Genomic DNA, 72,089 nt, shown 5'->3' on the forward strand with positions numbered 1-72,089 from the left:
TTTGAGTTCTGGAGAACAAGTGTTTTATTGAGCATGACACCTAAATGGGTTATTGTTTTAAAAAGGTGTTAAAACAAGAGTCACATATGTTTTGGATAATGGAAGTATTACAAAAGGCTTCCCCACATAACCTTTCTTTCCTTCCCCACGTAACCTTTCTTTCCTATAAGCTGAGGCTCATGGAACTGTTCTTGTGGGTTAGCCTGAGTTCATCTGCATTCTTCAGATCACTAGAGGAGAGTGTTACACCTGACTGCTAACAACAGTATGGTCCATTTCAGTGTTTCCCTTTGTTCTGTATTTTTTTTATTTTTTAATATGGGAGGTTACCCATGTTAGGCACATACTGAAGATCTTTACCACTAAAATCGTGCCTGAAGTTAGACAGCAACCTCTCTCTCAGAGCCAATTAAAAAGCAAAAACAAAACAAAAACAACAACAACAACAACAACAAAAAAAAAAACAAACAAAACTACAGTTTCTGTGCTTACAAAATAAAGGACGTTTTTGTGAGTCAGGACTTGGTTTCCATGTCAAGATTTCACTTTGCAGTAAACACTCAAAGAAAATGGATACCAAGCTGATCTCACTTAAACATGCAGATGAATGCGTGGCCTCTGAAACACTCACCCTTTTTTGCCCACCTCATTATTTGTCTTTGAAGTGAAGAAAAAAGATGACATGCACCTCTGAGAGCTAGGGTATTTCTTAGCAGGGAGATTAACTTTCAAGTGTGATGTGGGTTAGACCCCAAACATTGGGTAATATGACACATTCTATGCTATTATGCTAACTGAATAATAAAAAGTAGATAAATCCACAAGGGGAATAATATGTACTTTGAGGTGAATTCTGCATTCAGAAACCTAAATGCAGCTCAGAGGAGAAATTAAAAACCAATCATATTAAACACCAATCTTATTAAATGTATTTGGCTGTATCCTCAGCTGCATCAATATCATTCCTCACAAGTAAGAAAAGATAAGCTGGTTTGCAATAGATGAAAGTAAATGTCATGCTGGTTTTTTTGTTGTTTTTTGTTTTGTTTTGTTGTTTTTTTTTTCCTTTTGCCTGAAATATGTCTGGTCCAGGAATTTATGCAACTAGTTTGTGCCAATATTTGTAACACAGAGCTAAAGAAGTTCAGGATGGAGCGAGTAGAGCTGAGTAGAATTCAGTGCTTCCAATCCATTTAATTTCTTTGAGTTTTTGTTTTTTTTAATTAACCTTGAAAAAATAAAAAAAGGAGCAAAAATATGAACTGAACTGAAATTCTTAAGTTATTAAGTCAACAGTGTTTTAAATGTTTTGGGTTTCAAAACTTGAAAGACATTTCTCTGAAAATGAAATGAAAAACTGTTCTAAGCATCAACTTTATTTAGTCTTTTTTCAAATAATTTCAGTCACTGAAATTAATTTCAATTTAACATTGACAAAAAAAAAATTAAAATTTGTATTTTTTTGTCAATTTTCAAGCAGTGACATAAGGATTGACTAGAGACTATGTGCAAGGAAGGAGATAAAGAAGAAATTGTCAGTTTAGCTAATGTTTCGAAAAACATGGAAAAATCTGACAAGACTGAAAAGAATAAGCTGAAAAATATAGGCTTCGGAGCTTTTCTTCCCAGTCTCCCTCCCTCTTCAACACAAGTTAAGGCAACTCATTACTGACGTCACTTTTCCACATGAGATGCTGTTTATGGCACAAGACAATCTCATACATTGGTGTTGTCAATGATATCATTGCATTGGATAACACTTGTGATATTAATCTGAGACTCTTTGTAGAGGCTTAAATGAATTTATCATCTCAGTCAAGAATAAAGTCTAACAACAGTAACAACAACAATTAGTGATTATTTTGAATTATGTGATGTAAAGAAATCTATTTCCTTGTGTTATTTAGTAACTTGCCAGAGATTACACAAAAGCACTTGCATGTGAATTATAGAGTTTTACTTCTTTTTTAGTATTTGCTAACGTATTCTATCCTGAATTCTATTCTGTTCATAATATCTCAGTATGTTGTCTGATGGGGATCAATTCATTTTTTCCTGCAACCTGAAAATCCCAGCTGGAACAAATTGATTATTTTCCTCATTAAATAATTATACCATAAATGCTGTCTTATCCACAATTATTTCCTCTTTTAACAACTCTAAAAAATGTTTGTTGTGCTCCTAAAGGAATAAGTAGATATTGGTAACTCCAAGTGTAGACTTCAAAACAAACCTTCCAGATGGAGAGAAAGCTGAAAGCTGTCAAGAACATTGTCCTTTTAATGAAAAGTGGAGGGTTCACAGAAATGTGTTTCTTTTGTTTTAACACACAAACTTAGCACTGCGTCATTTCTACTTTATCTGCATATTTTTCTAAAATAACAAATATAATAAAATACCTGATTTAGTTAATGCTGCTTAAAGCAGACAGTCCCTGAACTTTACTCAGTGGGACTGAACAGAAAAGATACCATATCACTAACATGTCATCCAAAGCCAATATAACTTTTAAGATCCAAGTTTTACAAATATTCACCCATCTGTTTATCTTTATGTCCTGAGAACAACTTCAGTGGTTTTGCTGGAGATTCCTGCTGAGTCTCAGGGTTAATGTGAGCAACTTTATGAGGGATGGCAGCATGATACAAAAATCTTCTTGTCAGAACAGAACTGTACTTTCTATTATGAATGAGATCAGTGTTTGGCATGGAGTTTGTGGTGAGAATGTACTACACAAAATACAGAGGAAGCTTGTTTAGATTATTGTTTTATCATTCAAAAATAAATTTCTTCATTCAGAATCCTAAAAACACTGACAAATCCCTCAAGTTTTAAAATACATATTTCTTCTGGTATCAAAATGGAAAAGTAACAAGATACATATCCTACATATCCTTGCCTCTCATATTTGAAATAAGTACTTTTTAGTAACACAAAGATGTAAAAAATCATTGTGATATGGGACCATATGTCCTGGATTCTGTGAAATCCCCAGTTTTTGTGAGGTAACACATTCTTAATAGAAACTTTGGTGAGCTATGTATATGTGTGTTCTGAAGTCAGGTTACTGAACATCCATGCTTAAAAAAGGTCACCTTGTAGTTGCAGTTAACCAATTATTAGCCAAATATTAACCAAAATATGTGAATTTAATCTCTTCTTTTTTTTTTTTTCTGTTTTCTTCTTTTTATTATTATTATATTTTTTTTTACTTCTTATTTTTTCTTTTTTCCTTACCCCTTCCACCCCCACATTTAATTTTAAAATGTATTTAAAACTCTCAGGAAGTACAGTAAAAATATTCAGAGAACTGATCTCTGTAAAGTTGGCTGGACTTCATTTAGATTATGCTCTGGGGTTTGTAAATGCAATTAGTGTTAATGAGAGTAATTCATAAGTATTGAGAAGAAAACCCTGCTCTGGTGATGGAATTCTCTGTGTTCATATCCATGACTTCAACAACATTTAGATAAAAAGTGCTAATAGAACACTGAAGACAGCAACTTACAGGTAAGAGAAAAACACTGCTGATAAACAGCAGAAATGATTGAAATTGGATGGTTTCCTTTTGTGCATATTACAGATACTTTTTTTTTTTTTTTTAATTTGCTTTTAAAATTTGTATTGGTGTGAGTTGCTCATAATGAAGTGAAAAGCAGAAGTAGAACTTGGTGGTTTTTTATTCCTTCAAAGTAGTATTGATTTCCATTAAATCTTAGTGATAAGTATCAAATACTAGTAAATAACACCATGATTTACAATTTCAGCACACTTTGCATAACAAACAAGTTCAAACATGTTGCTCCACAGCAAGCATTAGCTTATTTCATACGAGCATCTTTGTGAATATGGCTAGAAGATTTTTGGTAGCCTTACTGATGCTAATTTAGTAGTGTTTCACCTGAGGGCTACACTTGAATTTAATTAGAAACAAATAAGATGACGCTGTAGTAGTGCTTGGTTTCCTGTGGACCTGTCTCTAAACACCTATTCCTTCTTCCTTCAATTGTTCCATCACTTTATGTTCACTTTTCTGCTCTCTGTACTAGATCAGTGCAGACTAGCTCCTTTTCCTTTTTCCAGAGACTGAAAGAGCAATACACAGCTCTTTCCAGTATAAAGTCAGATCTGAGTGGAAAGTATTTGTATTGTTTGTTTTGGGTTTTTTGTTTGTTTGTTTGTTTGTTTGTTTCCTGATGGAATATCCAGATGGACAAACTGATCAAATGGCTACTGACTGTAAATCATTGTCTTTTCTGCAATGGAAATTCTTGATTGGGCTTCTTTCCCTTATCCATGTGCTTAGATATGAATATAGAGTTAAACTTGAAATAAAAGAAATCAGAACTCTCACTACTAAATTTGGCTGAAATAGATTGTCTGAGGGATAAAAATAGAGACAAATAGGAATTGCAATCCGGTTGTTTTTGATTTTCTGAAACTCAATTTTCCTCAGAATAATTGGAAAATCGGGGCTGTTGCTGTCATGAACAATATTAAATTTGGCTGCCTTGGCTTGGTTTGCTTTGAGAACTTCAGGGATGCATGAACCCAAAGGCCTTTTCTTAAACAGTTACTCAAAATGTTACAAACTAATAAAGATCTGTTATGCCTTATATACGAGTGTTTTTATTAATTAAAATCAAAGAGAAAAACAGAACTCTGTAGAATCAGTTGAAATACAATACAAGTAAAGATCTAAAAAATTCAGTGATTCATTGAATAGTATTTACCAAACATGTTGCCTACTATTCAATCCAGGAAATAAAAAATATTCAGCTAAAGATATTAGAAGGGGACAATATACTCAAAAATATTCATCCAAGATGTGATGAAAACACTGGAAAGAAACAAATATCTTCCTTCTGAAACATTTATGCCTTTTATCATTTTTTACTTAATACAGTATACACTTCACTATTGCATAGAATCATAGAACCTTTAATGTTGTAACAGACCTATGAAGGTTGTTTAGTCCAACTCCCCTGCAATGAACTGGGAAGTATGTAGACAGGGATATTCAGCCTTGTGTAAAGGATTAATTCCCTGATTAGCCCCAGGAAACATTTATGACAAGATACAAATGGATGCCTCTTATTCCTCCTGTAACTCTGGAGAAGAGTTTAAATTGGTATCCAGGTGTTCTCAACTCTATGGCCTTCATAGCTCATCACTGCAGTAATTAATGGATGAAGAGTCTACAGTAATTGTTAATTCTTATGGGGTTGAAGCTGCAAATTTTTCATTAATGCTAAACATATTTTACATAAAAAGATTACTTTTTATGTGTTCTCTTTGATGCAGTTAGTGTTTTCTCTTGTGAGATAACCACATTTTTTTTTTCCTTCTAAACTCCCCTGTTTTGTTGGTCTATAATTATTGGATAATTATTCTGTAATTAATCTGCTTTACACTCACTTGTTTTATATCTAGAAATATTCCATATACTGAAGGTGAGATTTTGAACATTATTTTTTGATAGCAATATTAAAGCAATTCATCTAGAGTAATGTTGCTCTCTGCATCATTTTTAATTATTAGTTTTTTAAGCTGTAAGGAGTAAGCTGAATCTTCTGGAGCTGTTAGGAAGACTCTGTAAGCAGTCGTTTAAGCACAATTATTTGCTTTTCCTTGCTTGAATTTTTAAGCACTTGTGTTCATCTACATGCCAGCATTAATAAAGATTCATAGGATGTGTAGAACTGTACTGCAATAATGAGAGCAATCAGATTTCGTGTCTCAGCACTTCTGCCACCAAATTCAGTTAAGCTTTCCCTAAAACACAACTAGGTGGATATATTCTTGTTATGTTTTGATTATCTACCCCTTCCTGGACCTCTGCAATCTTTTTCTTCTTGAAACAGAGTTGAGGTGACTGCTAGGACAGATAAGATATTTGATAGAAAATACTTTTCTAGACACTTTTGTGGTATCTGGTACTGAAAGATCAGAGCATGACAGACCACAGGACACAAGGTCATAAAGAGAAGTGTTGTTCCTGTCAGATTGCTATGAAAGTCAAGACAGTGTTCTTTTCAGCTCAGGATAATCTGTCCCTGGTGAAGGTATCTGATTGTATCCCCAGTAAACAATTTCCAGCTGAAGGAAGACATCATTAGAACTGGCAACCAGCATTATGACTTCTGTGATTAGCCTGAAAAAAATGTTTGTTACCTGACAGAGTTTTAGGTTAGATGCTTTTGATTAGACTTTAAAGAAAACAAAATGACACATCATTAAAATTTATTGTTTTGGTATATAAGAGACAGGAGTTTACACTATACAAGACATTTCAGGAAAAAGGGAAGGTTTTGTTCTCTTCCTTTTCTTCTGCCATTTCTTCACTGACAGAAAGAAAACTGTAGAATAGGAAGGAAATTTTGTCATCTCACATGAAAGGGATAAAGTGAGACATGTGTGCTAGTTACATTTCACTGATAATTTTTTCTTTTTGAAAATTCCCATCATATATATTAGAAGAAAAACTTATAGAAAATCAAGTTAGAATATAAACTTTTATCCTGAGAAGAAAAAGAAGTTATAAGCACTCCATGGAGTAAGCTTCATAGGATTTAAAGAATCATCTACGGTATATAAAGAATCAAAAAATCGTGCAAAAGGAATTAATGGCTCAACCAGTATGAAGATACATAGTTTCTAAGTACATCCTGTGTCAGAAATACTGAAGTCCTACCAGTAGAGAACCTAAAGGAGGAAAAGAAAGTACAGTACTGATTGCAGTAACAGTAATGGTTACAGTAACAAGTAATATGCATCATCTGGTAGGACATAAAAAACATTGTAATCACAAATGCACTCATATAAAGATGTGAGCCAAGTCCTGGGAAATAAACACAGTCCTTCCAATGAGCACTCACTATTAGTGTTATACCTTTCTATTTGGTCATGATTAGGCTGCTGTAATAAATGTAAGAAAGAAGACAGAGTTTACTTTCTGTAGAAGTGACTCAGAAGGAGGGTTCCTGAAAACAAATACTTTCTTTGTACAAAGTCATCCTACATCTCTCCCAAACCCCCAGTCTCTTAGTATGAAGGGATATGTAGTATAATAGAATCATGAAATTGTTTTGGTTCGTAGGGACCTTTAAGTTCATCTAGTTCTAGCACCTTCCTATAGGCAAGGACACTTCCCATTAGACTAGGCTCCTTGAAGTCCCGTGCAGCTAGGCCTTGAATGCTTCCAGGGATGGGGCACCTACAGCCTTGCTGGACAACCTGTTTCAGTTTCTCATCACTCTCACAGTAAATGATTTCTCCCTCATATGTAGTCTTAATCTACCTTCTTCCAGTTTAAAGCCATTTCCTCTCATCCTGTTGCTACCTGGCCTTATAGAAGTCCCATTCCATCCTTCCTGCAGGCCCCCACTAGGTACTGGAATGTTGCTATAAGGTTTCCTTGGAACCTTCTCTTCTCCAGGTTGAGGAGCCCCATGTCTCTCAGCCTCTCTTAGGAGAGGTTCTCCAGCTTTCTGAACATCTTTGTGGCCCTCCTGTGGACCTGCTCCAACAGCTCCATGTCCTTCTTGTGTTGTGAGCCCTAGAACTGGGTGTAGTACTGCAGGTGGGATCTCATGAGAGTGGAGTGGAGGGACAGAATCATCTCCCTGTTTCTACTGGTCATGCTTCTCTTGATGCAACTCAGGACATGGTTGTCCTTCTGGGCTGCAAGTTCCCATTGTCTGCTCATATTAACCAACACTCCCAAATCCTTCTCCTCAGGGCTGCCCTCAAGCGATTCTCCACCTAGTCTGTATCTGTGCTTGGGATTGCCTCGACCCAGATGCAGGACCTTGCACATGGCCTTGTTGTACTTCATGAGGTTGACATGAGCCCACCTCTCAAGCCTGTCCAGACCTCTCTGGATCACAGCCCTTTCCTCTGGCATATCAAATGCACCACTCAGCTTGGTGTCATTTGCAAGCTTGCTGAGGGCGCACTCAATCCCACTCACTGTCAATGTCACCTACCAAGATGTTAAATAACACTAATGCCAGCACCCGTTCCTGAGTAATGTCATTTGTCACTGGTCTCTACTTGGGCACTGGGCCCTTGACTGCAACTCTCCAAGAGTGACTATCCAGACAGTTGATACACAGAGACATTTTCCTTTCCATAAGAGGAACATGCTGTAGTCAAGCAATTCTCACAAAAGCAGATAAAAATCCAACAGTACACTCAGGATCTGAATTTGTTTTCACAGCTTCATGTCTCACTCCAGTTACAGGAGGGAGAGGAGGTTCTTTTTGATATATGTATACCCAGTGGCGAAATTGAGACACAATGCGTCAAATGTTTTCCCTAACAGTTTATTACAAATCCCAGTTGCTTAGGGAGATGGGGAAGGGAAGACAAGTGATAGAAAAAGGGGTAGGAAATAAAGCAAGGAGTCTTTGTAGAAAGCAAGAGAGAGAGTTACCACCATGGGTCCAGTGTTGTTTGTAGTATGTTTGTTTATCCCAAGAACTCATCTGGTCATGGCAGGGGATGGGAGAAAGACAGGAAGCTTTGCACCATAGCAGCAAGCAGGTCCCAGGTGGTTCCTTCCTAAGAGGATTTTTCCACTCAGGGAATTCCTCTGGCAAAGGTCCTCTGTGAATCCCTCTCCAAAATCCTTAGTTTAGTGGGGAGCTTTCATCCCCCACTTTTCAGTTTCCTTTTTTCTTCTTTTCCCTCTGTTAGTGTGAAACCTGGCCCATCAGACAAGCCAGCAGAGAGTGGTTCCTTTCTTGAAATTCTCAAGCATTATTGCCTTTTGTATTGTTCATCTCCTAAAAGCTGCATCCCTGAAAAAATTGCTTGTCCCTCTTCTGTTCATCTTTACAATAAGCAGAAAGCAAGGTGACACCCATCATTCACCTCCTTAGATAACTTGAAGTTGCCAGTTAGAGTCTTATCACCAAAAAGACTTGACAGAGCAAGCTTTGATCCAGGAAATATATATATATCTTTCTCACTTCCTCAACAATTTTCTGAAAACCCAAACAAAAGAAAACATGAACACCCTGAATAAAGCAATAGTACTTCTGCCAGAAAATAAGTTTAAAATCTTGAAGTTCTTGCATCCTCAACATGGGAACAGGCATTACATCTAAGTCTATAAGTGGTTCATTTGGTCTGAAGTAAGAGAGAAACTAATGTGTAGGAATAGCATAACATAGCCCTTAGGAATATGTCTTGATCCAAATGTAAATTCCATGGAAGCTGTAAACTGAAGTAAATAGAGTTACAGCTGAAGAAAGTAGATATTAAATCAGTATGGCTATGTTTTAGGATAATGATGAAATTGTTCTATAGCAATAGACATATACTTTCTTTATATTTAATAGCATTTTAAACATTTGTGCATATATTTAGTTTACACTTAATATATAGAAAAAGCATCTCTCTGTTTGTCATGAATGTTGATTTAGCACAATACATTTGCTCTGATTCTCTGTTTTCAATAAACTTCAGTGCTGAGATTGAAGGATTTACCATATCTATTTGAAATAACATTACATAGAGGGAAAAACCCAGGATATTTGTTTTTCAGTAAAACTTCTGGTAAAATTAGAATTCTTATAAACTTATCCCTGGCTTCTTGAAAATAAGAGAAGCCAAGTTACAAATGTGAAGTCGAAGTACAGATTGGTGCAGGGAGGACTGACAGCAAGAAAATAGGGGGCATTGTATTATATATTATCAAAGACTCCCATAAATTGAATCCTTGTATATAAAATTTAACATAACATATGCAGGGGTATTAAAAAGAATCACTGGTTTATTCTAGGCTACTTGGTATACACAAGTCAGAGGAATGCATTTTTGATCTTTTATTCTCTTTGCTGACTGCATATTTTATTTTATTTTATTTTATTTTATTTTATTTTATTTTATTTTATTTTATTTTATTTTATTTTATTTTATTAATTGTTATCAGAGACCCAGTGTTTTCAAATGGGATTTACTATTCATTATTTCTTATGATGCCATTGGGGAACAAAAAAAAGTTAATAACTTTAATTATCAGTGTGAAAATAATAATAATTTTTAAAAAACTATTGACATTTGGAAATTCATATTGCAGGAGACATAAAAAAATTCTTTAGCTACAGAAGAAAGATCCTGCCAAATGAGCTTGCTGTAATTGATTATAAAATATGGTGAAGCAGCTGTGCTTTAAACAAACGCAAACAAAAATACAGTACTCAATCACTTCTGTGAAGAAGAAAATACAGCAAACTGCACGTGTTTTGGATTTTACTTTGAATCAAGGTATGAGAAGAAATATATGACTGTAAAATGTATACTTATATGTATCTTTTTAATATAGAATGAAAAAATAGTAAATATAATGCTTCCCATATACAAGAATCTGTTGTTTATATGGGATGACACAAGCTGAGGAACTGACTGTAGCCCTTCCAGAACTGTAATCCTGACTTTGTTGAAGGCACTGAGCTTGGCCTTGGATACTTCTCAGCTCTGTGCCTCAGTTTTCCTAACTGTATGGTTTGGAAATCAGCAATCTTTTCTGAGGCCTAATTAGCTTTTTGTATAGCACTATGGAAATGTGAAGTGCTGAAATACTATGACTATCTAAGAACTACTTTAAAAAGAAGCTTAGTGAAATCAAAAGTGCTTTTGTACCATGTATTTATGTGTTCTTGCCCCTCTACAAGTCCTGAAAGGGATTAACATCTATTCCTAGGTTAATTGGCCCCCAAGGCATCTTTCTTCCTGAGTCTTGAAAGGACATACTGCCTGGAAATCCAAATCCTCAAATGCATTTTAGCAACTAATACACTAAGTAAATCAGATGACTTTTTTTATTAGTTATTCAAGAAGCCTGATGGGTTTTAGCCATCATCAACTGCTGATTTTGTATGCTTTCTCTGTAGATGTCATTTTAATTACTAGCATCAGATATACATATACCACCCACAGGCTAATGCCTGAATTCTTCAGCTGCAGATTTGCAAGCATTTCAGATATGTCCTGAGTTATGTACTTGTATGGAAGAATGAAAAAATTACAAAAGTTGAATGCCATTCTTCACAGTTGTAGGAGGGTGACAATATTTCCTTAGGTCTGTGTGCTGGACAGAAAAGTTGTTGTCCCCTACTTCTAGTTTAGTTCAGTTTGCAGCACCACTCAAAATCAACCTAATATGCACCATTTGTGTTGTCTGGCCTTTAACAAACTTATACATGCTTTCACTAACAGTAAGAAAATTTTAAGACTCCTAACTACTTTCAAATATTTATGTCCTGGTCTGATTTTCCAGCTACTCAGACAAAATTATCTACGTAGTGTGTCAGATTTAATTTTTTTTTTTTTTAATTAAATGGAATGTATTTATATATTAAAGCAAGAAGTCACATTGTTTCTATGCCCATGAAGCTGCTATTAAAAATAAGAAGATGAAGAATACATGAAGCATAAATTGGCAATAAACAAAGGCCAAAATCTTGGAGAAAGGAGAACCAAACACACAGATTGCTGAAACAACATGTAGTACTTTCTCCCACAATATTTTAATGAAATACATTATCTATTTTTTAAGCTACACAATTCATTTTAAATAAACTATTTAGGAACATAAACAGTGGTAACCTTGATAAGACTAAGAGTGCTGGACTGACAGAAGATAGCGTATAACTAACTATTAACAGTTTAGTATACTTTGTTTATGCCATCCACTGAATTTATCAAATGATCTTTGCAGAAATGGAGATAAGTGGTTTTGTCAATTCATTTTGTATTAATACTGTACCCAAACAGTACAGATTCTTTCAAGTATTTTTAAACTCTATAGCTATTTCAATTTTTGCTTCACAGTTAGCTCTTCATTTATGTTAACCTCATCACTGGGAACATGATCATATATCATTCAGCACAGAAAGGACAAGGGTTTCTGAAAATATACAGAGATATATATTATTTAAATAAAAAGGAAGATACCCCACCCATGAGAAATTCTGAATACCCTTTAGCTACTTGTGCAGAAAGTAAGAACTCAGTGCACACTATTGATAGTAATGTCAGTGTTGCATTGTTTGGAAGAACTGGGGGAGATGTGTTTAAGATTGTAATTTGTCTTTTATTGTAGATGAACAGATTCCATTTTCTTCCTTTCTGATACTGCCCCCACTTCCCTCTCTCCCCCCCAAAAATGGTTTCAGGACAGATCAGTAGTGTGGAAAATAGATGGAGTACATGAGTTAGGTCAAAATATCTAGTGGTCATGGGAGGCAGAATCAGAAAGAAGCTTCACAATGAAAAGGACAGAACTGTACATTTGTATATGAATGTAAAAGTTAAAGAAACACAGGTGTACACACCACACATGCATAAAAGCATCTGATAGTGTTCTTATACAGGGTATAATAACAAGGTCAGTTTTCTTTCACATGTAGAGTTAACTACAGGAAAACACTGGCTTTGTTGTTTTTTTGAATGCTTTTAGAGGACAGGAGGAACAGTTTAGCAGTAAACATGTATTGTTTTTCTAAACTTCTTTGTATGCTGTTCTTCAATAAAAACAAATTCTGTTTTTTTAAACTTCTAGCTGTATAGTATAAACAAAGACTTCTGTGAATAAATACTTCTTTACATTTCTGTCTATTTATCTGTATTTATCTGCTCACCTTCATGAATTAAGCTCCTAGTTGATTAATGAACTGTATAAGATGATAAGTAAGTCTTACAATATATAACCCAACTAATATAAGAAGATATTCTACCAGCTATGCGTGTGCATTTAGATATTCTTTTTCTTTCATTTTCTGAGAGGGAAGCAAAGGGAAGGCTGACTAAATAATATGAGTAACACCACCAACTTGAAAGTCTGAAAGCAATGTGATGAACTCATTCAAGAACCATTAGATACAGAGAGTCCCTCAAGTGATATTTCCTGTTCTGCTGATCATAAATTATTTTACTGTGTTGCTTATCATGTGACTTATCACAACATCACAGCAGCAAATAGCTCACTGCAGTATAATATATTGAACATGGAATGCCACAGGAGAAAACCAATGCATTTCACCCTAATGAAATACAAACTGAGTCTATCCATTTTATTAATTAGCAAAGTTCCCCAGTTCTACTTATGAATCTATCTTTAATATGCTTGCTTCATCCTGCTAATCATGGTCACACCAAGATAAATATTCTATATATATTTAAACAGAACTTATGACCTCTGCACTGAAGAATCTTTAAATCTGTGGCTGGGATATTTTAATTGCCTGAAGAATTTTATAAAAATTTACTTAAATAGTCCTTCTCTCCCATCCTTAAATTAGCTTTGGAAATTATATTATGAATAATACGTTATGAATTCTATCTAATGTATCTTTCAAACATATTCACTTTCTGCACTGACAAGCCAGTCATTGAACAGCTATACCAATCATTCACAGAATCACAGAATGACCCGGGTTGGAAGGGACCTGAAGGATAATGAAGCTCCAACCCCCCTGCCTTGCAGGGCCACCGAACTTCCACTTATACTAGATCAGGTTGCCCAGGGCCCCATCCAGCCTGGCAGGGACGGCATCCACAACCTCCCTGGGCAGCCTGTTCTAAGACCTCACCACTCTCTTAGTAAAGAAAGGAATGGACTGGATTAGTATAAAATTCAAAATAATGTATGTTCTCTACTGTTAGCTGCCTTGGTATGCAGTGGGTCATACATTTTTTGCCTCATTATTGTCATATCTACTTGCAGGGACAAGACTGGCAGTTAGTTAATACCAGCCCTGAGTCTGTCCTGCTTTTTTCTCAAATGGAAGGCAGTTCCATACAAACATTCAGAACTTTTTATGGTAAGCGTAACTGAGCCTCTTCTTCTGCCATTTCTTCTATGGAGATATTCATGACCCATTCGGATGCCTGCCTGTGTGACCTATTACAAGGTACTTTCTTTAGCAGGAGAATTGGACTTTATAATCTCTTGAAGGCTCTTCCTACTCCCATGATTCTGTGATTATTATATTTTTCATGGGTAGAAGAGTGGTCAACAGTAATACAGCTTTTGTATGAACTACTAGAAATTATTTCAGTTCTTGCTCTCCCTTAACTAGATGGCAGGTAACTTATCAATTGATTTCTAAATTAACATTTGACAGGATAAGTGGTGAATTAATTTCAAATTCTATGTCTTTGTGTCCTTTATTTATTTATTTATTTTTCTGATCTGAACTTTATTTTAAAAACACAGAGCATAAATCTGGCTTAAATTGGAGGGAAACAAAGTGATGTCAGTAGTATTTCAGAAGCCAAGACAGAAATTGTTATTGGATGATAAAATAGGAAGTAAATTCCTGAACTGAGATGTGAAATCCTTGGCCACTCTAAACAAACACACCGTATAGTCCTTCTTCATATAATTTTGAAATTCTGGTATATTAGTAAAATATTGTTGTCTTATCATTATATCTCCACATCCCTAATCCCATGGAATGATTATTTTTAATTTAACTTCCTAGTATTTACTTTTTTTTTTTTTTTTTTTTTCTTATATATGAACAATTTATATTGCAGCCAAAGGAGAGGTCTATTACACTCCTAGAATCATGGATACACTTAATAGGATCTAATGTTAGCTTGTTTCAAATTCAGATATTAGCTCGGTAAATAATAACTAATTGCTTTAAGATAAATAAACAAATAAAGCTCTTGCTAGGAATAGGATTTTTGTGACTTCTGCATTGTCCTAATCATGTTCTGTTAGGACTGTTAACAACTTTATATGAAAACCTGCAATTTGAATTGAAGCTTGGCACCTAGGATCTGTTGAGATAAAGTTTAAAATTAATGCAATATTAAGGCTCTTAACTTACGGATATACAGCAGAAGCAGAAGCCTTAGAACCACAATCCACCTACTGATGGGTACTGATACAGTTACTAATTGTAGCCTTTCAGAAAAAGCTTGGAAGAAAGAGCAAGGAGGACAGAGCATGGCTGGAGGAAGGGATGCCTATTGCAGGAGGGAAGGCAACATCTGTGAGCATCCTACAGAAACTGCATCTGAGCTAGAAGCCCAAAACTAAGAGGCGTCAAGAAAATCACACATCTTATAAAGGAGATCTATAGATCTATAACAGGGGGTAGAAATGTGCTACCCACTTCAGCTTCTCTCACAGAAATGGTTTGGAGTCTGCTCTAAGAATCTATGACCACTGAGGTCATGGCAGCAATACCACAGTACTTTTCACAAAACGTTCCCGGTATATGTAACATGTGATTTCTAAAGACCAACTGCTTCAAATGTCTGCTATTAATGATAAAAAATGAGTAGGAAACTATTAGCATGAAGGAAGCTGTGAATGAAAATCAGTCTAGTGAAGTTTAGCTTTAGAGTTTAAACAGATCTAGCTCATCATTCTTATGAATCACAGTGATCTCTAGGTGCCAGATGCATACTAACACATACATTCAGTTGCTGCAGTACCCATTCATTTATTAAAATTATTCTTTTCAATTGGATTAGCCCTACAGGCTGCACTTATAAAATATACATCTTTAAGTTTTTTCTCTGCACCGGTCTTCCTACTGCAAAGATAAACAAGTCAAGTCTCATTTCCTTTTCAGGTTTTCAGGCAGATATCAAAGCAACTGAAAAATCCCTGGCCCAAGGTTAAACTGACCAAACAGAACATGAAAAACATGAGAAATTGCTGGACATGGCAGATAAACACTGTCAGAACCTGCCAAAAGTTACAGACAGCACTGTGAGGGACGCCTGGGTCTCACAGATAATTAATGGGGAGTTAAGTGAGAAAGAATTGAACACCACAGGATACTGAAAGACATCAGTGGGGGAACTCATGAGGGAGAAGAGCCTTTCAAGATTAACAGTACCTAAGCAGCCACATCAGTAGAACTACGTGATTAGCTAGGTAGAGAAGCCTAAAAATGCCATATTTGGATATGGACATAGCAAAACTGAGTTCAAAGCATGTAATAGAAACAAAAATATCAGGGATGCTCTTTATTTGTGACATAGCTGTGACAGAGTAAGAGTGGTAAAAAGGAGGGCAACAGAATAGGAAAAGGGGCAATGAGGTATGTAAATTGTGTATTTAGGGATGTCCAAGTGGATCTCCTTTATTCTACTGCAGCTGTGAGGACAATAAAGCAAAGCTGTTCCAACCATAACACATGTTAAAGCTGATTCCATAATCAGGAGGACTTGGTGGAATGCAGTAGAATGCCTTCCCTTTCTAGAAAGAAAAAAGCTGAGACAGATGTATACTGAAAATCTTTATATCAGTGTCAATGTCTTTTCCAGGCTTGAAATCATCAGGATCCTCCAGAACACCTTTTGATATCTTTAGTCTTTTCTACTATGGTAGATCCTAATACCACAGTTCTGCTAGCTATTCCTCACAGGAATTTGTGTTTCCTGGATATGATAATCAGACTTACACATGGCATCTAGACATGCTTTACAATGATAATTTATACTTTTCCTGTTATATATATTTGAATTTCTTTTTAAGCACAGCCTTGACCTTCCAACCAATATCTCAGCAAGCTCTAGAAACTCAAGGGTAAATTAAAATATAACATATGGTGATCTCCTGACACCCATTATGGAGTTAACATTTGGGATCCTGTTTCTGTCATAACACAAAAGCTCTTTAAAACATTATTCAACAGATTACCAATTCTAAAATTTCTCATGTTGAAAATCAAGCTACATCTAGACTTCTTTCTCTTTCACAACTGACAGAAAATTGACAAAATATCTTGTATCTATATTTCAATTAAAGAAAATAAAGAAGTTTTAAGAGAATATAACTCTTCTGAAGGACAATGAGTACAGCTTTCCTCTGAGAAGGTCTTTATTTGTGGTAGTACTCAGCTTTCACAAAATTGTAGGGGTTGGAAGGGACCTCCAGACGTCATTGAGTATAACCCCCTCTGCCAAAGCAGGTTCCCTACACCAGGTGGCATAGTTAGGCATCCAGGTGGGTCTTGAATATCTGCAGAGAAGGATACTCCACAACCCCCCTGGGCAGCCTGTTCCAGTGCTCTGTCACCCTCACTGTAAAGAAGTTCTTGTGCACATTCGTGTGGAACTTCCTATGCTCCAGTTTCTGGCCATTTCCCCTTGTCCTTTATCCACACACTACTGAAAAGAGTTTGCCCTCGCCACTTTGCCCTCCACACCTCAGATATTTATAGATGTGGATCAGGTCCCCTCTCAGTCTTCTTTTCTCAAGGCTAAACAGGCCCAGTTCACTTAGTCTATCCTCACAGGGGAGATGCTCCAGGCCATTCACCATCTTTGTGGCCCTCCGTTGAACTATTTCCAAGAGATCCCTGCCTTTATTGTACTGAGGTGCTGCGTCTGATGCATGGAATGATCCAAATCCTTCATTACGAGTTCTCACATCACTTATATACCTTCACAAGTTTTCTTTTCCTAGCTTTCCTGTTCGCCCCTACATGTCAACAGAACATTCCACAAGCACTCTTCAACTGTTCATTCAGGCGCTTGTCCAATCAGAGCTGCAAGCTGTTTGCTCTTCTTCTATGAGGTGTCCCTGGTTCTCATGCTTTTTATCTTGATCCGCAGCTGCTGCTCTGTGAAGTCCTTGTCTTGATCTATAGCTGCTGCTTCTTGTATTCCCACACTGGGTAGCCCAGAACTGGACTCAGTACTCCAGATGGGGCCTTACCAGGGCAGAATAAAGGGGGAGGATCAACTCCCTCGACCTGCTGGCTCTCTTTTTAATGCACCCCAGAATGCCATTGGCCTTTTTAGCCATGAGGACAAACTCCTAGCTCGTGGCCAACCTGTCATCCACCAGGACGTTGATTGATGTTTTTTTTGGGGGGAGGGGAAAGACAACAAGTAAAAACAACAGCAGCTTCTTTCATTTGTCCCTGAGATTTAATTATACTGAAAGAGGAAAAAGTAAGCATGTATTTGCATCTACTGAACTATATGAGTTATTATTTCATTTTCCAGAATGCTTTGTAGAAAATCTAATTGTGAACCCTTAGATGGTGTTTCCTCACACTGTGTCACAAGAGAAAAATAAATACATGCTGCCTGCTCCTAACAGTCATTATGACAATCTTTATAATGAAAATAGCAGTTGAATTTGAGACTCAGAAACGAAATCAAAAAACTATTTCTTCTAATTCCAAACATGAAATTCTAACTTCAGTTATGTTTGATCTTGGTGATCTGACATTCTTCAGTGAAACACAACAAAGTTCTTCTATGTTAGTAAGTAAATTATTCGGCAAATGGTGGTGGTGGTGGCTGTCAGCCAGTTAAATAATTTTTGACACTTTCTCTGGTTAAAAAACATTGATCTAAGATGAAATACAAAATGTTTGCAGAAGTCAGTGAAAAGCAAGACTTGGAAATAGTAAAATAATTTTTTGAACACATATTGATAGAAAATGCTGTTTTGTTTTGTTTTTTTTTGTTTTTTTTTTTTTTTTGTTTTTGTTTTTTTTTTTTTTTTTTCCCAACACACCCTTGAGAAAGTTATTCTGCATGTTATGTTTAGGCCTTTCCATAACATCAGGATCAGATGATGTCGTTAGCATAAGATCTTACATATACATACTGCTTTATCCTAATCAATCTTTCCTTTCCTAAAATCTTTCCTCACAATTTTTCCTATTAGCTTTATCAAAATAAAAACAGTTGTCTTGTCAGAGTCTTTGAAGAAAGTGTGTCTGTTGTCCCGTACTGCAGCACTACAGCTGCATGTCTGCTCAATGGCTCACTCAACACATGCAGATTAATCTGTTGTCTTTTGTTGTGGTTTTAACCTGGCAGACAGCTCTGCACCATACAGCCATCTGCTCATTCCCCTCCAGTGGGATGGGGGAGAGATAAGCAAAAGAATGTGAAACGCATTAGTTGAGACATAGACAGTTAAATAGAACAGAAATGGAGGAGAAAATAGCAATAATAGTAATAATAATGAGAAAAGATTATACAGGAAAAAGGTATATCCAGCACAATTACTCATCACCCGCTGACTGATGCCCAAGCAGTCACCAAGCAGAGGCAGATTCACAGGTCAACTTTCCCAGCTTTTATTGTTGAGCATAATGCCACATGGTACAGGATCTCCCTTTGTGCAGTTTGGATCAGGTGCTTTGTCTGTGTCACCTACCAGCTCACTGTTCCTTGCTGTCAGGGCAGCACGAGAAGCTGAAATGTCCTTGGTTCCATGTAAGCACCGTTCAACTAATAACTAAAACATTAGTTTGTTATCAACATTATTCTCATCCAAAATCAAAAAGACAGCACCATTAACTGAATCACAGCAAAAATCTGAACATTTTTAAAAATAAACAAAGCTGAATTCCCATCTTCCAGTGCCTTTTTTTTGTTTGTTTGTTTGTTTTTTTTTTTGTTTTTTTTTTTTTTTTTTTTTTTTGTTTTCTATGCAGAAACCAAGCAATGTCTAAAGGTAAATAGGACAAACAGAAAATAAAGCAGCTAGTAAACCTTTGTTTTTCAGGACATAATCCATAAGCACTTGGAAATACAGTTGTAAATACATTTTCTTAACTGTCTTTGATTACTTTTCCATTGAGAAAATAAGTAGTGAGATATCCAGTGATCCTACCTCCCTTTGAGAGAAAAGTTTGTTCTTTCTTTCCCACAGTCTTCCTGTCCTCCTGTGTAGCTGGGTGCTGAGTTCCTGTTGTAGAAATAGAAAGAGAGTTCAAGATAATAAGCATTATTTTGGTTTCTAGAAGGCTTTCCCTCATCCATTCTGGGACAGAATAAAAGAGACTAAGAAATTCTAAGTTTAGGGTAGCAGTTATGTCTCCTTAAATTAATACTCATTTTGAGGTGTTGACTGTTAATTCAAGTGCCTTTAGCCTCATTAGAATATAATACATTTTCAAGGTTAGTACTGTATCATGTAGGTAGTAATAATAAATAATTTCCTTGTCAGCAGGGAGTCAATGAATATTTTGGGACTCCATCTGCAGACTATTTGGCTAGCAGGAATATACTCTGCAAATACTCTGCTACTGATGTGTCTGCAAAACTCCTGTTAATTATACTGGGGATTTATAAATGAACATCAAAGGCCAGTTTGTGAACTCTCTGAAGCCCAGATCCTGTGAAGGCTTATGAATGTGCTTAATTTTGCCCACTGTTAGTAGTACTTTTGAAATTGATATTACTTACCATTAGCTAGCTACATGCTGAGTGTTTTTAGGACTGGGGACTGATGGTGATTTTACATAAATTTTACTTCACTGGCTCCAATAAGTTTACTTGTTTTGATATGCATTAAAATGACAAACAGAAAACTATGACCTGAAGGGGAAATACAATTCTAATTCAAATTAGATTAGTGAATGCTTAAAAAATTTACACTGTAAAAGGACTATCTTCATACAATCAAACTGAGTTAAAGGGACAGTTAGGCCTTTTATGCCACAAATGTAAATCAATAAAGCTTATATTATATACAAAAATGAATAAGGCTCTACAAACAGGTCACAAAAATTATTAATTGAAAATACATTTTGACTCTTCCATCACAAATATATGCATTCATTTATTCAAATAAGTACATTACAAAATTAACATTTTTACTGAAATATTATTTCTAAAAGTTAGATAATCTTGCTATGTGAACTGAGATTTGCTACAGATTTTTACATGGGAGAGTTTCAGCCATTTTTTTTACTCAGGAGAGTTAGCAGAAATCAAAACTGTCTGCAAAAATAATATGATCATTCTTGGCCAGAGCAGTGCTGTAATAGTTTAACCAGAAGGTATTAAATTAACACCTTTAGCAGAGAGCACTGGAATATCTATAAGGGAACTATATTATTTAAGAATCCTCTCCATTATTCCTATATGAATAACACAAAGTTTCAGGTTCCTTAAAATCAGAAAAGTAATAACCTAAACAAACAAACAACAACCACACACACTGAAAGGAATGTGTGTTATTGAGCAGAAATATTTCTCTGCTCAAGTAATATATATCAGGGACTTCAAAAAATTAAGCCTGTCCTCACATCATAAAATGCATGCAGGAGAAATCTAAGCAGGCTTCAATTTCTCACACAGTGGAGGCAAAGTGTCCCTTTGTCCTTGCTCGGTTAGCGTAGCCCTGTGCTATTTGTCTTTGTCAAACCTGTGCATTTGAGTACCAGCACTCTGGAGTCCCAGTTTGGGCAGTGCTCCTTTGCTAAATGGATGCGCTGTAGGATATTGACTACTGTGAGTTTGACAAGGCTGCCCTTTTGACAAGGTGAAAAGGGTCATTATATTCACCTCTGGGATGCAGCCAATATAAATCTCATTGTTAAGGAGACAGAGTGTGTTTAGAGGCCAAGCTATGAGTCCCATAGTCTCCTGGATACACAGCTGCCTAAAGAACACATTTTAAAAATTGTTGCATAGTAGCTGAGGTCACCCAAATACCATAGGAAACAATCAATACTGTTTGATGCAGTATAATATCTATAACTGTTAACAGTATCTATATATGAGACAAATATGAGAGACCTATCTTGGGGTTTTCTGTGATAAACAAAAGCTCTAGCATGAGGGCAAATTAATAAGTGCCAGCCCATCCACAGGAGAGATGAAAACGTATGCAAATGAGAAAACCTCCACAAACCACTGCATTTCTTAATCTTCTTCATCTGTCCCACCCCTTTTTACGGTTAAGTGAGTTATTGCAGCCCTAAAGCTGTAGCAACCCTAGCACAGTTTTCACTAGAGACTGGGACTGAATCCCAATGATTGGAAAGCGCTGATTAAATGACAGAACAGTCTTTTCCGTTCCAGTAACTCCAGTGGTCAGGCATTGTGATAGCAAGGACTTCGAATGTCATTGAGCTAAAGGAGATTTCACAGTCATTATCATTCCTTACATATTCAGATACAAGGTGGGTCCTGCCTTCATGGCCTCCTTAATTCTCAGGCTGAATGAAATTAGTAGAATTTCACTAAAGAATCCCATATGGCACCAAGGAAGCTGCCCCATTTTTGCTGAACAACAGCTGAAATGCTGCTGCAAGGAAGTGATCTTCATGCTCAAAGGAAAAAACTAAATCAAGCACAACAGTACTTATATTGTCTCTGAAGCTTTAAACAGTGAAAAGCTAAGTAAGTGCAGAAAATTAGCTCTTATACAAGCATGGGTCCTCTTAAAAATTTACGCATCAAATTTAAAATTGCAAGGAACTTCTTTGGATAGCTGTAATAGACTATTTAGTATTTTTCTGCATAAGGAAAAAAATAATCTCTAACACCTGGAAAAGTGGCATTAACTGGCATCTGGATTATGCCTCCCCCTCTATAAACACTTGGGAAAATTGCTTGCTCATGAGACAGACCACATGTTGATGGTGCAGATGCCTGGAATAGTTAGTACACATTTATTATCAGAGATATCTATTTCCTTGCCTCTGTTGTTGTTTTAGCTAACTATGCCACAAAATATATCTGTTGTATCTCTAAACTGAAGTCTAAATGACTACATACATAAAAGTCTTTTGAATTATATTCTGAAATACACACAGGTGTTCCGGTGAACCAATATGTAAGAGTTAATATGGTCTGTACCACAAAATAGGATATTGGGATATAGGCTCCAATGAAGCAAATGCCCTTAAGTCTATCCCTGCTAAAACTGTCAAGCCAGATGACCTTCTGAGACTCTCTAAACTGAAGTATTTCTTGATACTCACTTCTGAAGAAATTCAGAAAAAGATTTTCTACTACCAGCTTCTCAGATATTTTTCCCCCACTTTGTGGTCACAGCTGAAGTGGAAGTTTTCTGGAAATGTGTAAAATGCAATTTAATGATGGTCGTTTTTTTCAGGAATACTGACCAACTGTACACTTGTCTGAAACTGCAGCATATGCTTTCCTTTTGATCTATTCCTGATCATTTTCTATTTCAGAACCCATTTAAAAAAAAAATATTTTCCTCATATTTCCTATGGATTCATTTGTCTTAAACTGAGTCTCTAACCTTTTGGTATGCACGGCCATAGACAGCTAATTGTAAAATCACATATATTTAAAATACCTTTTATCTTTCTGCTAGTTTAGCAATTGCCTTTCCTGATGGCTCCATGCAGTCTGCTGTCAGAGCATCTTTCCTCCCATTGTTTAGCATTCAATTCACTGCTCATCGACTTAATCCTTTCCACTCTCTACTATTAAAAAGGGGATTAAGCATTTCTAAAAATAAAAATATATGTTTAAAAGTTTGAAAAGGTGATTCAAGCAACTATGACTGACTAGCAGTTTAGAGTTCAAACATTCTCTAATTAAACACTAACGTCAAAGAATGCTAAATTATCCTATGAGTTGTGATCTTAAGAGTCTGGTAGGTAGTTATTGGTAGAGCCAGGGAAGCTTCTCACTGATAATGGAAGAACAGTAATAAAGGTACTTTCAATGAAAAAAAATTGGAAAGTTAGAAACAGACAATTTTTTTTTAAGTTCCTTAATGGAAGATGGACAGTGTATCAAGATGAAAGTTAAAGTCTGTTTTCTTTTATATGATCTGAAACGTATTCTGAGTTTATTCACTGCTGGTCTGAATAGAAACAGAGGTGTTTAGCAGAAAATTCTATATAACTTTAAATTTTTTCTGCCCAATGCAAATTAACTGCTTTCAAGAATAATCCTTATTTCTGCCTCTGAGTTTGAAATATTTATGATCAAAATACCTGGAGAAATCAGTATTTGAGCTTATGTGGTCAGGCTTTAAAGGAGAATTCTGGAGATGTAGATAGACATCTTTTTTTTTTTTTTTTTTTTTTTTTTTTCTATCAGATATTGAAACCAAAATCATATGTACTCTACATTCACTAAGTCTCTGGTAATACACAAACCTTTACTACACAGAGCAAAAACTGATGCAGGTTGCTTATGGAAGCTGATCACTAAAGACATAATAAAGGGCAATTAAACCAAAAAATATGAAACAGGGGAAAACAATCTTGTCACAGAGTTGCAGAGAGTAAATTTATTTCTTTTCTTTCATGTGAGAGATACAAAATTTGAGATATGCATTTTTAGAGCTGGAATATATTCTGTAATGCTTAGGTATAGAATCAAGATTACTAGAGATATATGTTTAGAAGACAATGGCTTAGATTTCCATGTTTGTGAAGTATAAAATCAGTGGAAGATCTATACAGAATTCAAGAGCCTTGGATGAGGAGGCAGTCCTGAACTGAAGAAATGAGTCAAAGCTGAGTAACTTTAGAAAAGCATAAGCCCAAGCTTAATAAGCTGTTAATTTAATTAATAACAATGATGTTCCTAAGGGAAAAAAAAAAAAAGAAAAAAAAAAAAAAGTATGGAAAAGAAAGAACACGTAGATAAAGTCTGTAAAAATGCTACATGAATGTATGTTTAAGATACTGCAAAAGCTACCATTTGTTCAGCTGAGTTTCTAGAAAAGTCTTACAGTAAAACAGGCAGGATCTGGAACATTTCTTCTTTTCTACTTAATTGGCTTGAGTTGGCCAAACAACCCCTCCCACCTCCCCTTTTTTTTTGGCCTGGACAAAATTATTATGATAAGATTTTTCCAGACTATGATTCACCACTGTCTTTTAGACTGCTCAACACATTTGTAGTCACCTCTGTTTTGTCATTAAAATCAACAAAGTAATGCACTAAGTACAAATTATTGCAAAAATCAGAAAAGATTCAGAGGCAGAGGATGAGAATTGTGATGGAGATGCAAAATTTCTTTTAAGAGGAAACACTGAAAAGATTCTGATTGCTTCACTTGCAGACTTGATGAAAGGTTTGTCCAAAATTTTAATGCTTTGATTAGTTCCTTATGCCTCCTTTTTTATGAGTTTAGTGTATTCAATTTCTAACTTCCTTAAAATGCACTTGAGTGGCATTGGGGAAAACATAATGATCATTTTCCAAATAATTCTGTACAATTGTACCTTGATGTGCAGGTACATACTAGTTTTTTACTAATGCATATGTTTTCACCTGAATAAGTGCTTGATGCGAATTCATAAGTACTGCACCACAATTCTAAGAGTTGATACTGTTTTTAAATGAGCTGGAATAAAATAACGTATCTTGGTAAAACTGTTATTCCAATATACTGCTAAAATACTCTGAATGTATGTGTAATCCATACTGAAATTTGTAACAGAATAATTGCAATATTATAGTGAAAACTGGAGAGAAGACCACAAGGTTTCATTTAAAAATATACAGTCTGACAAGTGTCAAGGAAGACCATGCTACCCTTACTAACATGTGCTTTTCTAAAATTACAATGTGTTGTATGTTTTGTGAAAACACAGTATTAAAAATAGCTGTAGAATGTCATTGATTGAGGACAATGGAAGAATGAAATGAAGGGCAAAGAACCTAGTAGTAACTCTGTGAGGTTAATTGTAAGCAAATGACACAAATTTTGCTGTTTTACTTGAATTAATGAACTGGTATTCACAGATTTTCAGAGTAATCAGGTAAAAGCTAACCAAAATTAATTTAGTTATTTTGGATGTTTATTTTAATTATTCCCATTGAAAAATACATATCCATTTATATATATATTTTTTTTCTATTATGGATTTTTTGTTAATTTATTATTATTATTATTATTATTATTAATGCAAGCACATAGGTTTCATGATTCTTAGGCGAAGATTTTTGTCAGACCCCATCTGTGGAATATTTAAGAGCTTTGAAGTTAGGCTAAGTATTTCACTATTTTGTATATTCCACATGCTGTGAAATGAATAACAGCCTGATTCTTACAACACCATAGTAAAATTTACAGTGAAAATTTTGATCCTTTACTTGACAAATTTCTATCAGAGTATTTAAGATTTCTACAAGTCAGAATAATGGATTATGGAAATAGTTTTTTTTAGAAAATTCCCTAATATCTGGCTAATGTCAGTGCTTTTCTTCTTGAAGTTCTTAGGTTTCAGAAAAAAAAAAAAAAAAATGCTTTTTATCTAAGATTGATTCACCTCCTCAGTAGAAAGAAATTCATCTATTAATTGGATCTTTTCCTCTGATGTTCTAAAAAACCAGAGAACTTATACAGTGTCCAATTGGATATCCAACATCCAATAAAACATAAATCAGAAACTAAAGTAACAGACATTTAGTTGACAGATCAGGCAGGAAGGAACACTTAGTTACGGTGATTAATATGTCTTTTTAGGAAGCACTGAGGTATCATGGTGGTAGGTGTTACAGCAAATCCTTAGATAGTCCTTGATGACTTCATATGGTCTAATTCCTTTTTGACATAAAGGGAGACTTCTAAATTATCTGTTTGGTATTCACATGAAAATAGTCTGAACAAACTACCATAACTTCAGGGGTCTAGACTGAGATTGTAATTTTCAAGGGCACATGAATTAACAGCTCCTAATTTTCTTAGATGATTTTGAAAAACTAGCTCAAGGTATCATACTGTGAGTTGTTACACGCAAATGTACATTGGTCAGTCCCTCTGAAGTTTTGGATAGATTGTTGTGTAAGCATTAAGCTTTTACAGACTGGGGCTTAAAACACTAGTAATTATCATTCCCTGATTAGAAGCTTTGGGTTAATTAATTATTTCCTAGTAATTATCATTCCCTGATTAGAAGCTTTGGGTTAATTAATTATTTCCCCCCAGTTCCCCCAGGAAACTCCTATGCCTATAGGGAGTTCCCTATCCTTCCTACAGTCTCACAGAATAACTATGGGCTCAGTTACATACTCACATTTCACCCATGTCTCAACTTCAGCAAATCCATCTCATTATTTGTACTTATAGAACAATTAAAGAGTGTGGAGCGATGGAGCAGTTACTAATATTATACCACCTTTCCTCCAACAATAGGGAATACTGCTCATTATCAGTATTTTTTAATATGCTAAAAAGCTCTCCTCACCCTTCTTCTATGTTTCCCAAGGAAATGACAATCAATTCTAACTCTCTCTAAGGCAGAATATTTCAGCTTCCTGTAAAGCACTTCTAACTCTTGAGCTTTTGTGAATTTCTTCTCTAGCTTAAATGACAGCTACCATTTCCACTTTGAAATGGTCATGCTGTAGCACTTTCAGTACGAATATGCCTAGAAAGAAGACCTAATAATAGGCAAACTAAATTTTTGATAGAATGTTTTTAAAAGTTTACTACATTTAATCTGATTTTTATTTTTTAAAAGAAATGCACAAACTAGCTTATTTATTTACATTTAATATCCAAGCTTGTCAAAAAAGTAAATAAAACATGTTAGCAACTTACTTTTCAATAATAAAAATAGATGTATACTTTGGACATATGGCATTTTTGATCCAATACTGAGCTTGAATAAATAGGCTGAGTTCCTCTGAAGTGAATGCAATTGCGCTGATTAGTAGCAGCAGTAGATCTAGTTTTTACATCTCAGCTGCAACCTAATAATTACCACAGCAACTCTTGTACAGAGAAACAACACTACCCACTAATTTTGTCAGAAAGAAAATGGAGTTCATAGACTTTTCTTCTGTCTACAGAAGCACTGCATGAACTGGAGTGAAAATTGTGAGTAACATAGTGTGCTCTGTAATCTTTCTGCCTCTTGACAGATTCATTTCTAAAGTTATTTTAGTGCTGGCATATAGAGGATTTTGAAGTTCATTCTGAAGCAACTGTATATATATTGAAGCATCAACAAATTATCAAGTAAGAACTTCCAGAGTTTGTGAGCACTGGCGACATTACTGATGGGTCACATTCTTTGCAGCAGTAACATGCCTTTGTTTCTGTTTATTCCACAAATGGGATTGCATAAACTTTTAGGATTTGTGGGATCATCTCTTTTGAATTCCTTCATTTCTTCATATTAAATACATTCTCTTAAGCATTCTGCATTAAATAGCAACAACAGCAACAACAACAACAACAACAACAATAATAATAATAATAATAATAATAATAATAATAATAATAAATTGTCTTTATAATTTTTCAAAACAGTAAATTACTTGAGCCCAGGGCACCCTTGTCTTATCAGTAGGGCTCCTTACCTTGAGGAAAGTGGAACTGCAAATCACAATTGGAAAGTATAGCTGAATGAGAATTTTCATAAAGTTTGAATGTCTTCATTTCTATTTTATTTATTTATTTATTTATTTATTGCAAGAGAAAATTTGTGTTGAAGTCTTACTATGATTCTGTGCTTCTGGTTAGAAGAGATCTCTGGAGGTCACCTGTTCTATCTCTTCATCCTCATATTGAAACAATTAAACTTTACCATCCCTGACAGCATTCAGCCACATCTGTTCTCAAAGTCCACAGCTAATGCAGACTCTTAACACATTCATTATCTGTCTGTTTCAGTGATTTGTTATTCTTAAAGAAAGATCTGGAAAGATTTCACAATGTCACATATGGCTCTTATGCTGCAATTTCATCTCACAGCTTCTTGACCTGTCCTCTGCATAGCTAGAAAGCAGATTGTTCCCTTTCACTTTACAGGAGCCTTTTACATATTTCGGAAATGTTATCAGTTTCTTTTCTGTCTCTCTGACTAGCATAAACCACAGTTCTTTCAAACTTTCTCTACAGATTATCTGAGAAGAATCCTACTTTATTTTTGACCCTTATCTTACTTGGAGTTTGATGCTCATAAATGCATTAACTGAAGTTATGCTAGCATTGGTAAAAAGAAGATATTGCTAACCGCCTTCTGCTTTTTTCTTTTAATGAGATTCATTGTGCTGATCCACACTCTAAAACCAAAAAATATCATTGATGCATGCTCAGGTAATTTTCCCCAATGTCTTGGTTTTAGTCAGATTCAGCCTGGTTCTGTGACTAATGGGGCACTTGGACCCATGCCCCAGGCAAGAGGAAAGAGGGAGGATAAGGAGATGGGCCCAAAGGAGGAAAAAAAAGCAGCAATGAGCTAAGGGAGAAAAACTAGTTTTCTGAATATGGTAAAGGAATGTGAGATAACACAATATAATACAATATAATTGCAATTGAAGCTAATACATTGAATAAAATAAGAGACAGTATTCAAAACCAAAAGCCTTACTCTAATGCTGTAGGTGAGATGGCTAGGGAGCGCAGATCGCACTGACAAGCAGAAAAAGAGAGGGCCATCTCATGACTTCCAGTTACTTTTACCTTTTTCACTGAACAGAAAATAGAAACAGAATAATGAAGTCTTCTGGGAGCTGTAGTTCACCTCTTCTCTTCTGAGACAGGTACCCAGAACCACTAGCAATCCACGGAACTGGAACATTAACTCTTTAACTCCCAGTGCATTACATAACATTATGATGTGGAACACTGATAGCAGAAATCACAGAACCATGACATCCAGATACACTTTTACCATCATGTAGTGGAAAAAAAAATTACCATTTTAATCAAATGGCAGAATCTTACATTTCTGTTCAATTTCTCACATTGACTGAACTTTTTCTTTCCATATATTCATCTAACTACACTGTTTTAACTCTGGAATGATGATATGCTATGTCAATTTATAAAACTAATTTCTACTTCTGTGTTCTAAACTGCTATATGCTGAATAGCATGAGATTTTTGCAAAGCATCAGACTTCCATTTTAACTCTTAATTGTCATTGCTTTCTAGGCAATGTTTCCTATCACCTTATACTGCGGGTTTGTTCAGTTTCCAACATTCAGCTATGAAAAATTCATTTCACAGATATCACTTTGGTCCTAGATACATATAATCATGATATCACAGCATTTTCCAGGCTTGATGGGGCCCTGGGAGGATATCTAATACAGTCTTTAACACAGAGCAGGGTGGAGAGTGAAGACAGATGTGCTTACTTGGTTTCCACAAACCAATTGAATGAGGAAAATTTCCAAGAACTATGATACCATAACCTCTGAGGCATGCTGTCCTCACAGATTGGACTCTTTTCCTTATTTTCCTATTATTATTTCCCCATTATTTCCTTATTTTCCTATTATTATTTCCCCATTATTTCCTTATTTTCCTTGAACATCACAGATCACAGAATCACCTGGGTTGGAAGGGACCTCAAGGATCATGTAGTTCCAACCCCCCTGCCTAGCAGGGCCACCAAACATACACACCCACTAGATCAGATTGCCCAGGGCCCTGTCCAACCTGGCCTTGAACACCTCCAAGGACGGGGCATCCACAACCTCCCTGGGCAGCCTGTTCCAGGGCCTCACCACTCTCCTAGTAAAGAACTTCCCCCTAACATCCAACTTAAATCTTCCCTCCTTCAACTTGGATCCATTTCCCCTAGTCCTGCTATTGTCTGCTCTTTCAAAGAGTTTACTCCCCTCCTGGGTGTAGGTTCCCTTATTATTATTATGTCCATGTCTAGTTGCAGGTAAATTATTAGTGTCTCCCATTCTTCTGCCCATCCTTTTAAAAAAAGTGGGTGTGTCTTCTTGGTGGCCTCTTCTCAAGCATTAGAAAGCTGTTTTTGTCTTTTCTCTAGTTTGAATAAGATCCATTCCCTCAGGCTCTTCTCACAGGACAAGTGTTTCAGCTCTCAACAGTCTTGGTGGCTTCTTTCTGGACTCTGCAGCACTCATTCAACTTCGTGAACACCTCTTGTACTGAAGTCCTGAAAAATGATTGCAATATTCCTGATGCAGTTTATTAGTTGCTAAGTAAAATCAATCATTTCTTTTGATCTACAGCCTATGTTTTTTGATTCAGCTCAATATGTGATGATCTCTTTTGCCAGGGCACAGAGCTGACTCATATTTGGCCACTATGTCCTTTTCAACAGAACTGCTTTCTGGCAGTCAGTCCCCAGCCTGTACTACTTCATGATGTTAATCTGCTTCTAGCACAGGATATTGCTATTATTATTGCTGAATTTTATGAGTGTCTTTCTAGCCCATTTCTCCAACCTGTCTCTCAATACTGCATCCTCTGACTCAGAGTTCTCCAAAAAAGTTGATGAAGGCACATTCTAGCTCCACAGAACCTTGGCAAAGATATTAAAAAGGATAAATACCCAGCATAGCACATAGGTTCTCCACTCAAAACCTAACTTAGATTATAGAATGTTAACCACTACTTTTTCAGTGTGTTGATCCATCCAAATTTTTACTTACCTGGTAAATCACAATCTAGACCTTCGCATTCCAGCAAAGATACAGTAGGAACTTTACTGTGGTGAAGTAAATGTAATATTGTCCATCACATTCTCAGATTAAATAATTTCACTGCAGTAGTCATTCAGGTTGATCAACCATAACTTACCATTGGTAAATACATATTTTTTAATCTCAGCCACCAAGTTTTAAGGGAACTCAGTCCCTGGAGATCTCCCAGGTACCAGAGCATGAGTAACTGATGATAGATCTAATCTTGCTTTTTTGAGAACAATTGCGATGATGCTTACCTTTCCCTGTTTATTTCTGAAAATAGAATACCAAAACAGTCATCAATAAGTTAACACATTATTTGGAATCTAAGTCAGGGATCCAGGGGAGAGAAGCTGAAAAACAGCAATTTCCTGTTTTGCTCTATCTTCCTCTACTAATATTCTATCTACTGGTTTGACTGTCATGGAGTTTAAATATTCACATATATTCATGTAACCCCAAGGCTTCATTCAGCAACATGGCCCCAGGCAACCAGCTCCAGGAGGCCTTGCTTTAGTAGGCATTAGGCAAAACAACACACAGCAAAACAGCAACAACAACAAAAAAAAAACAAACACATCCTCCAGAGGTTCCTTCTATTCTGTGACTCTACTGCATAAACAGGCTATTCAGTGTCCACCTATGAAAATCTGATTGCTTTTTCTACTGTGCTTCACCTTACATTTATCTTCACTGACTTTAGTTTTTTATTGATGTCTCTGATATTGGTTTGTATGAATCTGCAGCCCTCACAACTGCTTTTCATCTGTCTTAAATAACTTTACTCCATTACAAATTTTGTCACTTTACTGTTACTATTTCTTTCTGGTTCTTTTATTAAGTTTTCATTGGCTCAAACAGAGAGATTCCATTTGAAAATACCCCAAACTGCAAAATCTGATGTTTACTATCTATTGTCCTCCTATCCTGCCTTTAAATTTGATATTCATTTCTATGAGACCATACTCTTCTCTCCCTTGTACAAAACAGAAATGATCAAAATAGACTGAAATTATAATTTTGAACAAAAAATAGGAAATATTTCAAATGTGAAAAACACATAGATAATTAACTTAAAAATGAAAGTACCCTAATAGTAATTACTAAGATTTTAATATTCAAGTAAGTCTGGGTGCTTGATGGCAGACCTGAGGATTTTGAAGGATCAGTTGATAAGATTCAACATCAGCCAGCAATGTGCACCTGCAGCCCAGAAGCACCAGCCCCTGGGGAACACTGCTCGTTACATGCCTCCAATTAGACTCTGCCCTGTTGATGACCACCCTCACAGCTCTAGCAGTCAGCCAGTTTTCAGACCAACCTACCGTCCACTCATCTATCTCCCACTTTCTAAGTTTCATAACAAGGATGTTGTGAGAGACATTGTCAGACACCTTCCTTAATTCAAGGTCCAGATCATCAACTGCTTTTTTCTCCATCTACTCAGCCAGTGATGACATCATAGAAGGCTACCAGATTTGTCAAGCATGATTTCTGCTTGGTGAATCCATGTTGGCTATTCCTCATAATCTTCTCCTTTCCAATAGAGGTGAAGCTGACTGGTCTATAGTTTCCTGAATCCTCCTTCTTGCCCTTTTTGAAGACTGGATTGACACTGTCTATCCTCCAGTCTTAAAGCACCTCTTCTGTTCACCAAGACCTTTCAAAGATTTTCAGCAACCACCTCTGCCAGCTCCATCAGCACACCTGGGGGTATCCCATTGGGGCCCATGGACTGATGTGCACTGATTCTGACTAGGTGCTCTCTGATCAGAGTATCCTTGACCAATGGTTCTTCACCCCACCACTATGAGATAAGCCACTTTAAAGATATGACAGAAATGAAAAATAAACACTTCTTTTTGTTATGTAAGATTTCATCAGAGTCACTCTCCTAATTGTTGTCATTATTACAGAATTATGCTGGGAGGATGTGAAATGGAGACAGGACTGAGTAACGGAGCTCACTGCTAGTTGCATTGGCTGCTAAAGATAAAGTCAAACCACAGTTGAAACATTTTATTTTTACTTACTAGATTTCAGCCTTCTTTTTTTGTCAGGATTGCTCTGTTATCATGGTACACTGAAGTCTTCATAGTTTTCCATTGTAAATTACACTCAGAATTGTGTGTTTACTTTTAATAATAGGTATTTGGATGAAAATTTATGGAGAAAAGGTATCTCTCTAGAAACTGAATAAAACCAAGGACATGTTTCCAACTCTGACATAAATGAAGGTGAAGTCAGTGAAAAGAACTTGTGGTGGGAGGAGAGGCTGTGCAGCTGTGTAAGTACAGCTGCATCACAGGTTGTAGAAGATAGCACTGCTGCTGAGTGCAATTGGTGAACCTGAGTGCCCTTAGCACACCTGCACATAATTAGCAGTGCACTCTAACTTTTTAACAGTAAGAAACATAGGTGATATAAACTAGACTGTGAAGATGGCATTACTTCCCAGAGTTTAGATCAGCAATTAACTTTTGAAGATAATGTTTTCATTTACAGACTGAGTGTTTGCTAAAAGCTAATTTGCTGGGATCTGGGCATAGGGTAATTCAAGAGGAATCAAAAATCTCAAATGGGACAGCTGGTGGCTGTTCAAAGAGCAAAAGGCATTACAAGAGTCCTTGAAGTTGTGTCTCCATCCATCTGCATCAGTTGAGGCTTCTTAATCCAATGTTCTGCTCATTTATTTACTGGCTATGGTTCTCTGTGATTTCTCCATTGTAGGCAAGCACCACTGTAAAGGATTCATTCAAACTATAGACAGAATATCTCCTAACTCTTTCAGCTATCTATGAAAGGCTGTTCTGTTCAACTGTGTATAATTTGATCAGTTCTGCAGTAGAAGCCTCCTGAGACATTCTGAGATAGCAAAAGTTTCTCCACCCAGGATGATAAGTAACATATTTAAGCACAGAAATTTGTTTAGGCACTGCAAGGTTTCCTGGGGGAAATTTTCAGAGCAGTCTGAAATTTCCACCTGGAGAGAATCTACAACAGTTATTCAAAATCTTAATTGAGAGGGTTATTAGAAGTTCAGACAATCTCTGTCTAAAGTCAGTCTATGGTTTAAATTGCTCCATTATCTCTACACCAACATCTGCATAGAGAGTTTTTGGATCACCCAAAGAGTTACTGACTTGAGCGCACTTTGTTTCCACTCAGGCACAGGCCCGCTACCCAGCTACACAAGTATACTATAGGGCAAACTTGAATTAGTACATATTTTTATACTCTGTATCTCTTTCTACAATTAGAAGATAGGCAAGATGAATCTCAGGCCCCAGTGACAACAGTACTGCCAAAGAAAAATAGTAATTTCTGACAGTTTCTTCACTGAAAGATTTAAAATAATAATAATCCTGTTTCTTAAGTCTTTATTTAAGTTGTCTTCACAGAAATGTAAAGTGATTAAAAGTACAAAAGATAATAGTAGATTTAAAACATAACTGATTTTCCTAATGCAGGTAGGGCCTGACTGAAGTAAAAGACTTGCATTCTTTTCTATTGCTTAAGAGCATGGAGTGTAGTACTTAGTACATACCAAATTGAAGCATAACAAAAGTTTACCCAAATGAGTGTAGCTGAGAGTAGCTACAGCTTATCATTTTCCCACACTGTTGCTGTTGCTTTAAATATCTGAACTAAATATTTCCTAATGGAGGTCCAACTCACAAGTCTAATGAACTGTGATCTTTTCTGTATTTGCATTTAGATTTTTAAGGTTCGTGGTAAATTAAAATAAAATAATTTTCTTAATTATAGCAAATTCAAATTCATTTATAATGAAAAAAGTAATATTGTCTTTATTTGACAAATATCTGTTAGAACAGTTTATTTATTCATTTATCTGATTTAGAAATTTATTCAAAATCTGGAAACCTGAAAATGTCAGGGCTAGGAGGTGTACATGTTCTTAATCTATACATTTGGACAAGAAATTAATCTTTATTTTTTGTGTCTGACACAAAGTAAGACAGTGTGACTATACACAGCTTGTGCTGAAGGTAACTTTAGCACCATCTACACATCCATTCAGCTGTCAGAACAGCTAAGCACATCCAAGGTCACAGATCTAGTGGGCAATTGAAATGGATCACAAGCTAACTACAGCTAGGTGTATCTAAGAATTGAGGGAGAAGGAAAATAGCAACACAGATGGACAGTACTCTGGAACATTGCAACTGGTAACCTCAGTCAATCGAACATTGCTAGACACTACCATTAAATATCATTAATTTATTACTTCTTTGCTGTCATATATTGTTGTCTAGGTTACAAAGCAGCAGCATTAATGGTAAGAAAAGGAGTAGGAATGAAAGTGAAAACAAGATATATATGGCCACTGTCAAATCACTTTAAAACTGCCTCACATCTGCTGAAGTACTTTGCTTACATCTTAGTAGTTGCTACAAATATGTGATCTGGCACTTAAGTACTCCTAAATCATTATAGTAGTTGCTTTTCACAGGCATAAAAAATCACAAACATCTTAACTTGAATGTTGTTAGCGTAGGGTCCTTAATCCCAAGGCCTTTTCCCTCCCTGTGGAATATCAGTGCTTTCCAAAGACTTTAACAAAGGCAGTTTGTGTTCTTCAGGGAAGAAAAGACTTAGGGAGCTTTAACTGAAGCAGCTTTCATACAGAAAATTGTAACTGAGTTCATCTTAATTCAGATATTTTATACTGTATGGGCCTTAAATGAACTAACTTGAGACCTATTACCTTAGCAGATGGATGTCATAACTGACATATTTCTAATAGATGCAGAATCTATCTGAACTTGTCTTAAGAGCTCTGCATGAGAATATAACTGTGGTAGAGTACATCTGAAATTCTTTTAGTTTTGCAGAATCAGATTTTCATTTAAGATTTTTCTGATAACTAATTTTAAGTTGAGCTTCAACTTGTCGGTTTCAGTCAGTTTTTCAGGGGAAGGATAATATAATAAAGAATGCTGATATAGACTGATTAAAATATCAAGTGATAAACTCTTCCTTTGATGTAAATTTAACCATGTAAAATATACGTTTGTCTGGATAAACAGAAGGAACTAGAGACTGAATCTTGTGTCTATTGTAAAAAACAAAACCAAAAAACAAGCAAACAAAGAAACAAAACAAAACAAAACAAAAACAACAAACAACAACAACAAAAAAAGTCATCTAGTTTGCATCCTCAAAAATCCAGAGTAGTTCCTTCTCTGTAAGAGATTAGGTTAGAAAGTATCTTTAAAATCCAAATCGGAGCCAGAGATTTAGTTAAGAATAGGTAAGAAATAAAGAATATGGATGTTCAGAGCTTACGGTCAGTATTCAAGCCTAGAGTTCTAGGATTTCTGAATGCTGAAGAAGAAATATCTCCAGCTGTCAGGAGAGGACAAGATGATTTTAGATTTTTACTACGGCTTCTTGACCTGATTCTGCCAGGTCCTGGCTATGTTGTGTGGTTAACATCTGACAGAAAAGCTGGTTTGAGGCTGCACTACCAGATGGACAGAACATGAAGAGTCCCTGGGCTGGAGAAGTAAATGCAGGGACCAGAGCATCACAGTGAAGCATTATGACTCTCTTGAATACTTGACTCCTAGGAAAGTTTCCTGTAAGAGATTATTCTTTTATACCATTGACTCAAAGCTTGCTGAAGGTCACAGATGAACAAGTCCAAGCAAGTCCTGGGTAAGGGTTGAGAAATCCTTTGTCTGTGGGATGCAGATGGACAAGGCCAGGGGCAATGAGAGAGAGAGAAGCTGCAGATGAATGGCCATGAAGTGGTCTTTTGTGTGGGCTCATCTCAAGGAAGATGGCCATCTCAGGGGGCGCTGCACATGACTCTTACCCAAGCACCTAGGAATGTCACTTAGGCAGGAGAAAGGTGGATAAAAGAGGATCAGCAACCATGAAGTTAGGTTTTCTGATATAGATTCCTCACAACCTGACATCTGCATGCTGAAGAAGATGACTGCATGCTGAAGAACAAGAAAGGTTTCTGCCATCAGATTCCTCACAGTGTGATGCTCATGTGCTTCGTGTGCTGAAGAAGAACAATAATGTTTCTACCATCAGATCCCTTACTACAGACGTCCTTCTCACTGATGGACTCTCCTGGACCTGCTACCTGAATCCTGCTGCCTGCTCCTGGACTTACCCTGCAGCTTCCTCCTGCTACCCGCTTGCTGCACAAAGCTGGCCATGCGGCTGCTGATCTCCTCCCCTGTGCTTTTGCCTCGGACCAACAGAATGTCTCACAATGGGACCGTGGCTAGATCCTGGTGGTGACTATCCTCACTTTATGCAATTCATGCTTTCATCTTATCTTTTCTATCGCCCGCCTTCCCTTCCCTGTCACCCTAAATCATCTGTCCTTCCCTTCCCCATCTCCCTGATTAAGATTTGTAATAAACTGGTCGGACCAACATTTGAACTGTTGTTTCTTAATCTCACGCTGGGTATACATATATCAGAGAACCTTGCCTTCATCCTATAAATTGGAGCGAGACATTTCCCCAGTCTCATTGACAGCTGAATTTAATCTAGACATGGTAATTCATGATTACACTTCTAAGAGCTACAAGAGAGAAGGACAGGGAGAAATGATAATAAACAAGGAAATAAACTGTGTGTAACAAATGGTTTAAAATACTCATACAAAATGTTTTCCCAATGTGTGAGTATAAAATGACAAGTAGACACACACAGGTCAGGAATCTGTGTGTGTATTTCTGCACAATGGGCATTTGGCCTTTAAACACGTTGTTTAAAAGATTTGTACTTTGTTCTTATTATGGATACTCAAGCAATTTGATACTTGGCAATATCTCATAACCATTTGCTTTTTCTCTGGTTTTAATGCAGATCAATTTTGGACTTATGAGCATGAGTTCTCATAGCAGACAAGATATTGGATGTACACCTTCAAAGTGCCCTTCACTTACAAAACTCACCTTGAAGAAATGATACTTCTGATGTTACAAATGTGAAGGTTGTGTGATAGCTGGTGCATCGTAATTTCTCAGAAGGATAGAAGGATAAGCTTTTCTTGTTTTTGTTTTTGTTTTTGTTTTCTGCCTGGTTTTCTTATGTGTTGTATTAGTTTGTTTCTGTTTCTGGCTAAGAATTATTCTAGCTTTATAATTATTTTATTCATATATAATTTCATATTATATGAAATTGTAATAGTCTCCACCACACATGAGGCCTTGTTGTTTATAATAATAGCTATCTGTTCTTTTGGAAAAATATTGAATGATGCTTGTGTATATTACAGGGAATTTCTTGTGAGTAAAGAAATGAGCGGTTAACCTGGCTTTCTCATTTTGTATTTCATATCACATTGTTTTCCACCTTATGGTTTTAACACTTTCAGGGTAAGAATCAACATTGTACAGAACTGCTCAAACATTTAATAATTTACCTACAGGTATTTGCCCATTTGGGAATATTATGAAAAATTGCATTTCCTTGCTAGTTGTTTTATTGATGGTGCAGACTTCTGCCAGAATAGCCATGTCAGCTGGAGTAGATGAGGTGTGATTTGAGACTGATTTAACTGTAGCAGCAAAAACCTATCATGCAGAGTACAGTGGCAGAACTTTATTTTTTGTTGTTGGTTTTTTTTTGTTGTTTTTTTTTTGTTGTTTTTTTGTTGTTTTTTGTTTTTGTTTTTTTTTTTGTTTGTTTGTTTGTTTTTTTTGGTAATTCTTAAATAGCAATTTCATGGAAGATTTTCAATTACATATAAATCCATTAAATCCATGGAAAACTTTAACTTTCTCCATCTCAGCCTTCTCCTGGAATATTAGTTGAATAAAATAATAATAAAAAATTTGGCCTCCATCAGATTAAAGGTATCCAATTAAACAAAACAGCTGCTGTACAATGTGAGTTTATTCTTCTCAACTAAAGATGTAATAAGGAAGTGTGTCCACAGGAGAGCCACAAAATGATGAGAAGACTGGAGCACTTCTTTCATAGTGACAGTTCTTTCTAGTTGGATTGTTCAGCCTGTAGAGACAGCTCCAGGTTGGCTATCTAGAAGACTCCCAGCCTAAAGGAAAGATGTGTAAGGATATTATCAGTGAGTGTAGTGGTAAAATGAGGGGTATTGACTTTAAAATTAGATAGTGTAGATTTAGATTTGATGTAAGGAAGAAATTACTCGCTATGATGGTGGTGAGTCACAGTAATAGTCTGCCCAGAGAAGCTGGGGATGCCTCTTCCTGGAAGTGTTCAAAGCCATGTTGGATGGCGCCTTGGGTCACCTGTTCTAGTGAGAGATATTCCTGACCATGGCCAGGGGTGGGATTGGACCAGTTGATCTTTAGGGTCTCTTTCAATCCAAATCATTCTATGATTCTACTCTGTTATGTTACGTTACGTTATGTTGCTCTGTTTGTTTCTGTTCTTTAACTCCCTTTCAGCTAGGACTGAATACATTGAGTATCATGTCTGCCTGCAGCTTCCTCCTTATTTGGCTTACGCAGTCAGATTAACTGAGTCATTTATTCTGTTTATCAAATGAAACAGTTAACAAAAACAAATATCTTGAGTTAAACTAGCTATACCTGATGAAAACTGATACACTTTCAAGAAGTATAATTTTCTTTCCTCAACATGAAAAATGAAATCATGGAAGAACACAAGAAGTGCTTTTAAACTAAAATATCTTGCATTGCTTTGTTTACCCTAAGTGGAAATAAATATATTTTCAAAGGTTCATATCTAAGGCCATAAGCAAACCCACAAGTGGTGTAAATAAGCCTTGGAGGACTTGGAGGACAGAAAGCAAGCCATGGATAATGAATGGACCATGAGCCAGGTACATGCACTTCCAGTATGACTTTTCCTCCCACTAGACTTTGGCACTCCATGGTTTATTTTGCACTGCAGGTGTCCAGCTAGTTCTGTGCCTGTGAGAAAGTAGCCTTGTGTACATGCATCAAGTCTGAGGCAGTGGAATTTATAAACAGGTTTATTCAACCAATACCTGGGACACTGTCTTCTTGAGAAAGATCTGGGCAAGAGAAACCTGAAGAAAAAGCTCTACTAAGATATCAAGAAGAAACAGTGAAAAAATTCATTATTAAATGGACCTTGAATTTACACTGCAATTGAAAATATCTCTGAGATCTGTCTGGGCAGAAAAATTCTCCACTTTTTTTTTTTTTTTTTTTTTTTTTTTTTTTTTTTTTTTTTTTTTAGTTCTAATATAGTTATCATCTTGGCTCGGTGAAGTGCTACAGAAGTCAAACAATCATTCTTTAACTTTGAAAATGTTAATGGGGTTAAAGAATTTAAATTAAATGTGTTTGTTGAAGCTAGTTTAATAACACTTCATAGAATTATTGAATCCTTAAGAGTTGGGAGGGACCTTAAATGTTCATCTAGTGCGACTAGATGTGCATTCTATACATATATTTATATAGAATGAGGGTTCAGTCTTTATTGTGCTAATTAATGAGGTTTTTGACTGTGTTAATGGTTAAAAACTACTCGTGTTGTATGGGAGTAAAAACAACCACTGTGTTATGCTGGTGAGAAAAACATATAAAATGACCTTTTCTCTAGAGATTAATAAATTATGTCCAGGCTGAAAGAGCACATGCATGTTAGGTGGTGCTGATATTTCCAAATATTCTTTAAGAAATGAGTGGATGGAGATAGTGCAGATTCTCACCTTCAGTTGGCTGCACATTTAAATTACTAACTCAAAGAAGGGATTCTGTATTTCAGACTCTTAATTATTACTTTTTTATTTTTTTGAAGTGTCTCTTAGAATGATTTATTCATATGGCTGGAGAAACTAGAAAAAGAAAATGCACTCAGATTCTCCATACACATTGCACTTTGAATATGCCTCAGGCCAATATGAAACTAAGAATGAATGAATTATCAGTGAAGTGTTAAGACCTCTGAAAATACCAGTTTTTATTCTCTTTGTCTGGGGGATCATTTCTGTATTTTATATAATAACCCCTGAGTATAAATGTAAAAACAAAAATGAAAACCCTACGTCAGATTTTATGATAAAAGGAACAGAAATAAAAGAAGATTTATCAATGAAATGTGCTGTAGAAACAATTTCACATTTTTACACCACTTTCTAAAACAGACTTCTTTCTGTAATTTCTACTGAGTCTTTCCTGTAATGTTTGGTAAGTCTGACACTGACCCATCACTCTATTTGTGCACCTCAGCTGCATTCTGATCAGGACAGTTTTAAAACTGAGTATTTATTATTTGCACTGAGCTGTACTAGACAATTTCTAGTAGTGCCTACTGGCTTAGACCCTAAACTAACTGACCAATACTGATCATTAATGCAATGTGATATGGATAGTTCATCTTTCTGTGTATATGTCCCATTCTGCTAACTATATCAATTCTCACATTTTCAGTAGAATAACATCCAGAACCATTTTTATTTTATTTAGTAATATTTTAGGTCAAGTGTACTAGCTTGATATTGAGTTGCTGTCTAATCTGGTTAAGACGCCTGAGAATCTGGATATTTTTTTCTCCTAATTTTGCAGGTAGATAGCATCTGAAATGATATCTCATTTATAATAGAGAAACTTGCTAACATGTGAAATTTTGACGTACTTATTTGGAAAATTTATGCTTGGGAGTAGAGACAGGTGATATGATTATTGTCTACTGAACTAGTACACAGTCACTATTAGAACAGGGATCAGTGTTTCCTTAAAGGATCATCCATAGTGTGATACCTTTGCAATGAGCAGAAAGGTATTTGTGTGAATACTCTGTGGACTTGAGAGCAGCACAAGTTGTATCTCACTTGTGTGTATAGACAATATCAGTTCTTCCATATGACAGAAGAAAGATTTTAGATGAACACATCAGTCTCTGAACTAAGGAAGCTTTATCTCTGTAATCTTAGAGGGCACAGGGGGGATGTTTCCATTGTTGCTTTTTTATGTGCAAAGATAAAATCTAGGAGAGCTAAAGCCATCAGAGCAGCACATGTTGAACTTCCAACTGAGCATTTATTTCTCTACCTTTTAGTAAATGCATGTGGCTTTAAAATAACAATAATCTATGCAAAATTAAATATTTATGAAAAAAGTTTCAATTTAAAATATCAACTGCACTTTTGTAATGTATGTTTACATTAGAAAGGAAGAAACGTGTTTTCAGTCAAATGGAAAAGCATCAATGTTTTATTTCCTTTAAGGGGGGGTAAATTCTTTCTCTTAAATACAATGTGTAGGAAGTTTCCAAGGGCTCAAAGATCACGTAAACAATCCTTTTTCTGACAGAGTTCAAGTCTTTTAAATCCAACTTTATTTTGGATTTAAAAGAAGCAGCCACACTGTTTTCTATTTGTGTCTAATCTCTTTTGGATAGCTTCCATGGAAACACATTCCAATAGTTTATTCTCTGTTTTATTGCAGTTCTTGAACAAAATAAATAATACTTAAAAGCTGAGAGACAGACGGAGAGAAACTTCCAGGTCAGCACTGCTGTCTTAGACTCTGAACTTCTGTTCATTTCAAACTAAGAGAAAGAACACTGGTTTATCTTCAATAAGGGATATTGTAGGTTTAAGGAATTATGATATGTTTGATACTGTCCTTAACCTAATAATAATAATAATAGTAATAATAATAATAATAATAAAAAAAAATTGTAAACCTAAAGTTGAATAGTTAATTATTTAAACTGCATTATCTATAGTTTCAACAAAGAGAATCCTAATGGTTATCATATGTATACATTTGAAAGAGAAGAAATTTCATTAAGATTCCTTTTCAGAATACCTTTATTATGTTATCTCCAGGATGTCGCTTCTTCAATATCCAATATCTAATGAAAAATTGAAAAGGAAGTCAAATCTATTGAAATTCTTAGGTTGTAGAATATCAGAACAGAGGGAGCAAATAAAAATAAAAGTGAAAAAGTGTACAGTCCTTTTACTAAAAGAAATTATAACAGAAAATCAAACAAGAAACGGAGTCTATTTACAGTACAACAATTTATTTAATTAATTTTATAATTATAAATACTAGTCACTTCTAAATAATAGTTATGCTTCACTTTACATAAACATGCTGAAAACTCATTTGAAACAGACCTTTATCACTTATTCCTTTATGACGCTGTATTTTTTCTCCCAATTATTTAAACCTAAGCAAAGGCATAAAATGAAAATGCCTCCAAAAAGTATTTAAAATTAAAGGAATATAATTGAATATACATGAAAAGTACACAAATAAAATTATTTGATAGGTTTTCTCTGTACTCATGAAAATCTGTTTTAAGATTGATCATACCGTTTCACTTTTCATATGACGTACATACATCTAATATTTTAGCAGATTAATATCCAAATGTAAAATTTGTACAGGAAATCACTACTGACTCACTGAGATTAAATTAAGTATTAGCTATCAGTTGGATAGACAATTTTGAGATAACAGCTATGACTGGTCTTCTGTTAGGTAAAAGAAAGATATCTATCTATTTGTATATAGAAGGACAACCGTATATGAAATGCACCTAACTGAACTTGATTTACATTTTCCTCTTGCTTAGAACACCGGCCTGGGATTCTCACTACAGTGTAACAGTCAAGATGATAACAAACATTTTTCTTCATCAACTGATCAATTTTAAGAAACAAATTGTTCATCTCAAGTAACAATGCATTTGATTTCCCATGCCATGTAAATACAAGTATTTATCAGGTGTATATTTGCCCACGAGTCTAAGAAGTTAAATAAATGAAGATCTGAAATCGTCTTTTTGAGAGAGGCTCTGATTTTTCCAGCTGAACAACCTCTGCTAGGTCACTGGAATGTTTCTGGTGCTAGGTTATAGTGGACAAAGTTCCCTTCCTCAGCTCTCAACAGTTGTTTCACATGGATCCTAAATTATTTAACACTTTATTGAATTGATTCTGTTGTAACTAAAGTGTGCTAAGGGGAAGAAGAAGCAATACTGGAGCAAATTTGATTTTATCTACCACCCACCCCTTAATTGATTCAGTGGCAGAAGTCTCTGAACATTTAATCTTTGAAGTTGTATGCCCAAATAAGTTACAGGTTTTTAGAAAGTGTCTTGTGCACTTGCATTAGGAGCTCATAATACATTGCAGTGTGTTATGGAGTTGCTATAGAAACAGCTCCTTAACACAGTACATAGAAGGCAATAAAGAGATACAACAGTCTGAGAAAAACAATTGCTAATCCATACAACATTCAAAAATTACTAGGTTTTGGTCCCAAAATTCTTACTTAAGGTAGCAAAAGGACTCCCTCTACTTCACTTGTACTTCCCTGTTTTCCAGTCCTGATCTTCAGTTCAAACGTTCTCAGATGGAACTGTACTTGAATATCTCCTTAGCTATGTTAAATTCAACAGTGACTAGCAAAGAAGAGCTCACTGGAAATAAACAAAATAAGTTTGTTTGTTAAAAAAAACAAACAAAAAACAAAAAACAAAGAAAAAAAAAATACCTGTGCCATAAACCCATAAACTGGGAAAACAAATTGGTATTACCATATAGTAGTAATATTTGGAAGAAGTGAACCTTATTTTTTTTTTTTTTTTTTTTTTTTTTTTTTTTTTTTTACTTTTCCAGTAGTTTTGCCTGTGTGATTCAGACTTCTTGAAGCCTGAATTCCCAGATACTCTGTGATTCACTTATTTTCTGTAATTTTCCTTCTTTATTCAGTGGGTGGTAAAATATGTTCTTTCAGCCATTCTTTTACTCAGTTTTAAATATCACCTCGTATTTAATCACCTCTGAATGGATAGAAATCTGCACAATTAATCTTTTTTGAGGAAGGAAGGAAGGAAGGAAGGAAGGAAGGAAGGAAGGAAGGAAGGAAGGAAGGAAGGAAGGAAGGAAGGAAGGAAGGAAGGAAGGAAGGAAGGAAGGAAGGAAGGAAGGAAGGAAGGAAGGAAGGAAGGAAGGAAGGAAGGAAGGAAGGAAGGAAGGAAGGAAGGAAGGAAGGAAGGAAGGAAGGAAGGAAGGAAGGAAGGAAGGAAGGAAGGAAGGAAATCAAATGATTTGGGATGAAGGGGACCTTAAAGTCTGTCTCATTCCAACTCCTTGCTATGGCAGGGTGCCCCTCACCAACTCAGGCTACCCATCAAACCTAGCCTTTACCACCTCCAGGGATGGGGTATCCACAGTTTCTCTGGGCAGCCTGTACCTGTGCCTTACCACTATCTTACTGAAAAATTTCCGCTTATCATATATCCTAGACCCTTTATTTTTTCTTTATATTTTCTTTGTTTTATTTATTTATTTATTTATTTATTTATTTATTTATTTTTAAATAATTCCCCTTTGTCCTATCACTTACAGCCTGTGAAAAAGATCTGTTTCCCTCCTGGTTAGAGGTGCTTTTTAAGTTTGCTTCAGACTTTACCACTGCTTAGTCACATTGAGCAAGTCTACAAAGTCAGTGTTTGGTGGTAAATTGTCTCACAGGATGGGAAGCCTAAATTGAAATTTAGTCATTTTTTCACCTCTTGCATACCATAGGTACAGAGACTTAAAGTAATTCTGAAGTTAAGTGACAGCTTGACTATGCAGTGATAGCTGAATATACAAGATCACCAAATAAACAATCCCAGTAAATGACCCTGACAGATTTTGAGCTTAATCAGATATGGAAAGGAATATTTTAAAATAGTATATTATTTAATTTTAGACTACTAAAATTATTCTATTATATATCAAATGGAAAAAAAAATCAGTTATTATGTCTGTAATCATTACATGATTTTGAAGGTTAATCGGTAATAAAATCCTAAATGTTCAAGCTGTTTCAATCATAACTACTATATCATTTTTAGAATAAAGATCACAGAACTACTGAACCATAACAGACCTCCCAGTTTTTATGAAATGTGTCTCAAGAGATCTGTTAATCTCTTCTGGGCCATCTGTCCCATTTGAATCAGAGAATATAAAGACTTTCAGGATCAGACAGAAAGTAGGGCAATGCATTCTGGGACATATCTAACTTAGGTAGAAACATCCAGAAGGGGCTGTAAAATTAGAATCATTGAACAGGGCACATAAATGCCTAGAAATCTGGCTAGAAGACTTCTCAAAGTGTAATTCTTCTGACAGAATTTTACCAGAGCTTGCTGGGGATGTTAAGAACAAAAAGACTTTATAAGAAACCGCGTCCCTCACCTTAGCGCTATTTGTTTGTTTTTGTTCTTGGATGAAAGGAAGAAAGGAAGAAAGGAAGAAAGGAAGAAAGAAGGAAGAAAGGAAGAAAGGAAGAAAGAAGGAAGAAAGGAAGAAAGGAAGAAAGGAAGAAAGGAAGAAAGGAAGAAAGGAAGAAAGGAAGAAAGGAAAGAAAGAAAGAAAGAAAGAAAGAAAGAAAGAAAGAAAGAAAGAAAGAAAGAAAGAAAGAAAGAAAGAAAGAAAGAAAGAAAGAAAGAAAGAAAGAAAGAAAGAAAGAAAGAAAGAAAGAAAGAAAGAAAGAAAGAAAGAAAGAATTTACCCAATTATTATTATTACTATGTAACTACATACTGAAAAATACCAATATAATTTAATGTGACTGCTGATCTCAGTTGTTGAACTTCTTCCAGAAAAATAAAGCTGGTAGACTGTTTTACAGTTTATTTATTTATTTATTTATTTATTGCTACAGGATGGACTCAAGATATCAAACCTTTAAGCATCTACTAAAGAAAGCAACTATGCTTAACAGACTATAGAACTATGACAATGAAATTTACTAAATCTTAGCAATCACCTCATGGCATGGGTAGCTCTGTTTAGGTAAAATAAGGTGCTGAACCAGAAGCTATTTCCAGGAGCTGGTGCCAAGACATGTACAGCAAGCTCGGCTTCCCATCTCACTGCTCTCATCAGTGGAAATCCTCACACTCTGTCCTCATTCACTTCTAGAGTGGTTTGCTGTTGGTTTATCAGCTCTTCCTGGGAAAAGAGAATGTAAAGACTTCTCATTAATTGGAATTATACCTTTTGGAGCAGCTCCTAGCTGTTGATGGGGAGCTGTACTTTTTATCAGTTTTAGCAATTCAACAAAGAAAAACCTTTTCAGAGAACATCAGTGACAGTGATTTTAAAATGCTGTATGTGTATATGCCTCTCTTTGAATATTCTGTCTCTCTGCAAGCAATATTGTCCAACAAAGGAAAAGCACTTTTCATTATTTCAACTCTAAAAATCAAAAGTTGGCTGTCATCTTTTTCCATTTCAATTTAGTATAAATAATCAGCTAGTCAAAGAGCTTAAGCCCAATATAAAAGAATTTGAATAGACAGAGGAGTAAAAAGTCTAAGCTTCAGATGTTATTACTCCCTGATAATATACAACATTGTTATGTTAAGCCACTGGGTTGACTAGACTGAAATCACATGATGCACCTTGCTTTCAAGCACATCATGTTAGAAGATGAATTTCAGACTTCAGCTTTCCTAATTTCTGAAACCTGTATGTGCAATGAGGTTAAAAATTCTGCATTCCATTTGTTAAAAAGCCACACCACTTCTAGCATGTATATTGGAATACTACACAAAGCTATAAACAAATTTAAATACAAACTTTGTTCACGATCACTCATGAAACTTGAATACTTCAGAAAACCCTCTGTATTAACAGGTACACTGGAGGCAGAGCTCCCAATATCATTTTCCGAAGGCATATGCTTCCCACAGTCTGAATAGTACACATATACGGAGAAAGGACTTTTTGGTTGTAATAAGACAATTTTTTTTTTTTTTTTTTTTTTTTTTATTTTTTATTTTTTGCAAATATAGGAATCTGTGGGTTTTGATCTTGGAAATGAACAATTTCTCTAACCAATAAGTAAGCAAAATGGGAGGATTCTTGCTGATGAGAAGACAGAAGAAAAAAATAATTTCAAACACTGAAAAACCCATGAAATTGCACTGAATTACTGTGGCTCATTGAGATGCCACATATGAGCTAAGCCAATGTAACAGACCTACTGTGTACTCTCATATCATGGTGACTGCAAAGTAAAACTTACCAAAATAAACTACTTTCATTACTTGCTTTACTTCTCATTTGCAAGGGGTTAAGTATCCACATGAAGTAGCTTATAGCATCTGTATAACATGTGGTAAGTCAATTATACTTCTGTGTCTGTATATCTTGCCCATAGACCTAATATGAATGTAAGAATTATCCACATTATCCTATTTAAAGTGACTTTACAGAAGTACACTTGTCATTCCTTAATTTATTTCTATAACATTATTTCTTTTTGATTTATTTTTTAATCATAACCATGACTTTGATTTTCCTATGGCATTACCATCTGGAAAACTGGAATGGTTGCCACCAGATAAAAGAGCAGCTATGCCTTTTGTCCAAAGACTACTATTAAAAGGAGAAAGAAAAATAAAAGGAAGGTATGTTATTTAATTTAATAATTTGATGTCAGTAAGTAGCTGAGAGACCCTCAGGTATCCCACCTTGGTGAGGATTTTCTTTTACTATACCAGAGAATTTCATCTATATTCCTTCCATACCTGAAGTTACTAGCTGTAATCTAGAGGTCACTATGGTCCCTGGTAATCTCCTGAGGCATCAGTGAAGGAGCTGGAGCCAATGTCTACTGATTCTGTTTATGTGTTTCCTTGTCCTAAGGGATTTGTTATACAACTTAGAGATGAAGGGAGGTTATAGTACATCCTAAGGTCAAAAGAGACTGGATGACAGCACTGAGGGCTCAGCTTTCAGATCTCATCTTGCAAACAGTCAGTGTACCTTACTTCACCTACGATTTATTTAAAGATAATCTGCCAGAAGTTGAGGACTAAAATTAAATTTCTGTGGGTGTCAGTGTCTCTGGATGCATTCACATTCCTCAGGGCAGTAATGGCACTGTCAGCAGCAGTTGTCTGTTCCCACACTGCTGGACTTCATACCATCAGGCAGGAAAGGATATGTCAACCTTATTTAAGATGAAGATGACTGGGCTCCTAAATATGAGTGTCATGGGTTAACATTTTTGTACATTAAAATTTAATGAATCTGGCATATTCTTGGCATCATTTGGAGTGACTGGACAAGGATGCTTTTTGTTGAAGACCACTGCAGAGAATGTTATTCTGTCTGAAGTCTCTAATGACTTCTGGAGTAGTATAGACCAGTAGTCACACCAGCAGGAAAAGGGGAAGTAGCTTCAAATACAAGTGATAACTACACCTAACATGCCTACAATGATGTAGTGAGTGATGGATTGTCTTACATAGCCAGCTTTCAGACAAAGCCAACACACAGAGATTAGAATTCCTGAAGATGTACTTTTATGTTTTATCTCCTGCCTGTTTGTCATGGAGAACATGAACATGCTCTTGACAAAAGGAAAGCTCAAAACCCCTATTGTTTGTGCTGCACTCAAAGGTCTCCATGACTCCCAGCATATACAGACTACACCCAGAAGTAGGAGGAGATGACAAACTTGTATCTCAGTGCTAATTTTCAGTATTTCTAGGCATTACAGGGATTACATATTTGGTTCAACAAAGCTCCCTGCACTTCCTGTGCTTTCTATAGATGTCTGTAGTCATCAGGTTACTGTGAAGCCAGTAGTTCTGCTGCACCAAGAGTGCTGAGAGCAGCTGACCATGCTGACCAGCAAGGGCCTCCGTAGATCTCATTATTAGGCACCTGATAATGCTAAAATATTCATTTCAATGATTTCATGGACTCTGGATAAACTATAGCTATATTAAACTTTTATAGCTAATAACTGTCTAATAATTTCATGGCTTGTGTAGAAGAAGATAAGTAAAACATAAGAAAATAGCCAGTGTTTCTGCTCTCCTTTATCTTGAAAATCTATCCTAGCCTGAAAAGATAGGTGATTTTTAAAATATATTTATTATTATTTATTCCTGTTTAAAACAATCTATAATCCTCTTTTAAGGGAATAAAATAATAGACCTGAAACTAATTTTCTTATTTTCCTAGCCTGTCAGGGAAAAAATTTACTCATAATAAAAATTTCTCTCACTTGTGTGGAGAAATATAAACACAGTAATGAAGAAAGGAAAATAATAATCTCTTCTACGGCACAAAGAGATCTGGAGAGAATCATAATGATCCAAGCTTCCACAAAACATCCACTCAGCTCTTTTGTTGCCCTCCTTGCAACTGACAATCACCAAACAATTTCAATTAACTGGTGGCTGTCATTAGTTGGCCCGTATTTCAAGCTGCGACAGGGGATGTTCAGGCTGGACATTAGGAAGTATTACTTCTCGGAAAGGGTAGTCAGGCATTGGAATGCACTGCCCAGGGAGGTGGTGGAGTCACCGACCATGGGAGTGTTCAAGAAACGTTTGGATGTTGCGTTGAGGAAAATGATTTAGCTGGGAAGTATTGATAATGGTTGGACTAGATGATCTTCTAGGTCTTTTCCAACCTTGATAATTCTGTGATTCTGTGATTCTGTATGATACCTCCTCAGTTCTCTTAACTTCCTCAGTGGTTGAAAGAACCCCAGGGGAGTTACAGCAGCAGTAAAAGAACTGATTACTATGCAGTTCCAAGTATTTTAAAATGTATGCATAACAGGTAAAATAACTAGTTCACTGGTGTACCAAGATCCTCCTAAATTAGGAGAATACAAATTTCACTTGTGCTACGAAATGGAAGCTAACCTGTTTACCACACTAACTCTTATGAAGTTTTTTTGTTGTTGGTGTTGTTGTTTTTTTTTTTTTGTTTGTTTTTTGTTTTTTTTTGTTTTGTTTTGTTTTGTTTTTTTTGTTTTTGTTTGCCAAGCAAGTAAATCAGTCAAGAGTGTCCAATTTTATTTTTTTTTTATTTTTTTGAAATATTTATTTTCTTTGTTTTCCCCATTTTTTCTTACTTCCTTAAGTCAGTTCCTGGATGCCCTGCATTAAGATAATAAAAAGTAAAAGATGTCTATATTTTTCTTGTATGTAACTGTTAAACAATGAAAGATCTAATTACATAGTTTCTACTGTCTGAAGTAATTCTTTTTTTGTTTTTTCCATGCAGCTCTAGATGGCAGTGCTGATAAATAGCTAGTACATTCAATAGGAATAGATTTTACTTAGTGAACTGCTATAATTGATATGGAGTCCTAACCTTTCCTCCACTTACTCTGTTTCCCACTCTACCACCTGCAGCCCTATAAACAGAAAAGACTTACATGATGGAAGCCATCTGTACAGTAACTCATCTCATCAGAGTGCTGAAGAGCTGTTCTGCTTAAGTGTTATCAATGTCTTCCAACTCACTGTGTATTTTTCTTATTGCTAAAAACAATCCCAGGCATTCTTTTTGGCAAATTAGTAAGGAATTCAAGTAGCAGATGTTCAAATCATTTTTTATTATTTCCATATTGAATTTCCATATGGATACCAAGACAAAGATCTGTTTCTAGGCCTTTGTGCTAAGTGTAGCAGTTCAATCATCTCTGCCCTATAGGCAGTAACTGTGATATAAAGAAACAACTGGTAATATAATATCTGAAAATCTATGTTATTTTTATTACACTTAGCCTTCCTGGAAAATACCAGAAACAACTTCTACTGATTTTACTCCACTACATTCCCTACAAAGAATGAATGAATTCTAGTGGAAATACCTGAATAACTGTTTACATGTTACTGCTGAAAAATCTTCCTTCAGTCAAAAATCTACCTAATGTTCTAGAAATAGAAGCTTCCACCATGTTCCTGAGTGTAACTTCAACACAGAATAGTTTCCCCTGAAATTATGAATGAAGTTGTCCATCAGTATAGAATCTAGTGGATTGGTAAAACTGTAAATATTTTTGGTAACATAGATGTCCTCTTTCTTTCATATATTGAGGCATACATACAGACATCTCATCACAGTATGTACCAAAATAAATAATTTTAAGTATGTTTGTATTAATGTGGTTCGACTAACAAATCACACAGTGTCAGGAAAGATTTTCAGACATTTGAATGCAAAAATCTACAACAGTAATATAATCTACAAGCGTAATAGTTAGGACATACTCAAGCATATTCTTGGTAGGCATTGATGAAGATTTTCACATGAATTCTGAGTCAGAGCTTAGGAGTTAGAACCTTCCTGGAACTGTTACCAATGAACAGTTTGAATTTAGACAACATATATATTAGTAATTGAAACTTCACAAGCACAAACTTTTTTTTTTTTTTTTTTTTTTTTTTTTCCCTATCCCAGCTAGGTTCAGCACCCTAATTCAGTGTTCACTGTTAATTCAGTGCAGATACAGAAATAACCTAAATACTCAATGCTTTTTTCAAACATTTTTTTTTTTTTTTTTTTTTCTCCCTCTGAAAATTATTCCTAGAACCACAATCATTAAGTGGCTTGTGTTGGAAAGTATCTTAATGTTTTGTATTATCCTATTTTGACTTCCTGCCATGGGCAGGTTTACCACACACTTGAGCAGATTGCCCAGGGCCCCCTCTAATGTGACCCTGAATATCTCCAGGAGTGGGACATCAGCAATTTCTTTGCACAACTTGTTACAGTGTCTCATCACTCTCTAAGTAGAGAATGTCTTCCTAACATATAACCTCAATCTTCCCTGTTTTAGTTTAAAACTGTTCCCCTTTTCCTATCACTATAAGACCATGTAAAAAGTCAGTCTCCATCTTGTTTATAAGCTTTCTTGTCATTTCTTTCAGAGCTGAATCTTCAGAGATATTCTGGATATTTATCAAATGGTACTAGATGAAATATGTAATCCCTGTAAAACTCAATGTGAAAAAAACTAAATGGCCATAAAATGAATGCTTCACAAGACTCTGAATGTCGTCTGACATGCAAGTGTCTATGAAGCAAAGGTGTGGAAATGAATTCCTTCTTGTGGAAAAAACAACACCCACTGACATTCATCAATGCTTGCTGAACATTGGAGACCAAGCAGTAGATGTGAGCACAATGAAAGTTGGACTGCATGGGCAATATTTTCCTAACAATTATGCCATCATAGCAGCTGTGGAACAGTGAGTCACCTTTGCCCATGTGGATATTTAGGAGTGAAGAATGTGGGCTATAATTCATTGCTGACAAAAATGTGCATCTAATGGTGATGACTACAATAAGCAAAATAATGTTATCTAGCTGAGAATGTGCTCTAATAATGTTATATTTCTCTTTATACCTGTTGTAGTTTCCATGGAAATAAATAGAAGTGTTACTGTCGGAGAGATCTACAAATATATTTATGTGCTTTCAGTAATGTTACGTTTGTACTCTTCATTTATTTAAGGATTTTTTTTTTCTTTATACAGTGAACTAGCTAACTAATAGAGGAAAAACATTCAAAGGAAACTGTGTATGAAAAGTCCAGTAAAAGCATTTTCCTCTTAACTGACAATTTTGACTTCTAGTATAGAGAAAGAAAATCATAACAGAGTACTGCAGTTATCCACACATAGAAAAATGGAAAACATGACAATTTTTAAATTCTGTTTCAGTCTCTGCACAAACTATTCTTCTTGTTTAGTACCTGACCACTGGGAACTACAAGAAGTAGGTGTTGTGGTCAACCACAGTAAGATCAGTATCAAACTAACTTTCAGCAGCTGGGCCCCAGTTACTTCAGGAAGCATAAAACTAACTGAAAAAATAGATGATTTGTTTTATACAATGTGTCATCTTGTCTGAAACAGGTATACCAGGAGGACAGATTGAATGCTGAATGTTTCTTCAATTCCTGAGGTGGTTTTTACTATTTCTTGATCTTGTTTTATCAACTCAAGTTTTTCTTAAATTAAGATTTTTTTTATGTTTTGTTTTGTTCTGTTTAAAAATAATGTTAATTTCTTCTTATTCTGCCCTTGTTAGCTGATGAAAGCAATTGGTATCTATCCTCTTATAACATTTCTTTATGTGTTTGTAGATAGTTATTATGTCTCCCCAGTGGTCAGTACGTTTGGGTATTGAACATCTGCTGAAGAGTTTATTGATGCTGTACATAGTACCAGAATAATGGCACAAGACTCTGTGAAACCATTCTGGGAGCCTTACCTGCAGGAAGGTCACTGTATAGCAAAACAGAGAGAACTCCAAATGCAAAGTTCATACCATGAACATAAAGAAGGTGTATTTCTTCGTGTGTAAGTAAATGAAGACCTCATAGTGGCCTTTCTGTATACTAAATGGAATGGGGGTGGGAGTGGTGGGGTGGAGTTGGTGGGGGTAGGGAGGGGGGGGGGGGGGAAGGGGGGTTTCTATAAGAAAGAAGGGAACAGACTCTTTAGGAGGCTCAGTTGTGACAGAACAAGGGGAAGTGATTTCAGACTAAAGGAGGAGAGATTTAGACTGAATATGAGGAAGATATTTTTTACATTAAGTGTGGTGAAGCACAGGAACAGGTTGCCCAGAGAGGTTGTGGATGCTCCATTAGAGACATTCAAGGCCAGGCTGAACAAGACTCCAATCAACCTAATCTAGCTTCAGGTGTCCCTGTTCATTGCACGAGAGCTGGACTTATGAGGCTCAACTTTAAGAGTTTCTTCCAACTGAACCGATTATAGGACACTCTGATTCTACAGTTTTCTGTATATATATATGTTCATTATGCTTTCATGGTGTCTCAAAGCACCACATTGAGTTTTATGTTTATTCCCAGACATTTTGTTCTGAATTCCTGTGAGGATATGACATTTCTATGATACCTTCCACGCTTGAGAAGAAAATATTACAAAGCCTGACAGGTGTTGACAAGCAAAACACTCATTAGTGAAGCATGGTATTAATTATAAAGTGTGTATCCTATGTTTTGATCCTTGATTTGTCTTGGAGTAATTTTCAGGTAAAAACCACTTTCTCCTGAAGTCCACAAGAGGAAAAGAAAAAAAAAAAAAAAAAAAAAAAAAAAAAAAAAAAAAAAAAAAAGAGAGAGAGAGAAAGAGAGAGAATGTAGGAGATATATATATATATATATATATATATATATATATATATATATATATATATATATATGTATATATATTAATATGACTTCAGGCTAGAATATCCTGGTCTACAAAACATATCTTTTTTATATTTAATAATTAATGCCAGCTTCACCGGTGTGCTTAAATCCTCCACAGATACAAAATAATTAAGTTAACACCACTAAAAATGTTAAGTAATATCTCAATTAGTGAGAATATTTAAGTGGGAACATGGGGAATAAAACCAGAAGAAAACAGGCCTTTGAGTTTCCTTAAGTTTAAGCAAGAGACACATTCACACAGATGCAAATACTACTGGTCTTGAAAAGATTTGTACTGCCATGTCTAAAATATGCATATAATCACTGTATCTGCCAGCAGTGCAATATAATTACATTACAAAAAGTAATGTTTGTATGGTCTGTCCTTACATATTTTTCCTCTTTTTCTTCAGTTCCCAACAACGGGCTGGATTACACAATTTCCTTAAGGAGGGTACAGTGAGATTAAAAGAACTTCTGCCCTTGAAAACTGAGTGTTTAAATGAGTATTTGCTATTGTAAGTCAGCAATATATTTTTAAGTGAAATTATTATCTCTTTTCCTTTCTCATTTAGCCTGCAAATTCTTTCCATGTTTTCTGATAAAGATGTGAATGAATGCTGAATATTGTTGCATTGTGTTTATGCACTGCTGGAAGGATGTAGTAGCTTCTAATTCTGTGAAAAAGCTACTGGCAGATTAGAGCCAGAGTATTGAGAGCCTTCCAATTTGAAGGCATGGAGTGGGCCAACTGGCATGGTACTTATGAAAGTAGCACTCATACCAGGCATATTGCTAAGCTGCCCACTGTGAATGAGAGAAAGAGAGACAAGCAAAGTGTTCTTGAAGCAAAGCCTAGAAAAAAGACCATCAAAGAAATGGGAACAATGAGAGACTGCTGTCAGAGTAGGATCACTAAAACTTGAAGGCTTGTAGCAAGCTTGGCAGGTGGACACATACTGTTGCAGCTCATAGCAGCAGGACAAGCCATCAGGAGACTATACCTAGTTGGCAATCTTTTTACAGTTCAGTTGGTGTAGGTTAGGAACCCTACCGAGAAATGATTAGCTACAAGTATAGTTTAGACAGGAGGAAGGTGAACTGAAAATCTACTAGCCTCTAACTTTGTCTTTTCCTCCTGCTCATTGTCATGGAAGAGGTGTTCATGGCATAAATATCTTGAAGGCTATCTTATCTTTATGAAGGGAGCTTCAGGATTTTCTAGCTTTCTACAGCTTTTTAATCACTTACTGCAGATTCAGACTGAGGGACTGCTTCCTCACTAAGGAGACTGGCTTCTTTTGTACCAAAACTGTGGATCACAACATAATCCTATTCCCATTTCAAGTTGGTGCTTTTTGCAACGACAGAAAGGGAGAATACAAGAAAGCGTCATTCATCTTGTAGTGAGTGAATGACTCTTTTTAAATTCTCAGGTGCAACACTTCTGGTAATATATTTATCAAATCAAAGTCAACTGCTAAAAATAATTCTGTTTATACATTTAATTATTCATTTATTTGTTTTACTAACAGGACTCACCCAGACAAACTATTGTGGTTGGCTATGTGATATGTAGTAGCAATATAATATCTGTCATATTTATAGTTTTTTATTATTTCATGAGGTACATGGGCTGTATTGCCTGAATTTGGCTTATGAGTTAGCTCATATAATAAAAGATCAGTTCAGAAGTAAATAACTAAAAATCAATGTATGTTCAGACAAGATTTCATTTTATCACCTGACTTTCCAATTGCTCTGAATTGTGACCATTCTGCCTTGTGTATGGACTTTAATCTTGGATATTTGCTTTACAGTTGAGCTATCATTGTGATCTTTGACACCTATTAAACTTACAACTATCTAGCTAAGTTTCTGCCTTTTACTACTTACTAATAGATCTGAAGTTATTCTACATATTCTGATATATTTCTGACTCTCTCTGAGGAAGAATCTAATCTTTCCATAAAACCACTGAATATATTGTTGTGAGTGGGGATGATGCTGGAATAACAGAGAAAATGGCAAAATGTACTACAACACCTATGTTTTATCTTCACCTCCTGACACTGTTAAATATTATTCATTCCTAATAAGGCTTTATTTTATTTCAGATTCTAGAAGATCTTTTTGGTGTAATTGTGCAATTAATGACGTTGTTCAGTTTCATTAAGACAGAACTTAATTCAAGTCTTACTTCCAATACAACTAGTGACATCAGCTCCTCTGGAAACTAAAAGGTGGCTTCAACATGGATAGACTGAGGTCTTTGTGCCCACAATATTTTGTTTTAGGGAATTTTTTTTCCATGTTTTTGTATGTGGAAGGATGTGGGGGTCCATTTGGCCTTTTTGTTTGTTTGTTTCTTCTTTTTACCTGCAAGTAATATATAGTTCATTGGCTTTAGTGAGTATCCACTCACTTATCATGATATTTGTTTTTTTTTTTTTTTTCTTTTCCTAGCAATGAAATTTTCTTATTCACATAAATTCAGAATAACAGCACTAAATAGTACTTGTAACTGCTTCCTTTTATATAAATGTATATTTCTTTAAAACTTCCTTTCTGCAGAATACACTATAGGATTCTGGTTTTCTTTGTTTTAAAGAATGTCCTAGAAGTACTCTTCATTTTCATTTGCCATTGAGAATTTGAGATTAACCTTGGATCCAAAATACCATGCTCAGTCTCAAGTATTAGATTTTCAGTTACTTTTTAGAATTATTATTATTATTTTTATTTCCTCCCCATTTGGGAATGGATCCTCTGAAAAAATCTATTTAATTACATCACTGCTTTTCTTTCTTTCCTTCTTTTATTTATTTATTTGTATTTATAATTTCCTGAAGAATATTTTCTTGATCTTGTATTAAGAGAGACTTTACAGAGTTAACAGTTCTTTTTTTTCCTGTGCTTAAGTCATAAATTGTTATACTAACTATAATCATTGTAACTGTAATCAGTAATCATTTGCATTTATGTGATCTTATCCTTTTTCATTTGATCATGTTTTGTACAGAGTTAGCTTTATTTAACTTTTTTTACACCAAATTAAAAATAAGCTACAACTAGAGGGCTGAATGCTGAACTCAGTTTAGATGTAATTAGAAATGGAAGTTAAAAGCTAAGATTCAGGCAGGAGAAAGCTGCTTGTGAAGGCTGAGGCTGCTGTAAACCTGATAAGAAAGAAAGAGGGGAGTTTTAAATTGAGATTGCTGGTAGGGTAGTTGTTAGTTTCTGTGGTGACATACTGTACTTACAAATTCCAGGAGTCCCTGACAAAAAACTGTTCTCATTCCCTAATGTTTTATGGGAAAAATGGAGCCTCTTGGAATATTTTTTCAAGCAGAAATCCATCATCATGACAACACTGTAGAAAGAAGGGGGGAAAATCCTTTCTGGTAGGGAAATAAAGACATCTTAAGCTTGACTTCAAAAGCTCTCTACAGCAAACAGTAGCTGTGGAGATACTGTTTCATCTTTGCCTCTGGGATATTATTAAGCCTTTCTAGTAGCTCTAACTGCGGGAGAAGGGATTACAGAAGTTGCTGCTGTGTAGCTGCCTGACATACAAATAGCTGGAAAAGCACAGATCACATTTTTGTAGAAGGGCCACTTATTAGACAGCGCCACAAGCCTAACCTAAAATGAATGGCACAGCACACTGTCTAGCTGCACACTAACAAAAACTTGCAAGGCGTTCACAATTCACACCAGTCTTTTAAGTGCTCTGGGAGAATATTCAGGCTCCCAGCTCCCCTTTTGTCATGGCTGTGTATACAGAGACTGATGCCAATTGAGACTGTGCTTCTTTGGAGCAGAGAACCCTGCCATACCATTCATTCTACTTCACTTAAGGCTGTGTCAGCATTTCCATGACAAATCCTTACTTTCAGAAGTTTACAGCTTAATCGTAACAAATTCTGCAGTTGGCTAAAATGACACACACTGTTCCAGTGTTAAAAGCTTTGTGCATGGCCAGGAGAAACAGAAAAATAAATGATGCTACTTTGGCCTGGTGATGGCTTTGTATTTTTAAATGGCTAATACAGAGTCAATGTCCTTCTTGATAAGTTGACTGTTAATTTCAAAGCAAATAAATAAATAAATAAATAAGAAAACAGAAATAAAAAACACGTTCCTTCAGTGCTTTCCTTCAGGTTGCTAAGGGCTTTGAAAGGTTAACTTAGTGAATGAGGGGCTGGAAACCAAATTCAAAGTAGTGGAAACTGATTTAGAAACAGTTGCTCTCCGAACAAGTCCTGAGTTGCACTTTGTTAATCCTAATATTTTATGCTTACCAAGCATGCACTCTATTAAGTCTCAAGCACTGGATAGTGCATTCAGTTCTTACCATCTGCTACATCTTATCAAGCCTCAATTACTTTCACCAAAAGGCAGATTTTGTTTTTAATATATTAGCATTAGAAAAAATAACAAAACAAAACAAAATAAAATAAAATAAAATAAAATAAAATAAAATAAAATAAAATAAAATAAAATAAAATAAAATAAAATAAAAGGAAAGTCACCTCCTGTAAATACTGATAAGACAGAATGAGAAGTTGTAGGGATGGAAAGCTGTGGAAAGCTGGCCAGCATTTCCAACACATTCCAGGTCAGAGCTGGATGCTTAATCATCACAGAATGCCTACGGAAAAACAAGCGTGTGAATGAGTGTAGGATTAAATGTAAGCTTAATACTTTTCCACATCTATAAGTCAAATGCCAATGTAGCCATTTTGATTCTCAGGGAGCTGCTCTCTGTTATGTGCAACAGTTATAAACAAAATTATTTCTATGAACTTGAGTGGAATCCAACACACTTAGCAAGAATGTGATTCTTCCCAAATTCAAATCTTCTGTTAAGGTGAATCTTGCAAGATTTGCTCAAAAACTTTCTCACTTTTAATATGCAAAAATTGCGTGAGGCCAGACAATCTGCAATACCACACGTAAATGTAGACTTTCAAAGAAAGATTTTAAATCTTATTTCCTGTTACTTCTCTTATTTAAAGATAATAATAATAATAAAAGGCTTATAATAATGAATACTGGAATCTATTTCTTCTAGGTAACTATGAAAATCTACTTAATTCTTGGGTTTTTTTGTTTTTTTTGTTGTTTTTTTTTTTTAAATCATATGTGAACATACAATTTGATTCTAGGAAAGATAATAGATGCAAACATTAATATCTAGGGCTTTGAAAAGCAAATCTGATTAAGTGGGGAATATTGTCACCTATTTAATTGAATAAAGCATAAGTAACTTGGAAAATTGAATTCTGAATGGTTTAGTAACTAGAAGTGAAAGAGGTTCTGTAAATACCTGTTTACAAAACAGATCCAAAATTCCACTTTAAAGAATTTGCTATTAGTCTTACTATGTTCCCTCAAATAGATCTTTAAATAAGAAATAATTCTGATGAATAATAGATGAAAACTATAAATGGATAAAAAATCTTACGCCGGGTAATGGAACAGAAAATAATGCTCTGTACAGTAAGCTGGATTATTTGAGTGACTATGAAATAATGTGATATGAGGGAAAACAATATATGAATTAGAGAGTATTGCTATTGTGGAAAAAATAATAACAATAAAAAAAAATGGTCCATGTGTTATGCTTTTTCTTGCCTTAAATTGCTTCTGTTGTGTAAAAATTAAATGACTAATCATTAAATGACAGTGTCATTAGACCCAGTGGAATCTGAGCCAAGTATGTCTCTTATGAATGCAGATGTGAAGGGAAAAAATCATTCAGCTCATCCTCCTGCTTCCCTTGAGCTTTCTGTTTAGTTTGGTAAGATGCTATGTGGGTCATGCACGTAACTTGCTTAACATTTTATATTATTATTGCACTTCTGGTGCAAGAGGTGATATTTAATGATGATTATTGCTACTAGTAATAATTAAAAAGCACATGTAGTGAGGTGAAAATATTTAAGCTATTAAGTAGTGATTGAAATGCAGACATCTGATAATACTTAGATAAAGCTAGATTGTTAGAAATAAAATATATGTGTTCCCATGCAAGTTGTCATGTTATGACACTGCTGCTTTTCCATATATTTATCATTATCTCTGTTTCTTATTTGGTATATAGAGCAATGGCTATCCCTAGATTTTATTAGAATCAGAATACTGCAAATTAAAATCTCTCTGGTAGTTGTAAAAGAGAGAAAATTGCCAGCAAATTATTTCAAATCAAACTACACTACTACTAAGAAGTAGAGATGGAAAGGTACAATTTGTAGCACAGCATCTCCACTCCATCAGCTCTTGAAAGGCATCACCATGTCCATATAGGGGCTATCAGGAGTAAATGGGCCTTGAATCTTCCATTTTCAGAAATATGATAAAAACAGGCTTTATGACTTCAACATGGATTTTTTTATTATTATTTTTATTTTTTCACATTTTAGAGAATTAAAAAGTGTCACACTGACTGTCTATGATCCAAAGATGAGGCACAATGAAATTTGGAAATTTTGCCTTGTGACTCTGTGACCATCCCAAATCTGTACTCTTTTTCCTTCTATTCTCCTTCCTTTTTTTCTCTGTATATTTGTCCATATATTTCGTAATGTAAGTATGGTCTGAAGATGTAGTTTCCAGAAAGGAATGCTTTCAAAGAAGATGCATATTAATTATTGGCTTCATATCATACCTAACAAACTAAATCTAAATACAGCTATGATACTAGATATCAGTCCAAAAGCCTAAACACCCTGTCTGTATATGCAGTCTATGAATCTGTATATATTTGTGATAGTAACTTGAAGATCTCATAACACTTCCAAGACAAATGAGGTACAAATATAGAATGCATGTGAAGACAAGGAAAAGTCCTTTAGGCACATTGCCAAACTAATACATTGTAGAAAATTAATTTTCATGCTTGAGCTGTCAACAAGAAATATGTCACTATGTAGAAATTCTATGAAAAGGATAACCATTTCCTTTATATCAACATGTGCTGTAAAAGGAAACTTGTATAAATATTTCAGATACAATTACAGACTTTATTTCTCCTCTTGGGGGTCAGGTTGGGGCGGGGGGGGGGGGGGGGGGGGGGGGGAGCAAAACCAACCAAAACAAACAAAACCAAAACAAAAAACAAACTACCAGGAGTAAATTACACATTGTAATAAGATGAAAAAGCCTGTATTTTTAAACCACTGTGGTATCAGATTGTTCAGTAAGGTCAAAATGTTGCTTAAATGAGTTATACTGATGAATTATGCTTCATAAATTTCAGAGAAAACAGAAAATTCTATGACATTATATAGTAGTTTGAGCATAGAAAACAAATAAAAAATTTAGTATTTTGTTGTATGAATAGGATTGTTCTAATTTTTACTTATCAATATTGATAAGTAAATGGAAATTACAATAAAACGTAAGTGTTTGAAATCCTTTTTGCTTCTATTGTTTTACAAAATCCCATTTAGTTCTGATTTTATTTTAAGATTAACGAAAAATATAATTAAAAGAATATCTAACTGAACCAGCTGTGATATATTTCAATAATCATCCAAGCTGAGGATACTATTAAAATTTTAAAATATGTAAATTTTGTGATTATTCACTATAAATATACACATATATATATAATTCTGTTTTCTTGAAAAACATATTTTCTCATTACTAAGGTAAATAAAAGCTGATATCTAGCTATAAATTGTTTGTCAATCAGATATATGTAGGCAGCAGATAATTTTTGATTATCTGTAAACTTCAAAAGCCCTACTGTTGTACTTTGCTGCCAGCACATCCTTAAAGTGCTGAAGTGCTGGAAAACTCCTAAACATGAGATGCTCTCTGTGCAATACTTTTAGGATTAGGCTTGAAGAACATTTTAAGACATGACACCAAGAGACATAAAGTTAATTACCAAAATGATTTACTATTCTGTATAACTTTAAAATATGTCTATCTATCTCAATAAATCAGATTTTTCCTTTGAATAAGTTTCCTTCACAGAAATACTAATGTTATTCCACATGCATAGCATAATTACAAACACAGCTTATTCATTTCCTTCTGCTGTGCCTTTAAGTTTTTTCAAATTTCAGGCACAGAATGAATTCTATGACTTATGGCTTTTAAGCTGCACTAAGAGTGAAATAAACAAATAAATAACCTAATTTTTACATCATTTTTCAATTTAGGAAATGTCAACAGATTTTGCAATAACACGAAGCTTCATTAATGAACAATTTTCACTTCATTTTCTGTGAATCACACCCACACATGAAAACAAATCAGATTTTTCAGAAATGTGATCATTGTTTGAAATTGTTAAGGAATTTCAATATCCAAATATTCAAGCAAGAAAAGAAAAAACAATAATGAGCTGATACTTGCACTATTGGACACTGTTTAAATAACCAGCTTGTGAAATTTTGAATAGCAGCTAACAGTTACAAAAGACACAATTTGTCTGTTTTGCATCTAGATTAATTTCTCTTCTCTCAGTTTTCACAATTATCATTTTCAGTCTGCTGGAATGACTGCAAAATCTGCTTCTTTGTCAGGCACTCCAGACAGGTACAGTTGTTCAGCACTGTGCTCTTAGGAAATGACAAGAAAGAGTAGTGAGCACAGATCAAATGAAAGTATCTGAAATGAGGAACAAATATGAGTATAGACCTGGGATAAAACAGAGCTCAGAATAAATCTAGGAGGATGGGTTGAAATTAAGTACTAGAGTGAAGTTCCTGAGTCCTGATGAATGTTCTCAAGCAAGTCACTTCCCACATGAACTGTTATAGCTTTCAGTGATCCTGACCTCCTTTGTAAAGTGCTTTATAAATCTATACTAAGTCAAGATGAGATGCTATTGTGAGTACAATGACTATGTAAGCAAAAGTGACCCTGTCACTCATCTTTATCTGTTAATATATAGAGTTGGAGCTACTAGAATCTATTTCACCTATAGAATACCCATGGACACCGATTTCCTGTATTTTATATAGACATCTTGAGGCCAAAACATCCTAAATTCTTTGGAAGTTTAATATCTGATTAGGCAGCTACAGCAAATGCAGTAAAAGCTCTTGGGCTAGTGAATTCATGAAGAACAGAACAATAAAATCACAGATGAATCTAGTACAATACAAGAAAATTGACTCAGAAAAAAAAAATAATCTTACAAATCTTAGAAGAAGAATTTTCTTAGAAGTTACTGCAACAAAGAGGGAGACAAAGACAAAAGATTTAGTTAGCATGAATCACTCATTAAAGAAGTTCAAATCAAACTTCTAACATACCAGGTTTCCACTGCTTCCTTAAAGTGAAAGATTTTTAAACCAGTACTCAATTGAAAATATTTCACAACATGCAGGAAATGAAATTGGTTTTGAAATATTTGGAGTTATTTATACTATTCTATTATCATATCTGATGCCTCTGAAGTTCGAAAAAAAAAATTATTTAAGTACAGATAAGATAAAAACACAATGTTGTTATCAGCATAAACAGTAAGAAAGCGCAGGAGCTAGAAAGCAAAGCTGATGGATCACAGTCATAGATCTTGTGACATTAACGTATATGAGGATTTCGACTTTTTAAAGTTATTTTAAATACACATTTCCTAATAAATGCACAAGCCTTCAAGAAGTATTTTTGGCACTTCTTGCTATTAGTATTAACCACAGAAGATGCAAGCCAGGGTGATCAGAATTTAACACCTGTTCTTTCTGGAGATGTGGGGACAATTCCAATTGTTCCATCTGAGTAATGCTTAATAACTTTTTTTTATAACCTGCTGTTCTCCACTGGTCCTGCCTGTGGCACAACTGCAAAATCCTGTTAGTGTGTGTTTCAGAAATCTGCAAAACATATTTTTGTCATTCTCTCTGTGGCACTGATTATACTGAAACACAAGACACACTGAATGCACCTGTGATTCCCTGTAACCATTCTAAGTTATAGTTAGTTCAGTGGCAAGACCTACACTGGCTTCAAGTGTTAGCCCCCTATTGTCCTGTTTACTGGCATGGCTTCTGTACCAGGTATGCTTTTCCAAAGTAATACCTCTTTCTAACAAAAATGAATTTCAGTGCCACAAATAAGGCAGTCAAAAGACACTATTTTACCTCACATATTTGTATTCAACAATTTTCAGGTGAACTTTAAAATATTTGTTATTTACTTAGTCAGCTTTGAATACATTTTAGAAAATCATACCTTTGAAACAATGAAGAAACAATTTCCCCCTTTCCCACGTCTCTCTCAGTAACTATACTACACCTTGCATTTTAAATTCTGTGTAACTAAAGAAATCTATTTAAAAGTTATGTCTTTTTTGAAAATAATAACTTTTTTTTTTTAATTTTGAAGAATAGAAATAGAAACATCAAATCTCTTTCTTTGAGGATACGAAAATTGACAGCAGAATACTAAATATCAGTGTTTTAAAATACTAGAACCCACTAAGATAACTGTTCTTAGTGTTTTTCTCCATAGTGCCCTGATAGATGTTGCAATTTTTGACAATTTTAGTGCGTTTTGTTTTCTGGTGTTAATAATTAGACTCTAAAGAGTGATATGCTCTTCCATGAAACAATAACTTTTCAGCTATAGATATTCTGGGGCAAGAAGCAGGGCTAGAATGAGCAAAAGAGTATAGCTTCACACATTGCATGCCTTTGCTTTTTATTATGATTGAATACAAATAAATGGTTCTTGAGAAAGGGACACAGTGGAACAGACCAAGAACAGGACTGAGGAAAGATCAGTTTCAATGCTAAATGTATTTAAATTAAAACAACAACAACAATAGCAAGAACAAAATTACAAGAGAGAAATTATAATTAAGTCTGAACAATAAATAGAGAGTCCTTTAATTCTAGTACATCCTTTCAAAATTTATCTAGGTCAGTGTGCACCAGGGACCAAGTATTAATACCAGCAAAATGTAAGGAAAGGCAATGAAGTCAGCCCACAGACAAATTTTAGGAGTTGTTAGCCCTAACTGTTCCTAACAACTACTGACTAGCTCACAACTACTGCAGACTGATTGAGACATTTAAAACTCCCAAAGTGAACATATACATCCACAGAATAAAACTGTCTCTTACAACAAATAGCATCTTTGTGAGAAGAAAGTGAAAAATGGTGCATTTATTATTATCAGTAACAGTGATAATTTCCAGCAGAGTCTGCGGTCAATGGTTCTTGTTAATATTAATATCTATTGTCCTTTTTCTCCTCATTTCTATTTTACTCGAGTTCGGTCTTTAGCCTGTTGCTCAGAAAAAGGCCATTCACTCTGATCCCAATATTCAACTCCCCTCACTCTTCCACTGACCCCCAGCTTTACTTCAACTGCTCCTTCTTCTTCCCTTTACCAACCTTCTCATTGTCCTCTTCGGATGTTTTCTTCAAACTGTAGATGCACTCTAAGTCTCTGCCTTAATTAAGCCAAAACAAACCCACCAGACAATGGAAGATCTGCCTTGTTACTCTTTGATTCTCTGACTGTTACATGATTCAGAACTCCTGAATTCTTTCATCATATTTCAGCTTATTTAAAGAACAGGACTTTTTTTTTTTTTTTTTCCCCCACCCACCAAACCAAACCAAACCAACAACGAAACCTAGGGGCACTAGAAAAGTACATTAAACATTTGGCTACTGGTCAATTCATGATTTTTCCAGAAAATAAAGAAAAAAAAAGTCTTTTATATTTAACGAAAATAATTTTTTAAGATAAAAATTTTAAACTACTTTATTTCTTTGAATAATCTTGTGTTGACAGTTAACCGATAAATTAGAGAACTTTTAGGTTGTAAAGATCATTATGAATGCTTTTTATTCTGTTAGAATGATACTGACTGACAGCTAGCTGCTGATTGAATTACAAAAAAATAAAAAAATAATAAAAAAAAGATTTTGCATCAGGGAGCTGATTTACCAAAAGAAACAACATTTAGAGCGAAAATGTAATTAAGTGGAAATTTCTATACGTTATAAGGATATCCAGGATTTAATTGTCTTCAGTAACAATTATGTTTTGCATGGTAAATATTCTCTTTCCTTACTTCAGTCTTCTGTCAGCTCTTCATTTGACTGTAGCCATCAGCAGAAAGTTTATTTGGGAGTGGCAGCGGCTCATTTTTGAGAAATATGAAACAGGTTGGAAAAACATTAATAAAACTGGGGTAGAAAACAGTCTATGATGTCAACACAATCTTCAAACCCGTGGACTGCATTTATTAAAAAAATAAATATACACTTATGTCACACTCTTGTCATTAACATTTAATGTGCAAAGAGTGGGCGCACATTCTATATTTAATTAAAACAAAAAATTATGACTTCCATCTGCACATGCAGACCTGGGAAGGGACTTAAGGTGCACACAAATTTACATCTGGTATTCAAATAATGGTGGGGGGGATATTTTGACCATATCAGGTATCACATCATTCCTCTAGTGTAGAATAAATATGATACCTTTTTTATTAATGCATGAAGACATTTTCAATATTTGAGGTTTCTCAGGCACTTGTTCAGAGTTTAAATCATATGGAGGAGCACAGCTTTCAAGGCTTATGAGTTTTCAGTCATTTACTTAGCCTATTTGTATTTTATTATTTAGGTTCCTTTGGAAACATGCAAAAAATAATTTTTTTTCATCACTGCTTTTCTCTAATTCTTTTGCTCTACATTTGGTGTAAACACAACCATGTTAAATCCATACAAGAGTTTGCAAACTCCTTAACCATCTGCTATTTTTACAGCAGTTTGCTTGCAGAAATGTTTTTTGTCAATCAAATCCTTCTCCTTTTGGCTTGTCACTCTACTTGTTCACACTGAGGCTAATCCTGGTGCTGTTGCTCTGCAGCCACTGGAGCCACCATCTGCTCTTTGCCCTAGTCAGGCCTTTAATCAAACAGTGAGTAAATCCTTCAAGATAGGGAAGGATTGCCTGGGTGCAAGCCAAATAGCAACATATTTGGTATTCACATGGAGTCCACTATGAAACAACAGGAAATAATTTGCCTTCTCAACATCTTCACCTGAAGGTAAAGTAGTCAAGGAAATTTCAGTTTTAAAATAAGGCTATCAGGTGGACATCATGCACATGAGAGTGAGAAAGATAAATTACATCAAAGAAGATAATTTTTTTGTATTAACTTGAAAGCCTTTCAGTCCCATCAGAAATACATTACTGATGAGGGATAAAAGTGACCTGAAAAGACACTGATTCAGAATTATTTTCTTGACAACATGTGAACAAGCTTGAAAAATTGTGTAGCTGAAAGAGAAAGTCCAAAATGCCAGATGGATCCAGGCTTTGTGGCAGAGGAAGGCAGCCACTAAACTAGCACAATTTTCTTCTTCTGTAAAGTGGATGACTGAACAGAATTGGGACCCTCTAATGGGGGCAATTAATGGTACAGTTTGTGCTGAACCCAGCAAAATTGCACTTGACACTATTTGGGGTAAGATGCTGTTGTTGAGTAAGCATGACTACTGGACCTCAAAATATCTGTAGAACATGACAGAACTGCTGAACTAACAAGATGCTTAGCCAGCATAAAGAGTAGAACATAGTAAAAATAAAGCAATTAGTGTGTGGTTAAGACAGCTGTAAATGAAAGAAAGGGGAAGATATGTCACTTAGCCAAAGAAATGGATTATCATTCTTTATTTTTTGGATTAAAATAGATCCAGCAGAAGAACAGCAGTACAGACTAGACAGATGAGAAAATAAGTGCTCTGTGTCTCACAGCATCAGTGGAGGTAAAACACAACTCAGAAATTATTGAGGTGGGATCAGCAGAAGAGATTCAATTTTGCATATGCCAGGGTCTGAGTATCATCTGTTGCAATGGTGAGAACTATCTCCATGTAGCTTTAAGACACATGATTCTCCTGTGATATGAATGTGACCTCTAACTGCCAGTGGAGGAATTTTGAAGACCTTAGTATGTTGGGAAAACTTAGAGGTTTGATTAGAACAACAATTGTCATAACGAGAATGTGTCTTGCTCCAATTTATAGGAGGGAGGCAAGGTTCTTTGATATATGTATACCTGGTGTGAGATTAAAAAACAGTGGTTCAAATGTTGGTCTCACCAGTTTATTACAAATCTTAATCAGGGAGATGGGGGAAGAAAGATGATTTAAGGTGATGGGGAAGGGAAGGCGGGGAGCAGGACGTCCATAGTGAGGGATCTGATGGCAGACACCTTGTTCTTCAGCATGCAGGCATCCTCTTCAGCATGCAGGTGTCAGGTTGTGAGGAATCTGATGTCAGAAACCCCTCTTATTCACATCGTGAGGAATCTGATATCAGAACATTCTTGTTCTTTTTCAGCACACGAGCATCACATTGTGAGGAATCTGGTGACAGAAACCTTTCTTGTTCTTCAGCATGCAGTCATCTTCTTCAGCATGCAGGTGTCAGGTCATGAGGAATCTGATATCAGAAAACCTAACTTCATGGTTGCTGATCCCTCTTTTATCCTCCTTTTTCCTGCCTACCTGACATTCCTGGGTGTTTGGGTAAGAGCCATGTGCAGCACCCCCTGAGATGGCTATCTTCCTCAAGATAAGCCCACACTATAGACCATTTACCTGCAGCTTATTTCTCTCTCTCATTGCCCCTGGTCTTGTCCATCTGTGTCCTCCAGACAAAGGATTTCTTAACCCTTGCCCAGGACTTGCCCGGACTTGACCATCCTCAGCAAACTTTGAAGCAATAGTGCAAAACAAGGCGTTTTCCAGAATACTATGTTGCCGATAAGTGTGTCCTACTGAATTTACACTAAAATATCTGCTGCCATTTATATTGTCTCACTAAGTATAAGACCAATGAAAAGATAGACACAGATATGTAAAATGGGAGGTAGATAGATACACACAATTATAAATATATAGATTCCGTGCAGTGATTAGATTATCGTTATCTCACTGTTGCGCTGCTAAAATTGCTTGTAGTCATTAGTTGGCTTTGGCTGTTCCGCTGTTAAATATTGCTGACTCACAGTATACTTGCTGTTGCTGTTCTTGCAATTAGTGGAATTACTATAAATTATCAGTCAATGTGAGATATTAAAATCATTATGCATACCTCCTGAGAAGCTAATATTCTTCCTCATTGGAAAATATTGTGCATTCCTGTGGTTGTACTCCACTAAACATAGATTATTTGTATTAACCACCTAAATTTTATAGTTCCATCTTTAGGAAATAACGAGGTACTGCTACATAAATTATTTCATATTGCTAAACTATTACCATGGTTTCTGACATATGTGCTCCAGGAGAACTAGCAAAAATATTAAACCACGCTGACAACTAACAGAAATGCTTGGCTATGTTTCAGAGGATGGCATGGATTAGAAACAATTCCTAGGTGGCAGATTGGAAGTCATCATTTTCTGACATGAAAAGAGTTTAGTTGTTGAGTCATAGAGAACAGTATATCTGTTGGCCTTAGGAACAAAGAACAAAACCTAGCTCACTTTATGTAATACACACAGCCTTATGAATCTTTATAACTGGAATCCATTAAATTTTTGAACACAATTCTAAACTTTGTAGTAAGCTGTTGTTCCATGAAATTAATCTTCTGGAAAAATTCCAATCAATTACGGAATTTTGTATAAATAAATGTTAAGAATCTACAGAATTCAGAGGATTATTGATTCCTTACAAGGCTATGAAATATCTTACAGAATAATATAATCCTATATCACATCCAGCATACACAAATAATTGTAAAAAGAATATTTCACCTTTGTTTTCTTCATTATTAAACTGTTACATTTTCATCTATGAGATTTAATGCTTTCCATTACAGAGAACACTGTCAATTTTTCACTCTCTTTAACAGATTGTTTTTCATTTTTTTTCTTACTCTGATTTTTAATAAAAAGCAGAAAAAAAATTGAAAGTTGTATCACATTGATCTCTCTTTTCAAGTGTAAGCAGAATATTTACTCTTGACTTAAAGGAAAAAAAAACAACAAAAAAAAAAACCACCTTTGTCAGCATATTTAATTTTACGCTTATTTGAGTGTGAGTATTTAAATTTAAGTCTAGACTCAGAATTACTTTTTTTTCCCCTCTCCTCAGGTTTTAATTGGATCATGTTTTTATGTTTTCACAGAATATCTCTCGCATGTTGCTAGCTATTTTACCAAACACATAGACAGAGGGAAAGTCATAGTTCTTTTTTGAAAGTCATAGTTGTTTTTCCTTCCTGTTTTCTCAAAAAACTTAAAGAACTATTTAAAGCATTTAAAGGACTCTTGTTTCTGAGACTAATTTCCAAAAAGAAGAGAGTAAGATCCACTTATCTCTGTAACAAAGTTAATTCTTCTCTTGTGAAAACTGTGAAAAAAAAGAGTGTGGAGTAAAGCTTCAAGGGCTGCCATAAATGCTCACTTCAGTCAGAAAAGGTTTGAAAACACTTAGGGTCTTGGACATCAAAATATACCCTGGGTAAAAATACAGAAAGCTGCTGTCTCCCCCTCTTCCAAGAAAGGCATTTCAACTAGCAGCCATGTTGACAGCTGCTGTTCTTGCTGTGTCTGAATTCTCCTTTCCCCCTTTAAAGAGAGCAATATTAATGTCTGTGCTTAGCTAGTGTTGAGATATCTGCATTCAGGTAAGTAGCTATTCCTTACTTTGTCATTTCCATCACAGAAATGCTCAAGACGGAACCAAAGAATTCTGATTTTACAGTGCTTATTTTAAGACAACATGCTAAATAACCAAAAGTGTTGCACTGACAACAAAACCAATAGTAATATAATTCCTAGCAGGTAAATACAAATATACTGAATAATATATCTGAATAACAAGAAAATATTTTATAGATATACAAAAATGATTCACAGTAACAGTAATGAATAATGACAATTTTAAGAGTTATAAATGTTTGCTTTTCTTTTTTCTCTCATCAAGAGATAGAGTCAGGCCATATTTTCAACATGAAATCTGCAA

Source organism: Excalfactoria chinensis, chromosome 3 (genome assembly GCF_039878825.1).
Source record: "Excalfactoria chinensis isolate bCotChi1 chromosome 3, bCotChi1.hap2, whole genome shotgun sequence".
NCBI lineage: Eukaryota > Metazoa > Chordata > Aves > Galliformes > Phasianidae > Excalfactoria > Excalfactoria chinensis.